We start from the raw sequence: 72,089 nt of genomic DNA on the forward strand, positions 1-72,089 counted from the left end.
GTCAGCTTGGTGTTGACTCTTGGCCGCACATGCTACCTTGACTTGCAAATGTGTGGGTGAGCATCGGTGTTGGGATTTTCCTTGCCATAGTGAGAACCTATGGACAGTGTGAGTGTCTTGGCTAGATAGCCTTGATGCATGATTGAACTCATAGATGCTTGAGAGCATGACTCAGCGAGAGTTGTTCAAGAGACGGAAGTGTGCAGAGGCACACGGTCGCGCGAAAAATGTGCCCATTGTTATTCGAATGGCTGGAAGGTTAACCTTGGCCCAGAGGAGTCAAGGTGCCGCACGGGCATTTCCGCTGTCAAAATGTCAGCCCGTGATAGTTGGTATCAAAGCCAGGTTCATCTCAATTTGGGGTGAACCTGGTTGGCCCATCCTAGAAAGGATGTAGGCATGCTGAAGGACCATAAGGGTCTGAATGCTTGGACAGATGTCGTTGAGCCTTTTAGTCACCTAGAAAGGATCAGTAGGCTGAGAAAGGATGAGACTTGGTTGCTCTTCTTCATGGGAATACTGGACATCCTAGAGAGGGGACAAGTTATGGTTGCTTCGAATCAAAGTTCAGAGATGCTAGAAAGACAACAACCACGTGCAATTGTTGAGGGGTGCTACAAAAGAGTTGGAACTCATTGACATGAGACAAGGTTTGATCGAGAGGTCATGGTTTTATGCTTGGTTCACTAGTTCAGGTTTGCCTGAGTGACAGTGTAAGTCGCGTGGAGCGCTGTTGTTGAAAAGGGAACTTGTACGCAAGAGTGGGTGAGCATAATAGTGGTCGTCAGATGCTTGTCAGTCACGACAGAAGTCGAGAGTGGATAGCTTTGGGGAACTAGATAAAGTTGAGCATGGAATGCTTCAGTTGCTACTTGTGTGGCAAAGGGCATAACATGGAGACCAAGGTGGCAGTGGCCGCGATTGTCAGAGGATAGTCGTACTTGGAAGTGTTTGCATGTTTACTTCTTCTGGTCCGGAGGGGAGGCGCCGAGACAATTGAGTGGGACGTGTTGGCCCACAGAGATGTTATCTCGTGTGAGCAACACTAAGGCTTGGTAAGATATGCTATGTTGTGGAATATATGCATCAAAGGCCAGCAGGGCCGAATAGACCGCGCGCAGTGGTCAGATTAGTACTAGAGTTTTGAGAGCGCTGGAGGGCTGCGTCAAGGAAACTTAGTACTACAAGAAGGCTTAAGGAGGCGGAGAAGGTGCTTGGGTTTAAATGTGGGCCGGAGGGCCTTGCTATTGGGACTTAGTGACCATAGAAGCCGAGAGAAGCTGCCCGGAGGGGCGAAATGCTAGTATAGAGCAGATGGATAGCTATGTGGACAGTGCATGCATAGGGGAATCAACAGTGGTGCTACACGAAGTAGTTGACTCGAGAGTCACATCCAACAGGGTGCACTTCTAGATTTGTTGTGTGCATGAAAAATTGGGGTGGTCAGACGCTCTTGCGTGTGGGCAAGTTGTCGAGGACGCCAACAGTTGAAGTGGGGGAGAGACCTTCACGGTTCAAACATCCAAATAGCAGACCAATGTTCCATTACGAATGCATCGAGATGAGTTATCATGGAAATCGTTAGTTGTTCAGAATGTAAAGTCAAGGAGACTCAGAGACAAAGACAGTGCCAGTTACCTAGGGTGAAAGTTGTCAGGACTCAGGTACTAAGGTAAGATCAGTGCAACGTTTTCCTAAGGTGAAAGTCAACAGGACTCAGGTACTAAGGCAACATAGAGATGTCGATAAGCGAAGAGTCAGAATGGCCGAGACATTAGTTCAACATCATCTTCAAAAGTGATAAATGGAACGAGGGACCGCACGAGAAAAGCGGTTAACTTGCGAGCTATACCTTGAGAGGTACACCTCGAGAAGAGAAGTTATTCCCAAGTTGAAGTAGGGGAGCCCACTAATTCATATGTTCGAAGGGTCAGGGTACTTGTTCAGTTTTGGTGTGTGAATCTAGAGAGAAACACAACAACAGATGGGTTGTACAGTGCGTAGACAAGCATGACTGATGCGAGTAGGTCAGGTGACCAATTGAAACTGCAGATAGACAGTATGCATGGGCGTAGGCTGAGACCAAAGATTGGGCAGGTTTTGCAGCATGTTATGGGACATGCTTAGTGTTTTATGGGGACACGTGTTTATGGGAACACAAGCCGAATGATTCAGAGAACATATGCCGAAGGGAGATAGCGGATTGGGACAACTTCAGACCTCAAGGATGAGGTAAAGTGCAGTCAAGTTGGTCAAGATTCAACAGGCCGTCTAGAGTTAGGCAAGGTTGATTTGGGGGCAGAACTTGAGGCACGATGCTGAGAGTCAGCATGAGCACGAGCCAGAAGGCAATGCAGTGGTTTCGAATGATGTCAGATCATTGACCACATTGTAGCAGTTACTATGGTCAGGAGTGGCCATTTCGCATTAAGCCATGGGTATGCAGTAAGGCCGGAGGGCCAAAAGTCTGAGAGACTACTTCGCGAAGTCTGTGTGCAAGGATGCACTAGATACTGCATAAAGGCAACAGTCGGCATGAGTGCCACGTTGAAGAGAGACATGCCTTCAATGGAAGGATGTTTCGTAGGTGTCGTTGGGAACGGTTGGTTTGCGAACCTCACCCTGAGGAGGGTGCACCTTAATTTCCTCCTTGTCAATAAGAGAGTAGGCATTGGAAGATTGGCAGGAAAGAAACAATCAAAAGATGTGTTGGCTTTGGGGTCAGTGTTCCAAGGGCTGCTTGGTTGACTGGAGGGACATCATGATGGACTCAGAGGAGTTCATGTATGCAAGGAGTATTCGAGTGCTGCGGCACTACTTCATGGGAGCATTCTGAATAGTGACGGTGGCATGGGGTCCTTGATCGAGTCCAAGGTTGGACATGGGAGATCATCACCAAGTTAGTGGTTCTACAGTAGTAGAGGGACTAGTGCAGACTCAAGATTCGGAAGAAGCATGGAGTGAGCTTAGGAGTCGAGGCAGGAAGATTGGCCAGCGGTCTGTCGATGAGGGCATCGACAATTGAAGTGTGGGAGAGTGTAACATGTCGGCCTTGATGGCATGTTACAAGCTAGGATGGCGCTCGGTCAGATGCGCACGCGAGGGTGCAGGCTGGTGAGCATGCTGATGCCTAGTTTGTACGGCAGTGGCATTTTCGTAAATATCTTCAATATTGCCTGGAAATGGACGGGACTTGGTAGGTTCCATATTGAAGGGTCAATGAAAGCAATGGTATGATCGGATTTGGGAGATTCGGAGAATTGGCGGGCTGGAAGCCAAATATGTCTCCCAAGCGAAAATCATATATGTTCCTGGTAGAAGGCTAAAAGCTCAGAAGGCTCTTTGTAGGGGGAGCACTTGGTGTCAGCTCTCCACCACCCCCTGGCGCAGGTGCGTCAAGTGAGCTACTACTAGTTGGGAGGACTAGTAGGGCGGGCATATGAGGACCACGAGGGGACTCATATGTCTCCATGAGTAGGAGTACTCATGGACATTACCGGGCCGCCCCGGTAGTGCGTCGAAGTGTGCTGCCAGAGGTTTAAGGGTACGGTTCCCTTGGCTTGCCGGGATGCCGCTTGCATGAAATGTGGCCCAAACCTTCGAGAGATGTCGTGGTGCGCCATGGCCACGAATCTCGATACGAGATGGCATGGGAAGTCATTCGTGGGACTTGTTAGCATGCAAGCATTGGAGGGTGCACTATGCTTGAGTAGGACAGAGGTCCAGTGTATGCTACTAGTCTGGCAGCCAGTCTCGAGGGCCTGCCAACATGCATGATGGTATGGTGCCTTGAGGATTGGACCATGGACGTATGGGAGTCCTTGGTCTGTGACGTGAGCTAATCGGATAGTATCGAATGGGGCATGATGAGAGGTGTTGGCACGTCAGCTTGGTGTTGACTCTTGGCCGCACATGCTACCTTGACTTGCAAATGTCTGGGTGAGCATCGGTGTTGGGATTTGCCTTGCCATAGTCAGAACCTATGGACAGTGTGAGTGTCTTGGCTAGATAGCCTTGATGCATGATTGAACTCATAGATGCTTGAGAGCATGACTCAGCGAGAGTTGTTCAAGAGACGGAAGTGTGCACAGGCACACGGTCGCGCGAAAAATGTGCCCATTGTTATTCGAATGGCTGGAAGGCTGACCTTGGCCCAGAGGAGTCAAGGTGCCGCACGAGCATTTCCGCTGTCAAAATGTCAGCCCGTGATACCAAGCAACTGCCTCGCGCGCCTCACGCTCCCCGCGCGCCCCGCGATCCCCTGGCGCCTTGTGTCACGGGCTGACATTTTGACAGCGGAAATGCCCGTGCGGCACCTTGACTCCTCTGAGCCAAGGTCAGCCTTCCAGCCATTCGAATAACAATGGGCACATTTTTCGCGCGACCGTGTGCCTCTACACACTTCCGTCTCTCGAACAACTCTCGCTGAGTCATGCTCTCAAGCATCTATGAGTGCAATCATGCATCAAGGCTATCTAGCCAAGACACTCACACTGTCCATACGTTCTCACTATGGCAAGGCAAATCCCAACACCGTTGCCCACCCAAACATTCGCAAGTCAAGGTAGCATGTGTGGCTAAGAGCCAACACCAAGCTGACGTGCCAACACCTCCCATCATGTCCCATTCGATCCTATCCGATTAGCTCACGTCACAGACCAAGGACTCCCATACGTCCATGGTCCAATCCTCAAGGAACCATACCATCGTGCATGTTGGCAGGCCCTCGAGACTGGCTACCAAACTAGTAGCATACACTGGACCTCTGTCCTACTCAAGCATAGTGCACCCTCCAATGCTTGCATGCTAACAAGTCCCACGAATGACTTCACGTGCCATCTCGTGTCGAGATTCGTGGCCATGGCGCCCCACGACATCTCTCGAAGGTTTGGGCCACGTTCCATGCAAGCGGCATCCCGGCAAGCCAAGGGAACCGTACCCTTAAACCTCTGGCAGCATACTTCGACGCACTACCGGGGCGGCCCGGTAATGTCCATGAGTACTCCTACTCATGGAGACATATGAGTCCCCTCGTGGTCCTCATATGCCCGCCCTACTAGTAGTAGCTCACTTGACGCACCTGCGCCAGGGGGTGGTGGAGAGCTGACACCAGGTGCTCCCCCTACAAAGATCCTTCTGAGCTTTTAGCCTTCTACTAGGAACATATATGATTTTCGCTTGGGAGACATATTTGGCTTCCAGCTCGCCAATTCTCCGAATCTCCCAAATCTAATCATACCATTGCGTTCATTGACCCTTCAATACGGAACCTACCAAGTCCCGTCCATTTTCGGGCAATATTGAAGATATTTACGAAAATGCCACTGCCGTACAAACTAGGCATCAGCATGCTCACCAGCCTGCACCCTCGCGTGCGCATCTGACCGAGCGCCATCCTAGCTTGTAACATGCCATCAAGGCCGACATGTTACACTCTCCCACACTTCAATTGTCGATGCCCTCATCGACAGACCGCTGGCCAATCTTCCTGCCTCGACTCCTAAGCTCACTCCATGCTTCTTCCGAATCATGAGTCTGCACTAGTCCCTCTACCACTGTAGAACCACTAACTTGGTGATGATCTCCCACGTCCACCCTTGGATTCGATCAAGGACCCCATGCTACCTTCGCTATTCAGAATGCTCCCATGAAGTAGTGCCACAACACTCGAATACTCCTTGCATACATGAACTCCTCTGAGTCCGTCACGATGTCCCTCCAGTCAACCAAGCAGCCCTTGGAACACTGACCCCAAAGCCAACACATCTTTTGATTGTTGCTTTCCCGCCAATTTTCCAATGCCTACTCTCTTATTGACAAGGAGGAAATTAAGGTGCACCCCCCTCAGGGTGAGGTTCGCAAACCAATCGTTCCCAACGGCACCTACGAAACATCCTTCCATTGAAGGCATGTCTCTCTTCAACGTGGCACTCATGCCAACTGTAGCCTTTATGCAGTATCTAGTGCATCCTTGCACATAGACTTCGCGAAGTAGTCTCTCAGACTTTTGGCCCTCCGGCCTTACTGCATACCCAAGGCTTGATGTGAAATGGCCACTCCTGACCATAAGCATCACTGCTCCTCTGAGCTTCTAGAACGTGGTCAATGATCTGACATCATTCGAAACCACTACACTGCCTCCTGGCTCGTGCTCCTGCTGACTCTCAGCATCGTGCCTCAAGTTCTGTCCCCAAATCAACCTTGCCTAACTCTAGACGGCATGTTGAATCTTGACCAACTTGACTGCACTCTACCTCACACTTGAGGTCTAAAGTTGTCCTAATCTGCTATCTCCCTTCGGCATATGTTCTCTGAATCATTCGGCTTGTGTTCCCGTAAACACGTGTCCCCCATAAAACACTAAGCATGTCCCATAACATGCTGCAAAACCTGCCCAATCTTGGTCTCAGCCTACGCCCATGCATACTGTCTATCTGCAGTTTCAATTGGTCACCTGACCTACTCGCATCAGTCAGGCATGTCTTCGCACTGTACAACCCATCTGTTGTTGTGTTTCTCTCCAGATTCACATACCAAAACTGAACAAGTACCCTGACCCTTCGAACATATGAATTAGTGGGCTCCCCCACTTCAACTTGGGAATTACTTCTCTTCTCGAGGAGTACCTCTCAAGGTATAGCTCGCAAGCTAACCGCTTTTCTCGTGCGGTCCCTCGTTCCATTTATCACTTTTGAAGATGATGTTGAACTAATGTCTCGGCCATTCTGACTCTTCGCCCCTCGACATATCTACGTTACCTTAGTACCTGAGTCTTGTTGACTTTCACCTTAGGCAAATGTTGCACTGATGTTACCTTAGTACCTGAGTCCTGACGACTTTCACCCTAGGTAACTGGCTCTGTCTCTGTCTCTGAGTCTCCTTGACTTTACATTCTGAGCAACTAACGATCTCCATGATAACTCATCTCGATGCTTTTGTAATGGAACATTGGTCTGCTATTTGGATGTTTGAACCGTGATGGTCTCTCCCCCACTTCAACTGTTGGTGTCCTCGACAACTTGTCCACACACAAGAACGTCTGACCTCCCCAAGTTTTCATGCACACAACAAATCTAGAAGTGCCCCCCGTAGGATGTGACTCTTGAGTCAACTACTTCGTGTAGCACCACCGTCGATTCCCTTATGCATGCACCGTCCACATAGCTATCCAACTGCTCTATACTAGCATCTCACCCCTCCGGGCAGCTTCTCTCAGCTTCTATGGTCACTAAGTCCCAATAGCAAGGCCCTCCGGCCCACATTTAAACTCAAGCACCATCTCTGCCTCCTTAAGCCTTCCTGCAGTACTAAGTTTCCTTGACGCAGCCCTCCAGCGCTCTCGAAACTCAAGTACTATTCTGACCACTGCGCGCGGTCTACTCGGCCCTGCTGGCCTTTGATGCATATATTCCACAACATAGCATATCTTACAATGCCTTAGTGTTGCTCACCCAAGATAACATCTCTGTGAGCCAACACGTCCCACTCAATTGTCTCGGCGCCTCCCTTCCGGACCAGAACAAGTAAACATGCCAACACTTCCAAGTACGACTATCCTCTGACGATCGCGGCCACTACCACCTTGGTCTCCATGTGATGCCCTTTGGCACACAAGTAGCAACTGAAGCATTCCATGCTCAACTTTATCTAGTTCCCCAAAGCTATCAACTCTCGACTTATGTCGCGACTGACAAGCATCTGACAGCCACTATTATGCTCACCCACTCTTGCGTACAAGCTCCCTTTTCAACAACAGCGCTCCACGCGACTTACACTGTCACTCAGGCAAACCTGAACTAGTGTACCAAGCATAAAACCTTGACCTCTCGATCAAACCTTGCCTCATGTCAATGAGTTCCAACTCTTTTGTAGCACCTCCCCACAATTGCACGTGGTTGTTGTCTTTCTAGCATCTCTGAACTTTGATTCGAAGCAACCATAACTTGTCCCCTCTCTAGGATGTCCAGTATTCCCACGAAGAAGAGCAATCAATTCTCATCCCGTATCAGCCTACTGATCCTTTCTAGGTGACTAAAAGGCTCAACGACATCTGTCCAAGCATCCAGACCTTTCTGGTCCTTCTGCACGCCTACATCCTTTCTAGGATGGGCCAACCAGGTTCACCCCAACTTGAGATGAACCTGGCTCTGATACCAACTGTCACGGGCTGACATTTTGACAGCGGAAATGCCCGTGCGGCACCTTGACTCCTCTGAGCCAAGGTCAGCCTTCCAGCCATTCGAATAACAATGGGCACATTTTTCGCGCGACCGTGTGCCTCTACACACTTCCGTCTCTCGAACAACTCTCGCTGAGTCATGCTCTCAAGCATCTATGAGTGCAATCATGCATCAAGGCTATCTAGCCAAGACACTCACACTGTCCATACGTTCTCACTATGGCAAGGCAAATCCCAACACCGTTGCCCACCCAAACATTCGCAAGTCAAGGTAGCATGTGTGGCTAAGAGCCAACACCAAGCTGACGTGCCAACACCTCCCATCATGTCCCATTCGATCCTATCCGATTAGCTCACGTCACAGACCAAGGACTCCCATACGTCCATGGTCCAATCCTCAAGGCACCATACCATCGTGCATGTTGGCAGGCCCTCGAGACTGGCTACCAAACTAGTAGCATACACTGGACCTCTGTCCTACTCAAGCATAGTGCACCCTCCAATGCTTGCATGCTAACAAGTCCCACGAATGACTTCACGTGCCATCTCGTGTCGAGATTCGTGGCCATGGCGCCCCACGACATCTCTCGAAGGTTTGGGCCACGTTCCATGCAAGCGGCATCCCGGCAAGCCAAGGGAACCGTACCCTTAAACCTCTGGCAGCATACTTCGACGCACTACCGGGGCGGCCCGGTAATGTCCATGAGTACTCCTACTCATGGAGACATATGAGTCCCCTCGTGGTCCTCATATGCCCGCCCTACTAGTAGTAGCTCACTTGACGCACCTGCGCCAGGGGGTGGTGGAGAGCTGACACCAGGTGCTCCCCCTACAAAGATCCTTCTGAGCTTTTAGCCTTCTACTAGGAACATATATGATTTTCGCTTGGGAGACATATTTGGCTTCCAGCTCGCCAATTCTCCGAATCTCCCAAATCTAATCATACCATTGCGTTCATGGACCCTTCAATACGGAACCTACCAAGTCCCGTCCATTTCCGGGCAATATTGAAGATATTTACGAAAATGCCACTGCCGTACAAACTAGGCATCAGCATGCTCACCAGCCTGCACCCTCGCGTGCGCATCTGACCGAGCGCCATCCTAGCTTGTAACATGCCATCAAGGCCGACATGTTACACCTTGCATGCCCCAGGAGCCCCGCGCGCCCCACACGCCTCGTGTGCCCCAGGCGCCCCGCTCACCTCGCGACACCACCAGGAGACAAGCATCTCGCAGCCCCCAAGACGCCACGCGCAACAGTCACACCGTGGTCCTCGTGGTGGCCTTCTCTCACACACCAGCCTCGTCCTTAGGGGTGTCCATGTGGTGACCATGAAGCAAGAAGAGTTAGAATACGGATGATACGGTGTCCACGCTAGACAGGCAGTGGCAGTACAAGAATGGTACATGGTCAGGACTCCCTCAACACGCTTATGAGATCCGTACCCAACAAGTAGTGGAGGCATAATATGGTACCAAGACAGGAGTACTTTTGCAGACCCCTAACACATACTAGAGCAAACCACCACTCTTCCAACACCACTACCCCTGAGACCACTCTCCTGACAGTGTACTTGCGTACCATCTAGTCCCTTAGACCACAATGTATCAGGGGCCATTAGAGCTCACTATAAAAGGAACCACACTTCCACATGGAAGGGGGTTGGAAAAAACACTCTAGCACTACACCATAAAAAATACAAGTTTATTTCACAATTTTCTTTCTGCAATTATTCTTTGAGTTTCTGATTAGATATTTGAAGTTTTTCATTGATAAGTTCTATATTTCAATTTTTCTAACTTAACTTGGTTGACGAGTTCTCACCGTCAACACCTGTATTTATCACATAATTATTTAATTGCCCTAGAAAATTAATTCATTTGCAATTAAGTCATTTTCTCTACAAATCTTGCTTTTTACCTCCTTACCCTTCATAGTGTAGGACAAAAGTAATTTGGGGACCATGGACCTATAATACGAAGCTCCAATGAACTAGAATATTAATTAAACTCTGTAATCCAATAATCGTATTTAGTAATTCCATGATTACTCCACTATAAGTATGGAATTGCAATCTAAGTATTTATAGAATTATATTTACATAGTTTTCTCTTGTAGTCCATTGGTATAATCAATAAATAAAGTTATGTCCTCCATTTATTAGTTCGTTAATTAGAGCTAGTCAAGAATACTGTTTTACCTTTCTAATTACCTCTTAATCCTCAAGTACCGTTAATTCACTAGCGAATAATTAATCTATAATCAAATTATAGATTTGAGCTCAATAACTATTTAGTTCCAGAATTAACCCTTAAGGGAACCAATATTCAATCTAATCGGAAAGTATGGATTCCATCATTGTAAATCATGTTCCCAACCATTCAAGATATTGAATCTTCAAAACAAAATTTATTTGCCTCATTATACCAAGAAACCTTAACAAGTGAATCCAAAGATCCAATAAGCACAAATAGGAGTTCATGAATACTCAGGATTTAGACTGAACTACAAATGATCATCTATTATGATAAGAATCAAATATTTATATCAAACGGTAAGTTTATAAAGATAATTAATTCTTATTGGTCCTGTCATATATAATATCTATTATATACAACACATTTACTAAGATGTCTATCCACATAAGTAATCTGAATCTAGATTACTTGCATCTCGTATGCTTAGCAAACCGTACTAGTAACCATTCATTAAAGATTTCATACTTTAATATGTTATTGAATATTTTATTCATTATATATAATCTTCATTCTCTCGTACTAATACAAGATCATATTCTCATGAATGAATAAGGAATTTTCTTAATATTATCATATAATTAATTCAAACAATAATAATATTCAAATATAATAAAATTGTTCTTTTATTTAATTCAATAAAATGTATTTGCATGCTTTTAGGGCATTAATCCTAACAATCTCCCACTTGCCCTGAAAGCAAGTGAGGCATCTCCCTTAATCCCATGTTGCACACGTGACCCATGAACGACTTTGCAGGAAGTGTCTTGGTAAATGAGCCAACTAGGTTCTGTTCCGACGCTATCTTCATAACAGTCACATCACCTTGGTGCACAATCTCTCTATAACCAGATGGTATTTCCTTTCTATAAGCATTCCTCTCTTGTGGCTTCTTGATTTCTTGGAGTTAGCTACTGCTCCACTGTTATCACAGTATAGGATTAGTGGCTTATCGATATCTGGAACAACTTCCAGAACAGTATAGAACTTTCTCAACCAAACTGCCTCCTTAGCTGCTTCATAAGCCGCTATGTATTCTGATACCATTGTTGAGTCTGCTATGTTGGATTGTTTAATACTCCACCAAACCACAGCTCTTCCACAAAGAGTGAACACTAACTCGAGCATTAACTTATGACTGTCTTTGTCTGATTGGAAATTACAACTGGTGTATCCAGTAGGGTTAAAATTACCCCTGAATATACAAGCATATAATATCTCGTTCTCCTAAGATACTTAAGAATGTTCTTTATTGTAATCTAGCGTTTCAAACCAGGATTTGATTGATAATGACTCACAATCCCTACTGCATAGCATATGCCGGGTCTAGTACACAACATAGCGTACATTAGACTCCCAACTACTGAAGCATAGAGACACTTTCTCATATCCTCTTCCTCCTGAGGTGTCTTAGGACAGTGTTCCTTGGAGAGAGTAATTCCATGTCTGGTTGGTAACTGACCTTTCTTGGAATTCACCATAGAGAATCTTTCAAGCACTTTATCGATAGCCTAACGAAGTTCCAAGAGCTTGTTCTTTCAATCCCTTAGGATCTGGATTCCCATAACATAGATTGCCACGTCCAAATCTTTCATTTGGAACTTTTCGGCTTACTACTTTTTCACGTTTGACAATGTCTCTACATTGTTGTCAATGAGAAGAATGTCATCCACGTATTTGTATTTGTATTTGTACACATATTTGTTCGAAGACAGATGTTTTAACTGTTTCATCAAAGGAGATATTCCAAGATCTAGATGCTTGCTTTAATCCATAAATGGATTTCAACAACTTACACACATTTTGATCTTCTCCATTTGATGAACTCTTCTGGTTGTACTATATAGATACTTTCATCAAGATAGTCATTTAGAAAGGTTGTCTTGATATCCATTTATCATATATCATAGTCATAGGTGGCAACTATGGATAAGAGGATGCGAATGAATTTAAGCATGGCCACAAGAGAAAATGTTTATTCATAATCAACACCTTCTCTCTGAGTGTAGCCTTTGATTACTAGCCTTGCTTTGAAAGTATCCACTTTTCTTCTTGTATATCCATTTGCACCCAATGAGCCTGACATCTTTAGGTGGATCTACAAGTTCCCAAACAGAATTGGAATATATATATTCCATTTCTTGGTTCATGGCTTCTTGCCATTTATCCTTTTCAGGATCATCCATTGCCTCTTTGAAGGTTAATGGATCATCATTGTCTGTATCAGAAGTAAGGACATGTGCCTCATGTTCGTAGCGAATAGGTTGTCTCACAATCCTCCCACTACAACGTTACACTAGGGTGTTCTTTTCAGAAATAGTGGTTTCCTTAGTTTGTCATTTATCAATAAATGATGAAGATGACGGTGATGGAATCTTATCAACTGTGAGTTCCTCCTAAACTACCTTGCTCCAAGGTTTATAGTTATTCAAATAGTCGTGTTCAAGGAAGATTGCATTTGTGGAAATAAATACATTTTGATCCTTGGGACTATAGAAGTAACCACCTCTTGTCTCTAGAGTGTAGCCCACAAAAATGCACACTTTAGACCTTGAATCAAGTTTCCCTGATTTAGGTTTAAGATCATGAACAAGACAAACCCAAATGCGGAAATGGTGCAAACTAGGTCTGTTTCCATTCCATAGTTCTAGTGGCGTTTTGCTTATGGTCTTAAAGGGGACTACATTCAAAATGTAAGTCGTTGTTTGAAGTGCATATCCCCAAAATGAGAGAGGAAGTGAATAGTAGCTAAACATAGACCTGACCATGTATAACAAAGTCATGTTTCTTCTTTCAAAAACACCATTTTGCTGTGGTGTTCCCGGTGTTGTGAGTTGTGATAGAATACCATGCTCCAGCAAGAAATATTTGAATTATAAATCCAAATACTCTCCACCTCAATCAGATTGAAGTGTCTAAAGAGTCTTACCTTATTGCATCTCAGCCTTAGCTTTAAATTCTTGAAACTTACCAAAGGTTTCAGATTTCCTATGCATTAAGTAAGTATGACCCTATCCATAGTAATCGTCAATAAAAGCGACGAAGTATTCATACCCACATCTTGCTTGTACATTGATTGGACCACAGACATCATTGTGTACAAGCTCCAAAGGTTCTTTAGCTCTATTGCCTTTCGCTGAGAAAGGACATTTGGTCATTTTGCCTTCTAGATAAGATTCACAAACCAGAAGAGTTCCAACTCTTAGTTCTCTCAAAGGTCCATCTTTTGTTAACCGATTTATTCTGTCTAGACCTATATGACCAAGTCTAAGATGCCAAAGATATGTATCATCCTCATTTGGAACATTTTGTCTTTTGTTTCCTTTTGATTTTGCTACTTTAAATAATTCTGAGTTATTAGGGCGTTCGTTCATTAGGTTTGAGCATATACAGTTTGTTTGTATGTTCTGCATGAAATTTTTTAAAACATTCTTCAAAATAACAATCGCATTATTATTATAAGAAATATAAAAAATTGTTCATGCAACATAGATAAAGAAACTAAATTTCTAGAAAATCCAGGAATAAAATAAACATTGTTCAAAACAAGATAATTGTTCCCAAAATATAAACGGGTTATTCCCTTTACTCTAGCTAAAACAAGCGCTCCACTTTCAACTCGCATGGTCACCTCGCCATCAGCCAGCTCCCTTGATGACTCAAGTATCTGCATAGAAAAACAAACATGGTTAGGGGCTCCTAAATCTAAAACCTAGGATGGCATATCGTCTTCCACTACACAAGCTTCAAGTACAAGTAAATCATATTTTCCTTTCTTTTTTAGCTCCGGGAGATACTTTTTACAGTTTCTCTTCCAGTGACCTTCAACTCCACAGTGGAAACATTTTCCTTTTGGTTCTTTCTTCTTGGAGTTATTTTCATTCTTGCTCTCCTTGGATTTTGGTGCCTTCTTTCTTTTCTTGGACTTCTTGCCCTTTCCTTTGTCCATATCATTGTTCTTCTTCATCTTCTTGGATTTATCCTCAGAGGTTGAAGGTTTCTCCTCTACCACATTTTCCTCAACCTGTTTTGTAATGGATTTATTAAGAGATTCAAATGTCTATAATTCATTCAATAGCTAGGTCATGTTGACTTCCAACTTATTCATAATATAGTTGGTGGTGAACACAGAAAAGGCAGAAGTGAGCGATTCAAGTATGATGCTTACTTGTGTACACTCATCAATGATGACCCCATGTATTTCTACTTCATGCATCATGTTAATCATACTCAAGACATGTTCACGTACAAAAACACCTTTCTTCATCTTAGTAGTCATGTAGGTTCTAGTTGCCTCTTCTCTACTTTGAACAGATTGCTGCCCAAACATGACCTGGAGAGAATCCATTATCTCAAACACAGTTTCCATGGTTTCATGCTTTGTTCTCGGAACATCATTTTGTTGTTGGATTGAATCCAGGCATCATACTTGTCCTGAACATTCTTCGGGGCAGTTGCAGCAAGCTCTTCAGGAAATTCCTTAATTAAGACAAATTTATGGTTCTCACAGATTGACATAAGACTCAGGTTTGATTTCCATCTTATAAAAATATCTCCATTAAGTTTTTCAAGTGAAAGTAAAACAATTATAGTATTGCCACCGTTCGACATTACTGAACGAAATAAAATATAATAATATTACTGTTTACCGAGTTTTTCGGAAACTATAAATATATTATAAAATAAGAGCTAGAAAGAAAGGATAAGAGATGAACAATCACAATTTTTACGTGGTTAGGGCATTAATGAGCCTTAGTACGAATCACTATTATTAGGCTATAGAGAGTTTTGACAATGAAAGTTTTCTGCAAGTTCAACAGCATTTTTCTTGCAAGAGAAATTCTAGGATCCTTGCTACAGTGCACAACTGACCTTATTTATAGGCAGTCAAGTAGCTTGGGCTGGACTAATTCGGGCCTAACAAGGATGTAATTAAAATTTTCTCACTAACAGAGCCATAATACAAAAAATGTAACATAATTAGATGTTGTTAATCTGGGCCCATTGGGCCGGCTTAGGCGTGGTCAAGCCTTACAACTGCCCTTTGTTCGTTAGCACAGACTAATCTGCATGGGCTACTAAGGGGATCCTGGGCACAGGATCTGCCAGAGTAGTGGTAGTACTGTTTCCTAAGAACAGTGTACATTCTGTGCGTACCCCATTCTGCAGGTTGGTTAGGGAGACCAACCTCCAGATTTCTCAGAGACACATTAGCATCAATGAAGACTAGGCTTGTACTATCCGGACGTATGTCCAGGTTCATTTATCAATATTCGGGATCGTTTACCTAAGTCCGAGTTTGTTTGCCAGTGTAACGTCCTGGATAACCAAGACCATTACAGTGGGTGTTTAAAATGGTGCAGGACTTGCTAATCAAGTCGTTTGAGCATAAATGTGAGCCTAAAGTCAATTAGCAGGTTAGGGTTAAAATATTTTGATCATAAACGACTAATTTTCATTTAAATAAATGATGGGATCCCAAAAATAGTAATTACATGGTGGAGAACATCTCTCAAAAACAGATTCAACCTAAGCCAGTCTAACGGCAAAATATAGTTTAGAGGTTTAATTCCTATAAAATTCCCTTGGCCATGGCGGTCGAGCAGCTGACAATGTACACTCCGCCCCCAGAGCTCTCCAACTCATGGTTGGTACAATTTCCCTTTGCCTTTACCTGCACCACGTAGCACCCGTGAGTCAAGGCCCAGCAAGAAAACCATAAATAACAAACACATATAGCAATCTGAGCATATAATTAACCTCAGTCCAACTAGTTTAGGTGATCAGCAAAATACAAGCATAAACTAGACAACGATAAACATATACAAACAATTAGGTGTCAACACCCTTAAGCCGATCCCTCTGGTTACTTAGTTGATCTCGGCTCGCTTAGGTCGAGTTGCATTCAGTACGCTTATCATCAGCCACGACACCCTTAGGTTGTATTTTCATATCGCACATAACAACCATATAGTTACGGAATACATATATTCACTTACAAGGAATCGCAGTCCTGTTCACAACCACATGGGTACAATTTTCTTACCTCGAATCCCAAGCGATAAATAAAGAGCGATCTCGAGCACGATCCTCAGTCTTGAACTTTAACGATATTCCTAGTCATAATCAACAATGAATAACGATCCAACTCTAATCCAATTAAAAGTTTTGGAAACAAATACTAGCCTCTGGGACCTCGAATTCTACTAAACCAGAGAATTCGTCTCGAGCGCTTAGGTTTGAAACCTCGTGCCTCCCCGGGCCTAAAAGCCCAAGATTCCTTCATTTTCCATTTAGGGTCACGACTTTCCCTTTAGTGCCACGACCCTCCCCTTAAACAGAGGCCAAGCCCTCCCTATTGAAATAACGAGCCGCAACTTGCACCCCCTGGGTCACGACGCGCTTGGCGAATTAGAGGCATCCCAGCCTCTTCAAGCACACGGGCCACTGCGCCTAAAGAATAGGGTCGCGGCCCGAGGCCCCAAACCCAAAAATTCCACTTTTTCTAGCGTTCTTCCTCGAGTCTAAACCTTGAAATTCAACCCCAATCAACAGCAAACCCCAGAATTAAGCTTGAAATCCTTATCCTTATAGCCTAAACATCACAACCAACCTATGAACCATTTCTTACTCCCCTGAAACACCCAAAATCAGTCTTGGAAACCATGTTCATGCAAGCTCTAGGATCTATCATTATTCCAACATAATTCAACAATTACAACTGGAAACTTACCTTAGTTTGTGGCTTGAATTCCCCAGCTATACTCTATCTACTTCTAGCCTCAATTCCTCAGGTTTTCCCAGCCCAAACTCAGCTTAATTCCTTGGCTTTTCTTCAAGCTTCCAAATTTTCCCTTAGTTCTAGAGAGAGGAAGGAAAGAACGTGTATGATGAGAGAGAGTGGGAGCTAAGGACTGTTTGAGAGTATTCTGGTTCTGTCTAGGATTTTCACTAAGTTTATCCTTAACTCTAAAAGACCAAATTGCCCTTAAGCTTTCCCAGCCCCCTAATTGCCTCTAGGGGTAAAATAGTCATTTCCCAATTCCCGCTAATTCCTCAAGTCATCCTACCAATTCCCATTAATCCCGTCACGTCCAACTAGTTACCAAATACTTATCTGTTACTCAATAAACCCTAAATATACATTAAACTTCCCTAAATACCCCTAAGCTCATCCCATGTCGGGTATTAAACCCCGATGTGACTATTTCCCTAATCTGCTCACTAGGATTGCCTCGAGCTGTGTATAACAAATATATCCACATAATAATATGATCTCAACCATTTATCACATATATTCGCATTTATGCCCTAACGGGCCAAAAGTACAGATATGCCCTTATAAATAGTAAAGGGCCCACATGCATATCTAATACTCATAAACAGGCATATAATATATTCACATAATCATATATATATATCATGCGTGCCACATAGTCACGTATTTAAATATCATAATCAAATACATATCCAATTATGCACAACCGACACGCTAATCAAGGCTCTAACCCTATTAGCATTTTTTTGGGTTGTTACAACCAAGACCCCAAGTTCATTTACCAAGGCAGATATCTTGTTGACGGCGTCTTCTCCTGGATCCCACTTGATGGGATCCGTCTCCTGGAGTGAATTTTCTGCCATCACAATTTACATCCCGAAGGATGTAGATTGAGAGTGGTCATGGAGATGATGCGGGCTTGCACCTTAGTTTTGGACCCCTCACTATGCTTGCGCTACTTTCCCGTCATCAAGCTTAGTATGGTTTGGGCCGTCAGGATTTCCTTATTCATTGTTCATTGGATCCAGGTTGGGCCCAGACCTCTTCTGAGGGTCCATGAACTCGTTCGGCCTTGCCATGTGTCATAGGTGTAAAATATGGATAAAATTTAGTCTTCATCTGTGTTTACATGGTGGAGACTTGCATTCCTTCTCCAAGATCAATCACAAGTATCCTGGTTCATTTACTTATGTCTCGATTAATTTACCAAGATCCGGGCTTGTTTATGTAACGCCCCACGTCACTGTGGATGCTTCCTGGAATGAAGACTGGCCCTGCAAACCAACATGAGTCTTTCCAGTGTGCTTTGTCCTCACTCGCACGCTTCTTGGGAAAACTTCCCAAGAGGTCAACCATCATGAGACTACTCCAAGTCAAGCACGCTTAACTTTGGAGTTCTCAAGTGATGGGCTACTAAAAAGAAGATGCATCTTTTTGGCATAGGTAGTACCCATCAATCCATTTAAGCCCTCTTCAACTGTGTAGTCCCATACCTACACAGTCTTAGAATCATCACACTTGACCTTCCCAAGGTAATGTGGGATTGCATAGTTTTTTACACGGTTTTCCCCCCTGTGAATCACAGGATTACGACTGTCACAGTTTACTTGGGGGTCAGTTGATCCCCATCCTTTCATCCCAACGTCCTAGACACATGTTTCCAGGTGGATGGTGCATCTGTACCACTCGCACCTTAGAAATATTGAGATAATCTTTTGATTACCTAAGTGACCGATGGGTGTCAGCGCATGTCTCAAAGCGTCTCGTATGTACGAAAAAGGTGCTTTGGGTACTCTAGTGGGTTGTTTAATGCTTCTACACTATCTGGAGTCATTGGATGGGGATAGTTTTGGGATTTTCAATGTGGACCATTGGATGAGGTAGGCGCAGATCGTGGATTGACGAATCCATGATTTAGTACTAGATTGGGCCAATTAATGCCCCTGCATCGTCCGAGACCGTCGAATGGGGATAATCTTGGGATCCTCATCGTGGATCGTTAGATCGAATAGTGAATTTCCATCCTATAAATACCTCGACAGGCTTATTTTACACTTTACTCATCCCAAATTCTCAATCTAGAGAGCAGAGAGACAGAGTTTTGTATGTCCGAAATTACCGACGAGATTCTCCATCGATTAATATTTCTTCGAGCATATTTGTTTCCAATAAAGCCTTTTTCCACTCTACAAGCAAACGATTCTGTCCCAGTCCATCCATCTAGGAGTGTCGAGGAGATACTACATTGTCTCCTCAGGTTCAAGACCGAAATCTTGCAGATGTTGTCACCTAAAACTCAACAAATCCCAAATCCAATATGGTCGCTTTCTTATTCCTTTTGGTCATTTTTATTGTCATGTTGTTTTCGCTACCATCAAGTTGTTAGGGCTGCGACCATCGTGTTGGGTGGTTATGAGTAATGGTAGTGGTAAAGATGAACTGAAGGGTTTCTAGAAGACACCTCATACCATAGGTAGTTTGATTGGTGAAACGGGCTTGATTGTCCTAGAGCACTGAACATGGACGCCTCAAAGTCGTTTGAGTGAATTAGTTTATTAGCAATTGCCATTGGCCTTCAGTTCCCGACTTATATTCCTGGGATCTCTATTGGTCCCGGATTTGGGTCTGGAGGGGACCTCTGCAAACAGTTTTAGGAGAATCCCCACACCTAACCAGTTTTCTTCGATTTCAGTGTTAATTGCTTGGTTGTCGCTTTTCTTGTCGCTTCAAGGCCTTTGATCATGGGTCGTGGCATTACTTTGTACGCAAAAGATATTGTCCAAGCAGGGCACAAGATTCCCATTGTGAACAAATGGAAAATGGACGAGGAAAAGAATGAGTTTCAAAACTACCGGATGCTGAATGACCTGGAGAAGGCCCTTGGAGTAGAGTCGACTCTAGGTCTCTTTTACAACAGATTGGCCCGATCAAAAGAGAAAGCTCATACCGAAGTGGGCATATTTGGGGCCTGGAGCATAGGCCACATCATTGCGGGAGTTACTCTCCCGCTCCACAACTATTTCGTGTGGTTCCTCAAGTTCGTGGGGATCACGCCTTCCAGCTTCTAACCCAAGCGTTTAAGTTTCTTGTGGGATGGTGCATATTCTGCGCTTCGAAGGAGATCCAAGCACCACCCCCGCGGAGGTGTTGGAGTTTTACAAGCTGGAGCTGCAACTTAATTCTAAGGACAAGACACATGACGAGTTTTATAATCTGAAGGCTCGTGGAATTATTCCGGCTCTATTCAACACGTGGAAACATCCCCCGGATGTTAGGCACTACTGGTTCATGACATCCGGGTTCCTCCTAGAGAAGAAACCCACCCAAGTGCTGGAATTTCAACACGTGGGTAAGTTGTCCTTCTTCGTTTTTCATCTAGCTCTTTGTTTGATTTATTGGAAACTCACGTTCCTGTGAACAGGTCCGTACGCTCAAACTCGGCTCACTAAGTCGATCTTGGATCAAAAAAAGTATTATGGCACTCTTAGTGTTGAGGAGCTGGATGTGGGAGGCTTCGTGACCATCGGTTGGTCAAGCTAATTGTCGCTCACCAATCCATAGATGCCCCTAGCTTCCAGGGGCTGCAATGCGAGAGGATTCCTGCCTTGAGAGAGGAGTTGACCCTTATTCACATCAAGGCAGTGGAGGCCGTGGCCAAGGCGGACACAAAGAAAAAGAAAAAAGAGCAAGCGCGCCATGTGGAGAGGGCCAAATCTGAGGAACTGGATGCCCTTCTCGAGGGGAGGCAGCCCAACACTGGCGCTCCCGAGGCTAGCATTTCGGGGCAACTTAAAACGCCTCCAGTTTTAACTTACGCCCCTCATATTGAGGACTTAGTTAGGAATAGGCAACAATGCCAGGATTATTTGATCAGGGCTGCTAGCAACATGGGGCTTCCTTGCCCTATTGATGTAGACACGCTGACCCTCATGTACTCTTCCTGGTTTCTTCAGTATGGTAGCTTTTTGGAACCGGATGACATGGGAGACCAAATTCATTCTTTTGCACTAGGAGAGTTGAGTCATGCCCATTCCATGGATGAGGGTTCGTCCCGGAGGACTTTAGACTTTCATGTATCCTTTACATTTGTCTGTCACCCCCATTCCTTTATGTTATTAATATGTTTTTTTATTCCTATCTCAAGTGACCCTGACATGTCGAATCCCATGGCCAAAATGAAGGAAATGATCGAGGCCAGGGCTACTTTGGCCAAGGCCTCTGAAAATAAAGCTACCAAGGGCCCAGCCAAGAAGAATAGAACTGAACTAATACTCGGGGACTCGCAACCGGACCTGGGAGCTTTCGACAGAGCTCAAGCTGCAACATTGGTCACAACAGCACCGACTGAGCAGCGTCCAACCCAAACTACTCCTCTCCAGGTCATTAATTTAGATTAGGAGCCTTTAGATGGAGGTGGAAGGAGTAAAAGGAAAACATACCCTGTCACCGCGGAGTCCTCGAAGCGGGCCAAGAAGGCCATGACCAAGGATTTATCCCTGGCCGAGGAGCATTCCTCTGGTGAAAGCCTCATTGTCACGTAGGAGTTCCCAGAGGCTCCCGAGCTACCCATCAACCCGGCCCTTCTTGGAGATGAGGAATTAATCCTCAAGGAGGAGAGGATGAAGATGGTGCCCTGGCCTTGGGACGAAGGGCGTGATAAACGGGACGAGGTGGTTTGGGCCGTGGTCATTCACCAGAAGGTAAAGTTCGCCGACCGTCCAGAGGCCTTCGGTGCCCCCCAGCAAATCATGGATCGGCTAGCAAATAAGATTGGGTTCCGGCCTAAGCTGGGGCAGGACACGATCTAGCTTGATGCAGACTTGCTGGCCCAAGTGGGGAATACCATGTCCTCTCTTCAGCTAAAGAGTTATGCCACATTAGCTAACAGGGACACACTCTTTATCTCCCAGGCCACTGCGGTATGTCCTACATCCATCTTGGTTTCTTTTCTTTATCACCATTTTCTTTTGAGTTATTTCTAACTCTACTTTGTTCCAGGATGTGTTGTTGGCTCACAGGAATGCGGAGTTGGTAGCCGAGATGGCGGTGAAGCTAAAGACGGTCCAAATGGAACTAGAGGGGGTTGTCAATCAGTGAGAGACTGCCAGGGAGGCCCTCGCCAAGGAGGCCGCCCGGGTTCAGGCTGAGCATGAGGAGGCTCTGTCCAAGAGGGATGTCGAGCACAAGAAATTGGTGGAGGCCTTGGAGACGGAGCTATCTCGTGCTCGCAACTTGGAGGCTTCTAGCAAGGCGCTCTTGTAGGCGGCCGAGGTTCAACTCTGCCAAGAGCGGGAAAAGGTTGCTTCTCTCGAGATGGAGAACCAGGCTTTGGAGGACATGGCCCAGCTGGAAAAAAAAGCGGAGCGAGGAGGCTCGTAAGGAGAAGGAGCAGGCTGATGAATTGCTGGAGGCCACTTTTGATGAGGCTGTTTACATGGCTAGGCTCCAAGATAAAAACATGAACCTCCTCCTCTATCCGGATCCGGCTACGAAGAGGGCCAAATTTGAGGCGAAGGAAAGAGAGGACACGGTGCTTCTTGCTGAGGATCAGCAAGGTGAGAATGCTCCGGACGTCCCTGATCAGAATGAAGCCCAGGCCTGAGCCTTTGTATTTTACTTTAGGGTTCCCTTTCTTCTTTCCTTTATCTTTGTAAACATACATATTTTTTTAAATGGCGCGGATGCGTTTGAGACAATTTATTATTTCTCTTTCATGTTATTATATTGGTTTTTGTCATTATACAATGATTCCCGCTTTAAATTTATTTATTTTTCCTCGAAAATTCACTAAGTGTTTAACTACTTTGCATGAATTAGGGTTAAATGTGGAGTCTTGGTCCCCATGGCCAGGACCATTAGGGGAAAGATTGTAGAAGTTACTTTTTCCAGAGACCAAAGTTTAGGTCACGACGGCCTGGACCATCTTGGACTTTACCAAATATAACTTAATTGATTTATCCTGACTGTATGGTTCAGGTTCCAACGGCCTAGACCATTAAAAATATGACTTAGGTAGAATTTATCTTATTAACTTATCTCGAACCTGAGGTTCGGGTTCGAACAGCCTGGACAATTTACAAGACAATTTAATCAATCTTGTCCTACGATTTGAGTTCTAACGGTTCTGGACCGTTATGAGGAAAACATGAAAAGGGATTAGACTATACTGGACCATGTTAGATTTGGACCAATCTTTTGGGAGTTGGGTTTTGAACCCCCCGGAAATATATGGATATGAGTTAGGACTGGGCTTTGAGCCTTGCATCCTGTTTTGGTTGAACCCCCCGGACAATATGGATATGGGTTAGGACTTGGCTTTGAGCCTTGCATCCATTTTTGTTGGGAGTTGGGTTTTGACCCCCCCCCCCCCCAAGTCTATAAGAGTATAGAAGGTCTGCCCCCCCCAAGTGAGCAAAGAGTGTGGTCTAAGGTCTCTTGTTCGTGGAAAAATTAAAGACGGATGTGAACTTTTTCTTTTCTTACAACATTTCTTATGGTGTTTTGTCCACACCATTTTTATTAAAAAAGAAATGACCATGGGGCATACATTACTTGAAATTAAAAATGTTTGAAATGGCAGAATTAGATCCTCCCGACTACAGATAGTACCGGCAGAGGTGTTCTGCATTCCAGGCCCTTGGGACCTCTGCTCCGTCTAGCCGCTTTAAGCGGTATGTTCCCGAACATACTTCATTTTGGATCTCATAGGCTCCTTCAAAGTTTGGTCCTAGAACCCCCACTCCCGGATCTTGAGATGCAGGGAAGACTCTTCACAGGACTAGATCGCCGATTCCGAACCTCCGGCTCTTAATTTTTGAGTTGAAGTGCCTTGCGATCTTTCCCTGATACATCTTCAATTGCACTTTTAATTCTTCCCGGATCTCTTCGATGAGATCCAGGGATTTTTGGAGAGAGAAGTGATTCTGGGCGGGATCATACATATCTCGTCTGTATGAAAGGACCATCGTTTCTACTGGGATGACTGCTTCGCATCCGTACACCATTGAATAGGGAGTGTGTGCGGTAAATGTTCATTCTATGGTTTGGTATGCCCATAGGATGCAGGGGAACTCTTTCGACCACTTGCTTTTGCAGGCTTGTGTTGGGGTTTTATTCCCTAATTAAAACCCAATTTCTTTGTAATCTCATTTTATTATCAATAAAAGAAAAGAAATCATTTTTTGACTTCGCCAATAACTTTGCTCACATGTTTTATTTTCATGATTATTTGTTTAATATAAACTTCAATTAACTCCCGAGCATATAGCTAATCTTATTTATAGTGACGTAATCACAGTGGAATATAAATATGATTATATGTTCAAAATAAGTTAGTCCTAAGATTAGTCAGTGCAGAGGATTTACACTGACTTGCCAATCTACGATATGATCTACTTACACATTACAGTGTTATGTTCTTTCCAGAACATTAGCAAAGTAGAACGATCGGATGTATTTGTTACATCGGACAGGACCAATATTAATAGTTGATAAGATAAGTAAAGATATCATTATTATCTATTCTAGTCATATCATATAGTTGACCATAGGTCAATTCAATCTCAATTCTATATGGTTAGTATTCTAACTGATTGTATTATTTGAGTTCTTTGACTTGTTCGTTACCAGCTTACCCTACGGACTAGCCCATACTTACATCTTGGGAACTCGGTCGTATAATGGAGTAGGAGTGTTAATCATAGATATGAACATCTATAGCTTCTGATGAAGAAGTGAAATGATGGTTTCTTTTTAGTTTGGTTCAAGGTGCTAAATGATAGAGATCTCATTTCAGTAATTAATATTAGTTTACTGAAATATCATTTACATGGAACTAAGTGTTTTAAGGATCAAATACAATAAGGGGTAAAATGATATTTTATTCCTATCCCATTGCCATCTATAGAGGATTCAGTGACAATTGTGGTTGTAAAAATGGATAATTAATAGCATATATATTTCTTATAGAGCGTTCTATGAATTCAAGAGTGCAATTCCGAGTCTATAGTGGAGTCACGAGGAATTAATAAGTTAGTAAATTTATTTGTTAGATTTATGATAACTTATTGGAACTTGATTTCATAGACCCATGGTCCCCATTGTACCTTAGATAAAATCATCTAGATAGTCTCAATTAAATTATATAATTATCAATTAGAATTATCAAAGTTGACTAGGTCAATTTTGGATAGTTTCACAGAATTATGTGTATTTTAGAAGAAAAGAGAAATTGAGGCAGATTTATTAATTAAAATAAATTGGAATCTAAATTAATAAACAAGTTTAAATCAAGGTTCAAATTATAAACAATTAATTTGATAAATGATTTAAATAATTATTTATTTAACTAAATCAATAGAAAATAATACAGACTTTAATTTTAAGTCCAATGAGCTTATAATCAAATGAGAAATTTCATGGGCCTAAAGCCCATGATAATTTCGACCTAGGGCTTCAAATTGGCTATTATTTTATTAATTTTTTAATTAAATTAAATTGCCTAATTGAGTCTATAAAAGGAGTGCTTAGAGAACAGACGACAGAGAAGTTTAATCACTGGTTTTCTGATAGTTTTAGATTCTCTCTAAACACAAGTAATTTTCTAAGTCTCTTTGTTATTTTCTCTTATTCTCTCTGTATCTATCTCATGTGTTGAGAATTGCATACTCAAGTCTAGGTGATTCTAAGGATGCATTGGAAGACTGTGAAGAAATTAGAAAAACAGTTCAGTTTCTTGATAATACTCTGAGACAAAAATGTTACAAGAATTAGAGAAACTGAAGGAAAGACTCTTTCATTCCGTTGAGTATACTGTAAGTATTCTTATTTTTGTTTCTCTTTTAATTCAATTTTAGAAACATATTCTAGATTATCTCATATTAATTTGTTTAATATTAGATCTCATGAAAATAAATAAAGATAATGTATAAAGTTTTCCTAACAACTGGCCTCAGAGACTTTGGTAATATTTATTTTCATGCATGAACATGTTTAAAATTGGATTATTTGATGTGTTTGAATAATTGGATGGATTTTCATGTTTTTATGAAGCATATTAATTTTATGTGATTATTAGCAATTTTTAGGTTATTTTATTGTGTTTTCTATCCTATTAATTTTTTTATATATGCTTTATTTTGTGTAAAACATGTTAAAAATTAATTAGAAAATCATTTTAGTTTGAAAAGTTGCACAAAAAAAAATTTGAAATTTTTTTGGCATGGCTGCCCATGCGCGCGCGCCCATGATGAACAGTACCAGGTACTATTCATCGGTGTTTTCTTTAATTAAAGAAAAATAAAAATTGTGAAAATTAATTATTTATAATTAAAGCAAAAAATATCATATTTGTTTTTGTATTTAAAATTATTTTTTAAAAAAATAAGACATTTTTGTTAGTTGAGATTTAAATAAATAGATATTTTCTACAAAGATTCAAATTCAAATTTAAAAATAGACTAACAACTTAATTTTAAATCTTTTAATATATTAAAATATTATAATTAAGATATCAAATATTTAAGATATTTTCTTTTAAATTCTTGATATTTTTATTAAATCTTTATTTGAAAATATAAATATCTGTTTATTCTATAGTTTTAAATATTTAGATTATTTGAAATTTGAAATTTTTTAGTTAGATATTTGAATTTGTTTAACTGTTTTAAGATATTTTAGGGTTATTATAACTATTTATATATTTTTATAAATGGTTAAAATATTAACTAATAGTTGTAACAACACAAGATATTTTTAAAAAAACAGTTTAAATATTGATTTTAAAATTTTAAATTAGTTCAATTTTGAAAAATATCATTTTTTTCAGCCAATTAATAAAATATTTTTTTAATAAATGGGATTTAAATTAACTTTGGTTAATTGTTGTTAAATCATATTTAAATTAAATTATTTTTTTTCAAATTAACCTAAACTAAGTTGATTGTTGATAAATGAAATTTAAATTAACTATTGTTAATTGTTGATAAATTTCATTTAAATTGACTTATTTTTGTAAAAATTTTACTAATTTGAATTTTTTTAGATAAATTCTAGATAATTAATTGTGGTATTTTTGCAAATGAAATAAATTGTGGTATTTTTGCATAAATTCATAGAATTGCTCCTATAGTAACATGATTAGGCTCATCCAATTATAACATGTTTGTTTGCACTATATGTGGTATTTTTGCAATTGAGCTTAGATGCATATAGTGGCTCATATGTTTGTTAGATATATGGATTTTGCCAAAAAAAATATTCATAAAATGATAGGTTTTGTTTGGGCCCATTAGAAAATGTAAAGTTTAAATTCCTCTCTTGTGGGTGATTCCACTTGTGAATGCTCATTTTCTTTGCATGACTATAGTGGGCCTAATCAATTGATAACAATTAATAAGACGAATGTTTAAATTCGTGTCTTTTGGACCTTGTATGGAAGATAGGGGGCATTTGTAGTGGGAACGACATACTGGACCCAACCCTCCTCCATACAAGCCCAATTGTTAAGGTTCATTTAACTGAGTTGGACTTAATTGTATAGGTTCATTATATTAGTAAAACCTAAATATTGATTATCAACAAATTAATTCTAAATTAATTGGATTTGTTTCAATGTGACACTTAAGAATTAATAGTAAATTATAGGACTTTGGTTTTAAAATTTTTAATCTATTTAATTTTTTTTGGAAAACCATAGTCATTAATTTTCTAAACTTAAATAATAAAAATACTATTTTTTTAATTTAATAATGAGCTTATTTTAATAATATTATTCGATCTCCACCGTTGGTTTAACATAGTCAATAGCTTAATGGGGCCTCGAGGGGCTTTGATTTGTCCCCCTACGGAAGGTGTTTATTAGTTATTTTGACAATGTTAGATCTCGAAAGATAGATAATTATAGGTCAAATTCTACTAGACTCACCTCTACGATGATTACTAGGAGTAAATCTATGATTATCGAAACCGTGGGTCTAGCTCATAAAATAAGAGATTTTGTTATCATATTTTGATAGAATAGTGGGATTTTAATAATGGTTTCCATTATTAAACGAGTTTAAAACTCTATTTAACTAGTGATATTTTTTACTCTCGCCAACTGGGACAAGAATAACATAGAATAGTTAAAAAAAACATAAAGAAATAGAGATATGATAGTTTTTGGTATTTTTTTCTCATATCTTACATATTTTTGGTATATGTTGTGCTATTTCTTAAAATTGAGTGAATAGAAGTTTTATTGAGCAAAAGTGATTGATTTCTATTTTATTGATAATCGGTTGTTTTAAGTATGGCTGTGTCTACTCCCATCCTTTCTCAACTTTCAATGGAGAAACTCACTGGAGAAAACTTCCTTAAGGGGAAGCAAAATATCAACACAATGTTAATTGGTGACAACGCTGAGTTCGTCATGACTGAGGAATCCCTGGAACAAGCACCGTCTCCACACATTTGTGACGGCACCATCAATGCTCAGATGGCACCGTCTCCACACGTTCGTGATCAACTCAACTATGGTCTGACGCAGCTCATGAACGAGCTTCAAACTTTCGAGTCTATCAGGGGTGGACCAAGTAAGTGAGGAGAAAAGAAGAGTACTGATGCTGTTACTGATCCAGCTAAGGCTGAAGCTAAACAAGCTTCGTCTTCGAAAGCCAGAAATAATAGGAAAGATGGACAAAACAATAACCCCAAGCCTGCAAAGGCTGCAAGGACGAGTGCACAATTAAAACCCAATTTCTTTGTAATCTCATTTTATTATCAATAAAAGAATAGAAATCATTTTTTGACTTGGTCAATCACTTTGCTCACATGTTTTATTTTCATGATTATTTGTTTAATATAAAATATATTAACTCCCGAGCATATAGCTAATCTTATTTATAGTGACGTAATCACAATGGAATATAAATAAGATTATATGTTCAAAATAAGTTAGTCCTAAGATAGTTGACCATAGGACAATTCAATCTCAATTCTGAGTGGTTAGTATTCTAACTGATTGTATTATTTGAGTTGTTCGTTACCAGCTTACCCTACGGACTAGTCCATACTTACATCTTGGGAACTCGATAGTATAATTGAGTGGGAGTGTTAATCATAGATATGAACATCTATAGCTTCTGATGAAGAAGTGAAATGATGGTTTCCTTTTAGTTTGGTTCAAGTTGCTATAGAGATCTCATTTCAGTAATCAATATTAGTTTACTGAAATATCATTTACAAGGAACTAAGTGTTTTAAGGATAAAATACAATGAGGGGTAAAATGGTATTTTATTCCTATCCCATTATAGATCATCTATAGAGGATTCAGTGACAATTGTGGTTGTATCAATTGATAATTTATAGTGTATCTATATTTGTTATAGAGTGTTCTATGAATTCAATAGTTTAATTCCGAGTCTATAGTGGAGTCACGAGGAATTAATAAGTTAGTAAATTTATTTGTTAGATTTATGATAACTTATTGGAGCTTGATTTCATATGCCCATGGTCCCCGTTGTACCTAGGATAAAATCATCTAGATAGTCTCTGTTTACCCATAAACGGCTCCTGATGATGTGGCAGGATTGACCTACACGTGGCAGGCACGAGACAATTTTAAATGGATGAATCCTGTTCAACCATTGACCAGAAAGTTATTGATTTATCAAGTATCATGTTTAGGTGTGACCCGTCTGGTGGCATACTTTCATTTACTTCCTTTTCAATATACAATCTTGTAATATTTGCATTAATTATATTTTCTTTTATTACTTAGATACGTGAGTCTTAATGATAAGTATGGCCCATTAGCCCGTGTAATCTTCTTGAGCCTATAAATAAGAACCAAAGTGCTCAAGGAAGGGACTTTTGAACTTTTGATCTTTGAATCCTAAGAGAAGAATATAGTGTGATTTTCACCGAAGTTGTAATCTTCCCAAGGCTTGTGAAACTCGTGAACCTTAGTTCATTGATCACAATATTGGGATTCAATATCAATAAGAAAACTAAGTGGACGTAGGACATTACCATCCAATTGGGGCCGAACCACTATAAAACGTCTGTGTCATTTACTTTCCATTTGATTTTTCTTCTTGTTTTCATCTCATTTTTTATCGTTTATTTGACTCCGTGTCATTGACCAATTTGAGGGTCAACATTTTGGAGCTTTCATTGAGAGTTGAACTCAAGACTTCAAGAAGATAAAATGGCTAAGACATCCAAGAAGATGGGGCAGACTGCTGACGTTGTATCCACCCAACCTCCTCCACCAAATGTGGCTGAAGATGAGCCACAGTTCGACTTTGAAGAGGAAGAAATGGATTCTGAAACCCTAAGGACAACACTGAGTGTGTTGCAAGAGGAGTTGGCCAATCAAGAGAATGCGGCTAAGACGTTGGCATTGCAACAGAGGGAAATCGAATGCCAATGCCAAGAACTGAATTAGCAACAAGTAGACATGGACCGCCAGCAGAGAGATGCTTGTGTCGCCCTAGAAACAGCCATTTAGTTGGCCCAGGGGCAAGCTGTGCCGACTTCTCAACTGGATCAGCCACCAAGCGCTCCACCACAATGGGTCCCAAACCCGAGTCCTCTGCTTCAGCCGCCAAGCCCTCAAAGGCCGGAGCAACCACCTGTTACTCAACAGGATATCCCAATCTAGGATCCTAAGCAGCAGCCACCTTCTCGTGCTGATCGAGATAATCCCAAGCGTCAAAGGCAGAATAGGGCCGGGCATCCTCCTCGAAGCCCCAAACGCCCAATGGCTGATGAGCAAAATCCACCGAGCAGGGGGAAACATCCTTCTACTAACAGAAGGTACACCGAACCAGGCTTTGCAGTTAGGGGACCCCCACGGCATGATAATGCCCGGGGACTTACCGACCAACGCAGGCCTTCCCCTAACACTCAGGAAGTGCTAGCTAGAGGGCGGTGCGACCAGCCGGTCACGCCATAGTCGGTCGTAATTCAAGGATGACCATGACTATAATGAAGCTGACTCTAGCTGAAGGAATGCTGGTCGAGAGCAAGAAGAAAGAGGTGGAGAAAGGAATCCCCCACTGAGGGAGAATAGGCCTGGAAGCCAGAATGCTGGGGGGCAACCCAGGCAACATAACGTCTTTGATCGATTGGGCGCTAGTGAGAAAATATGCAGAGATGATGACCTAAGCGATGTGCTCAACGACAGGCGTGAAAGACACGATGAGTACGCTCCTCCGGCACCAGTCGCCCCAGTGATCCCAGACATCGTACAAGCTCAGGTCGATGTGCTAAACCAGGTTGTGCAGCAGCTGGTGGGAAGCCAGACATCCCACATCAAGTATGATCCGAGAAAGGGCACTCCATTCATACAAAGAATAGCTGTGGCAGAAACCCCCAGCAAATTCAAGATGCCAGTATTGCCAAACTTCGATGGGTACGAGGACCCAGTGTCTTACATAAATAAGTTCGAGATACAAATGGACATCCAGAAGGTGTCAGATGATGCTCGTTGTAGAATCCTTCTGGCCACCCTATCTGACACTGCTCAGGAGTGGTTTTTTTAAATTCCCTCCTGCTAGCATAGTATCATGGGAAATGTTTGTGAGGGAATTCTATGGGCAATTCTACGCTTGTCGTGTGCACCCAACTGAAGCTAACCAGCTGATCGAGATACGTCAGAAGGAGGGAGAATCCTTGAAGGAATATGTCCAGCGTTTCATGCGAGCAGCTGCTGGGGCTAAAACAGTTGGCGATGAAGGGAAAATGATGGCCCTTACTGCTGGAGTAAGGCGCCATTCTCCCCTCTGGAACATCTTAAGAAAGAATGGGGTGAAGAGTACCCAGGAGTTTCTTGATCGAGTAGATCGATACATTAAGCTCAAGGATGCAATTTCCAACAAGGGGAAATTGCCTGCGAAAGACAAGGTACCAAAAGAAGATCCTGCTAAAGCTGCCAATGGGTCAGATAAACCCAATGGCAACGACAAAGGCAACGGGAACGGTAGAAACGGTGGAAAAATGGCAAACATTGAACCATGGACATCCAAGAATAAGCGCCCTAAAGGCAACAGGTACGAGCCAAAGTTCACCAACTACACGGCCCTTGTCGAGAGCAGAGCAGAGGTGTACTAGGCGACCAACTCCAATGTCCCTTACAAGCGACCAACGCCAATAAGGAAGGATATCTCCAAGAGAGATACAACAAAGTTTTGTCGTTTCCACAATGACTATGGTCATGACACTAATGAGTGTAACCAGCTGAAAGACGAGATTGAGTTCCTTATCAGACAGGGACACCTAAGGAGATACGTACGAGCCACTAGAGGTTCTCAGCGAGAGGCTCAAGGAGGCAACGAACAGGTGCCTGTACTCCAACGCTCGCCACCTTTACAGCCAGCTTTTGTGGCAGGTACGTTGCTAACCATCTGTGGCAGCCCACACCTTGCAGGAGATTGTGGGAAGGCAAGGGAACGATATGCTCGGACCTTACGCCATGACCAGGACATCGACATGCTGAATGTGGAGGAACAAACTCCCAAAAAGGCTCGAATAGAGGAAGAGCTAAAAACTTTCTCTGAGCTTGACGCGCAACATGTCCGAATTTCTCATTCGGACCCTCTGGTCGAGGACACCCATATAGCCAACATGATGGTCAAAAGGGTGTTAGTTGACACAGGGAGCTCCGTAAATATTTTGTACAAGTCTTCATTGGAGAGAATGAAGTTGTCAGTGAAGGACCTAGAGCCATGCAACCAAACCATTTATGGTTTTTCTGGCGAATGGCTCACACAAACGGGGTCGATTAGGCTTCCAATTACAGCGGGAACTCCACCTACGAACATGACATTGCTCACTACTTTTATAGTAGTTGATTGTCCTTCCGCATACAATGCCATAATTGGAAGACCCATTCTGGTCGACCTGCGAGCTGTAACCTCAGTTTGGCACCTTGCCATGAAATTCCCAACCGACGCAGGGGTAGGATGCGTATTGGGATACCAACGAGAGGCGAGGGAATGCTATAATTCCTCGATTACTAAGGCAAAGAGAGGTGGATCGAGAGAAGTCGCCAGAAAAGAGTTGCAGCTGGCTGATGAAACACAAGCCCGATCAGGTGAGCATGTCACCAAATAGGATGTTGCCCAAAGTGAGGATAGGGATTTAGATCCTCGCTTTGGGGATTTTGAGGAAGAAGTAGGACCAATTGAGGACCTCAAAGAGGTCTAGCTCGATGAGGCAGATCCGGCCAGGGTTGTGAAATTCGCTAAAAACTTAGCGACAACCATAAAGCAAAAGCTAGTGGAATTTTTGAAGAAAACCCAGGAAGTCTTTGCCTGGTCGCATAAATACATGGTTGGAATTGACCCAGAAGTTATCAGCCATGTCCTGAACATAGATAAAAGCTTTCCACCAGTGCAACAGATAAGAAAGTTGCTCAACAAAGACAGATTGAAGGCTCTGAAGGAAGAAGTCGAGAAGCTAAGGGAGGACGAATTCATCAGGGTAGTGTTTTATCCATCGTGGGTCTCTAATCCCATACTAGTCCCCAAGCCAAATGGGAAATGGAGAATATGCGTGGATTTCACAGACCTTAAAAAATTATGCCCAAAAGATTGTTTCCCGCTCCCAAGGATCGACTAGTTGGTCGATGCCACTTCAGGACACGAGATCCTATCATTCATGGATGCATAATCTAGGAACAATCAAATCAGCATGCACCCACCTGATGAGGATCACACTAGCTTTCGGACCGATACCTAGCTTTACTGTTACAAAGTAATGCCCTTCGGTTTGAAAAACGCTGGTGCGACTTACCAGTGATTAGTTAATCACATGTTCAAAGAGTTGATCGATACAAACATGGAAGTATATGTTGATGGCATTCTAGTTAAGTCAGAAAAGGCAGAAAAGCACATAGGGGACTTGCAAGAGTGCTTCAACGTCTTGACCAAATATCAGATGAAGTTGAATCCCCTCAAGTGTTCCTTCGGAGTTGGATCAGGGAAATTTTTGGGATTTATAGTGAACTCACGAGGAATTGAAGCTAATACCAAAAAATTCAAGGCCCTGGTCGATATGAAATCTCCAACAAAGACAAAAGATGTCCAAAGTTTAACCGGGAGAATCGTTGCTCTAAGTAGATTTATCTCCAAATCAACAGACAAATGTGTCCCATTTTTTTAATCTACTTCAGGGCAATAAGAAATTCAAATGGACGGAAGAGTACGAGCAGGCTTTCCAGGCACTGCAGTCTCATATGTCGCAGCCACCAATTTTATATAAACTGGTTGAAAAAGAAACTGTGTTCATCTATTTGGCGGTCACAGAATATGTTGCTAGTGCTGTCTTGGTAAGAGAGGAAGAAAATGTGCAATAAGCCGTATATTATGTAAGCAAAAGGCTAATAGCAGTAGAGCTGCGCTACCCACCCATTGAAAAATTAGCCTACTGCTTAGCCTCCAGAAAGCTGCGGCCATACTTTCAAGCTCACCCCATCACAGTACTAACCGACCAGCCCCTACGGCAAGTTCTGTAGAAGCCAGACGTTGTTGGTCGATTATTGAAATGGGCGGTTGAACTTGGGCAGGTTGAAATTTCCTACCTACCATGAGCAGCAGTAAAAGGGCAAGCTCTGGCCGACTTCATCACAGAGCTCACTAGGCTTCCAGACTGGGAACAGACAGAAGAGCCTGAACCTCAAAGCCAAACTCCCTCTTGGAAGTTGTTTACAGATGGTTTTTCTAATGAACATCACGCTGGAGCCAAAGTGATTTTGGTAACGCCTGAAGGACATCGATTCCACTATGCAATCAAATTCTACTTCATAACGTCCAACAACGAAGTTGAGTATGAAGCGCTCGTCGCAGGTTTACGATTTGCCAGGGACATGAACAAAAAGTCACTTGAAATCTATAGTGACTCCCAGTTTGTGGTTAATCAGATTACTGGAGAATATCAAGCCAGGGGTCTCAAGATGGTTGCTTACTTGAACAAAGCAAAGGATTTGTTGGCACAGTTTGAAAGATATACTCTCCAGCAAGTACCTCGCGATCAGAACTCAAATGCTGATGCTTTGGCCAAATTAGCAAGTGGAAAGGATGTTGACACCCTGAATATAGTGTCTGTTGAATGACTATCCGCACCAAGCATCAGAGCAGAAGAAACCTCTCCAGTAATTCAGGCAGAAGATACGTGGATGGCCCCTTTCATTGAGTACTTGGCACATGGAGTGTTACCGACGAACAGAAATAAAGCAAGGACCCTTCAGAGGCAGGCTGCTTGGTTTATCCTGGTCGACGAAATTCTATACCGAAGGGGGTACTCAATGCCACTCCTAAGGTGTGTCTCAAAGGAAAGGGCCAAAGAATTAATGCGCGAGGTCCATGAAGGTTTCTGCGGAGATCACGCTGGGGGGCAGAGTTTATCAAAAAAGATCCTAAGGTGAGGGTACTTCTTACTAACAATGAATGAAGACACTGTGGATTTTGTTCGGAAATCAGACAAGTGTCAGAGGTTCTCCAAGATACCACGAGCAGCCCCCAACAAACTAAAGTAGATCCAAAGTCCGTGGCCATTCACAGTATGGGGAATAGACTTAATCGGGTATTTGCCCACAGGAAAGGCTGCCGTCAAATACGCCATGGTGGTTGTTGATTACTTCACGAAGTGGGCCAAAGCTGAGCCACTTGCAACCATAACAACCAAGAAAGTGCTATATTTTGTGGTCAAGAACATAGTGTGTCACTATGGATTGCCAAGAAAAATTGTCTTAAACAATGGCACGCAGTTTGATAGTGATATGTTCACAGATTTTTGCGAACTGCATGGAATTATCAAAAGCTTTTCTTCAGTAGCTCATCCGCAGGAAAATGGACAAGTCGAGGTTGTCAACAAGACACTAAAGGATACTCTGAAAAAAAAAAAAAAAGGCTTGAAGAAGCAAAAGGGGCATGGACAAAACAGTTACCTGAAGTCCTTTGGTCGTATAGAATGTTGTATCGAACAGTAACAGGTCATACTCCATTTTCCTTGGCTTATGGATATGAGGCTATGTTTCCTATTGAATTAGATTCGCCATCACATCGATGAATGGCATACGATCAAGACACTAATAGCCAATTATTGATGGAATCTTTGGATTTGGTCGATGAAAGGCGCAAGCAAGCCCAACTCTGAGTAGCAGCTTACCAGCAAAAAGTCGCCCGGTATTTCAACTCTAAAGTACGTAAAAGAAAATTTAATGTGGGATATCTGGTACTTAGAAGAGTTTTCCTTAACAGCCGCAATCAAGCTGCTGGAGTACTCAGACCTAACTGGGAAGGACCCTACCAAATCGAAGAAGTCCTCCATCCAGGCACTTATAAAATTGCTCGCTTAAATGGAGATCTCATTCCTCGTTATTGGAATGGAGAACACCTGCGCAAGTACTATCAATAAACAATTCTTCTTAAAGAATTGGCTTGTATTAATTTTACTTTTTACAAGTTTATGAACAAGGATTAGTCTATCTTGTGATTGATCACTTATAAGTGTAAGATCATATTTTTTTATCACTCGTACAGACACGATTGTCCATTTATTACAAGAAATAAGAGGGACTATACGTAGCCAGCCAATCTTGCCAATTATTGTATTTATTACAAGTATTTGCTCATTACGTGTGTTGTTTTGCTATATAATCATTTTTAACCTATATTACGAGTAGTAATGTTCGAACAGGTCTTGATCAGGGCAAGTGACCGAGGACCTAAAGCTCCTTAATCACTTGGGGGGCATACAAGGTATCTAGTAAGCAAAGCATATCAAAAAGTATATGTAAACACACGAGCAAAATAAGTGAAAGCATACTATGGTACTTAGAGTATTTTTTGAAATTTTTTTAAATCAAACCAAAGTGCTATGCTAATTTTGGTCATGCGAACAGATGTTATAATAAAATGAAAATATTATAATGTCAAAAGAGAAACCCTTTACACCGCGAGCAGTTACTGCTCGGATGTAATTGTTTGTTGAAAGGAAAAGTTGCCCGTGCAGCAATAAAAATTTAAATTGTCTCGACACTACGAACCGAGGTTCGTGTGTCCCGAATTACAAAGATAAATAAAAACAACAAAAATTATGAAGCAGGAGGGTCCTAAGGAGTTTTCTTGTCGATGAAGGCCCCAACTTTCTCTTCCATGCCATCAATGCCCGTAGCCAAGGAGATTTTGGGGGAGGCTAAGAATTTCGCTCTCTCCTCTTCTTCAAGGCGAGCAAGGCACCTATTTATTTTAGATTGCCTCAGGCGTTGGGAGAGGTAGTTGAAGTCCGCCTCGCGGTTATGCTTCCAGAACGCGTAGAAGCAGTTGAAGGTGGCACCCTTATACCTCTCCAAGTTGTTGGCAAGTGTCTCCTCGAGCTCTTTGATGCGCTCCTCCAGCCCCTCAGTCTCCTTTCTGCTGATGATTAAATCTTCTTGAAGCTTAGAGGCTTCCTTGAAATTAAGCAAAGAAGCCTCCTTGTACTTCTCTTTAGTCTCGATGGCTTCAAGCAAAGTAGCCTGATGTTGTCTCAACTCTTCGGCCAGCTTAGCCTTCTGTTCGAGCAGCTCAGCATTTTTCTTCTCGCCTACCTCAAGCTGCTCGGAGTATTTCACCTTGGCTGCCTCGAGTTGCTTGTTATATTTTTCCTTAGCCGCCCTAAGCTTCTCAGCGTGTCTTTCCTCAAACACCTTAAGTTGCTCGCCAAGCTTCTTCTCATACTGAACAGTCTGGGCTCCCGAACGGCGCAGGCTGGCGCTCATGGTTAAAACTCCCTGCATCCAAAGAAAAGATAAAGTTGTTAATGAAAATAAAGTGACAAGATAAACGAGTAAAGTCCATTAGAAAATGGCCACTCACACTGAGTACTTCATTCAGCGCACGGCTGATGATCTACTCGACCTCCATGGAGTTTGTACAATTGATGGCTTCTCGGCTTCGTCGGTGCCTTGATAGCCTAGTCAACCTATCTTTGGCTGAACTAAGTACAATGTTAGTCAAAACTTCTCCTGTCTGATCAGGAGGTCTCCAGTTGGCAGGAGGAGGCGTGTTGACAGGTTCTGATGGAGTCGTCTGGTCAACAGGTGAAGGAGGAGCCGTGTGGACAGGTGCTGGTGGAGTTGTTTGGTCGATAAGAGCTGGGGGAGGCGTTGTCTCCTTGGAAGGAACCGGTATGGGAGGATCTACAGTTCAAACCTTTTTCAGTGGAGGGTTTTTGCTACTCTCTCCACGATGCTGCCTACTCCCCTTTTTCTTGCTCGAGGGAGCAGCGGGTTCGGGTTCGCTGTAGAGGTCGAACAGATCTTCAATTGACATGGCTGCAAAATAGAAGCAAACAGTCAAATAATGTGGATGGAGGTATCTACTAAATCAGGAAAATAAGTTAAAGGAAATTATAAGTAAGATACCCGAGCTACAACTACTGGTCGCTACACTATTTACTGAACTACTAAAACACTCACTCTCTGGCTTGAAGAAGTCTGAATTTAAATTAGGAGTGTATTTAAAGTTGCTGTCCCCATCAAATGAATGACAGGGAATAGGCAAACTATCTAAGAGTGAGAGGTCAGTAGCGTTCTCATCTGATGATTCAAGAATAGGTTCAGGGTGTTCAGAAACCTTCTGTTTGCCCTTTCCTAGTGGAGCAGGGGCAGCGGCTGCTCGTGGGATGCTGGAGGGTTCCCTAATGGTCACTCCCATTGTCCTCCTCCTCGGTGCAAAGAGGCCAACCAGCCTTAAATTGGTCATTGTGACCAGCTCTTTGATGCTTTTTTCTATGTTGGTCATGCTGTCCAAAGATCCTACTCGTATCTCCATCTCTGTAGTAGGAGCTAGTCGGTGCCATGGACCTTAAGAATACTAAAATTCTAAAGAATGTGCGGAAAAGCTAAAGGAAATTAAACAACCAGTAAATAAAGTATTTACCTCCTTTATTGAAGGCCAGATTTTTGGTGAGCAGATCTGGAGTTAAAAAGTACTCCTGGAAGTACTTTCCCATGTTGGACTTGTGGGTGATCTCACTCAGGAAGGTGCGAGCAGATTCTTGGTGGTAAAAATGGAAGAACCCCACGTTGTTGGGATTGGGGTTAGACTTAAGATCGAACAGAAAGTTGATTTCGTGTGGCGTCGGGACGGGCCACTTCTCATAACTGTACATGATATAGAGAGCATAGAGCAATTTATACCTGTTTTGTGTTGTTTGAAAGAGAGCGGCCTCACAGTAGTTGGCCACCCCTTAGAAAAACAGATGAAGAGGCATGGTTGCCCCTGCCTCGATATGATATCTCGACCAGGCACTGTAGGCGCCCCCAGGCAGGTTTGCCCGTTGGTCGGTGATGGGCTTGATTAGGGTTATCCCAGGAAGTCTGTACTTCTTGAGATAATTACCTACCATCATATCTGTGATGTTGCTAGGAGGTACCACGTGCCATTCGACTTCTGGTCGAAGAACGTCCCTAGGATGGGCCTTTGTTTGGACTTCTGGCTGGGAAGTGTTTTCAGACTGAGGTCTGGGCAATGGATTTTCAGGAGCAATCTGTTTGGCAGGAGGAAAGTTGTTTTCCTTTTCTTTTGAGCAGTGGATTTTACTCGACCCATGTTCGATGGACTGGTTGAAGGTCTATTTGAAGGGTTATGAGAAAAAGAAATTTTCAGGATTAGTAACGACGGTTGTTCCTAATCTTTGAGCAACTGGGCGAGCAAGTCGTCGTCGATCGACCTCTCACCTCCCTGCGGGTCATGCATGAAAATCTGCGAACAGAGAAGGGGAGATGAGAATCTACGGCCAAAAGACCAAGATAATGGAAAAGTTGGAATAACATTGCTCGTGTATAAAAGCTAAGCTTTTATACGACCAGCAGCATTCTAACAAAAATACTAAATTCTATGCGAACAGTTTGGAAAATTGATTAAAAAGAAAAAGTGAAAAGTTTTTCAAGAAAAACCTTTCGACTCTGAAAGGGCGGGAAAAACCCAGTTTTTTCTACATGCTTAAAAATTGATTTTTTACTTCGATTTTATGCCCCAAATTAACAATCCAAACTCCCAGATCGATTCCTAAACCTCATGTAGTGTTATTTCCTTATCCTATCATGCTCAGACCTACGTACCCATTTACCCCAAAATAGTTTATTTCAAGAACATTCGAGAAATCAAGGTCTGAAATAGATATAAAATAGATATTGCATGGCATCTCAACAATTGAAAATGTCAATGAACTTACTTGGATAAAGATTGGAGCAAGTTTCTGAGACGCTAAGTCAGGTGGCTGGACAGAAATTTCGTGGCTCGTCAAGATCGACTGAGTACCTGGGTTTTATGTGCTCTATTCTTCAGTGTTCTAGAGGAGAAAGTAAAAAGTAAAAAATAAAAAGTAATTTTGAGGGGTTACATATACTGGTCGAAGCACGGTTACAAGGTAATCATAAGGGGCAATTTTCTGAGGCATGGGTAAATGCAATAGCCGTCAAACCATTTTTGGGAAACTGCAATGATATGATTGGTTTCCTTTTTCGAGAAGGCATGGAAGGCTCTGACAGATTTGACAAGGCATACGAAAGGTCGGTTGTCTAAGTTTACTTTATGTTGGTCACAGTAAAATAAACTTGGGGGGCAAATGTTTACCCAAAATGGCTCCTGAGGACGTGGTAGGATTGACCTACACGTGGCAGGCACGTGACAACTTTAAATGGATGAATCTTGTTTGACCATCGACTAGAAAGTATAATGCTTAGGTGTGACCATTCTGGTCGCATACTTTCATTTACTTCCTTTTCAATATGCAATCTTGTAATATTTGCATTAATTATATTTTCTTTTATTACTTAAATATGTGGGCCTTAATGATAATTGTAGCTTCCCAAATTTGCTAATAAGGCTTAGGGCCTTGGTTAGCATGCCTGGAGAGAAAATATTAATATATTATAATAATATGTGAATATGATGAATATGTGATTAGAAATGCATGTTTAGGCGAATTAAATATGCATGTGGGACCCATTTGGTTGTTAGGGGCATATTTGTAATTTTAGATCGTTGAGGGCATAAATGTTATATTTATGTGTATTGTGATTGATACCACGTGTGAGTGGTGATAAAATTGATAACACATCACGTTTAGCTAGAAAGTCACAACAGGGTCAAATATCCGGCTCGGGAGGAGATTAGGGGTATTTTGGGAATATTATAATGTGTTCGGGAATTATTGAGTAGCGGTTAGTAATTCAGTAATGGTTTAGGCGTGTCGGGATTAAATGAGGATTTTTAGGTATACTCGGGGACTAAGCGGGATGTGTTAAAAGACTAAATTGCCCTTGGAGATATATGAGGACTTAGGTTAACTTAAAGGGTAATTGAGTCATTTTGGGCAAATGGATATGCTCAACTTGGGAGCTGGGACTCTAGAAATACTTAACCAAAACAGAAGAAGGAAAAAGAGAACCAATTTTCTCTCTCTCTCTCCCTCTCCCTCTCTAAAGTGACTGATTTTGAAGGATTTTAGGCCAGAATTCAAGGGATTCAAGGCTAGGAATTGGGAGATTGACCTAGGTTCAAAGGTAAGTTCTAATTCAGTTTCTTGATTGAATTTTGTTGGGAAATGTTAAGGTTGGGAGTTGATAAGTATTTTTGCTTAGTGGATTCTTGGGATGAAGTTTGGCTAGGTTCAGCTTGGGATTAGTGGATTTGAGCTTGGAAGTGGATTTGAAAGAAGCTCGGGGACGAATTTTTACTTAAGATAAGGGTTCTTGCATCTCTGAAGTTATTTTCTGGTTTTTGGTTTAAGTTTTGTAAAGTTTTAAACCACTTTGTGATTCTGAGTTTGAAGGAGTGTTTGGGTGTGTTTCTGGTGCTCATAAGCTGTTATACTGTTTATATGAAGTTCTAGGTTGAATTGGGGATTTGGGTGTACTTGGGTATTGATTTAGAAGAGTTTTGGCTCGGGAAAAATGTTAGGAAAAACCCAGTATTCTGGGTTCGCGTATGAGCCCCGCAGCCCTATTCTTTCGTGCCGCGACACTAGGTTGAATCAGGAGGAGGGCACCACATTGGGCGTCACGGCCCCAATAGGGTTGTACCGCGGTGCTAGGCCAATTTCTAGGAAGGGGAAATTGTGTTTTTAGGGTTTTGGCTCAGGGGGCTCGGGGGACGCTTTCGCTACCTTGTGTGGGGGAAACGGGAGGTCCCGAGAGCACGGGATTGGTTCCGGGAGATGATTATGAATTGCTTAGTAATGAGAGTGCTATGTATGTGTTGTGACTAGGTTCTCAGCAAGGCTTGGGTTAGAGGACTGTGCTCGGGATTTCGGTGCTCAAGAAGCTCGGGACACAGGAAAGAAAGTTGTTGTACCCACAAAGCAGGGCGAGGCCCCATAGTTGTGTTGCAGGGCAACCCTGGCAAATCTTCTGGAAACACATCCAGAAATTCACAAACAAGCCTGGTATCTTCTGGTCCCACTGGCACGACCTGAGTGGTATCAACCACACTGGCTAAGAATCCAACACAACCTCCTTGCAATAGATCCCTAGCCCTCAATACAAAAATCATAGGTATGTGAAGTCCATGCACAATACAAACAAAAACAAAAGGATCCTCACCTTCAGGCTCAAAGGTAACCATCTTCCTTCTGCAATCAATGGTTTCCCCATACTTTGTCAACTAATCCATTCCAAATATCATGTTGAAGTCAGTCATAACCAACTCTATCAAATCCACTGACAACTCTCTGCCCTCCACAGTCGCTGGCAAAGATCTGACCCATCTCCTGGATACCACTAACTCTCCAGTGGGTAACAAAGTTCCAAACCCCACAGCATAAAAATCACAGGGACTACATAATCTATCAATAATACTACTAGCAACAAAAGAATGTGTAGCACCAGAATCAATCAAGACATTACAAGGGGTTCCAGCACTAAGAAGCTGACCTGTAACAACTGAGGGAGAAGCCTCAGCTTCTGCTTGAGTCAATGTGAACACTCGAGCTAGGGCCGAGCTGTCCGCTTTTCTGGGTTCATCATTTCTTGCCTTACGGCAATCCTTTTTAAGATGACCCACTGCTCCACATGAGAAGTAGGCCCTTGCCCTACACTCTCCTAAGTGGTGCCTCTTGCATCTAGCGCATTCAGGAAAAGACTTCCAGGCTTCACTACCACCTGAACGACCCATTGAAATACCACGGGGCCGCCTATCAGGACCTGGAACTGGGAAGGTGTCAGGAACCTTCCTCTTCTACTCACTGGGGCCTATACCCCTACCAGAACCCACAAATGGAGGACCTGTCCTCCTGAAATCCTTTCTGGCTACACTGTCTCGCCAGATCTTGTTCTCTGCGCTCTCAGCTGTGAGTGCCTTCTCAACCACCTGTGCATAGGTAGTAACCCTAGCCACAGTGGTGATACGTACATCACGGGCTAATCTGGGTTGTAGCCCCTGCAAAAATCTCTCTCTCCTGGTCCCATCAGTGGGCACCAGCTCCATGGCAAATTTTGCCAAACTATCAAATTTCAAGGCATACTCAGTGACTGACAAATTTCCCTGAAGTAGCCTAATAAAATCATCGGCCTTTGCCACCCTGATGGCATCATTATAATATTTTTCATTAAACAGAGTTTGAAACTCCTCCCAACTCAGGGCATTTACATTCTTGGTCTAGGTAATCACTTCCCACCAAATTCAAGCATCCTCCCGAAACATATAAGTGGCACAGGCCACACTCTCATTACCAGATACGCTCATAAAGTCAAGGATAGTGGTAATCATACTCATCCATTGCTCCGCCTTGGCAGGATCTGCACTGCCCTAAAAAACTGGAGGTTGCTGCTTCCTGAACCTTTCATAGAGAGGTTCCCATTTATTTCCAACCTTAGGCAGATGCTCTGCTGCTGGCACCGACACAGGGGTTGCCTCTGATACACTGGCCACTGTAAGCGCTTGCTGCTATTTTAAGAGACGAAGCTCTTCTCCCTGTCTCAACACTGTTGCCTACAGATCACTAATTATCTGCTGCCAATTTACAGGAGCTGGCTGTGGAATCTGTGACTGGTCATTCTCTTGACCCTGACTATTATTATTCTGACCTTGATCACTCTGGCCAGCTGAAGTATCTGTCAACCCTGGATTCATTCTTATTTCTGATACCTTGCTGAAATAATGATCAATACGGCCAGTCAGGTAGTAATGACTAAACCTCTTGCCGCCTTACGGTCCAAGAACAAGCAGACAATTATCATATTCCACAATCATACAAATATACAAGCAGATACATGTTTATAGCATTTAGCACTTAGCATGTATCACATAATAATTCATAATCAACCATACTTATAGGTATGTTCCATAAATCTCAATACTAATTAGCACACATTTGCTGAGGATATAATATTCCAGGGTATAGGTTTAACATGGTGTCTCATGCATACAGGTAAAGCATATATACCATATTTAAGCAGTTATACATATAACTACATAAATAGTTACCAAACCATGAGTCGAGCTTGACTTCAGTGATGTGTGTACATGCCTAGCCAGTCTACAGGAACCCTAACCTTGGCACGCTCTGATACCAAGTTGTAATGCCCTGGTTACCCCAGAACAGTTACGGTGAACCGAAAATTTGACCCGCTACCCGAGTCCTTTGGTTAAAAACGTGCTCTAAGTGTTATTAACAGGCTAAGGTGGAAAACCAACAAAGAGGAAATGATATATTTAATTTAATACATAAAACTGTTCATGGGCCCATAAAATCATTTACAAGTTATTTACAACTCAAAAAGGTCATTACTATTTCAAAATTACAAACCCGCCGACCTAAGCGGCAAAAATAGGGTAAACCCCTTAGTTCCTCTGAGAACTCCTTGGTCGTGGTGGTCAAGCGGCCGCATATGTACACATCACCACTTAAGCTCTCCACTCAAGGCTAGGTGAGCTTTTCTTTCCCTTTACCTGCACCACATAACACCCATGAGCCAAGGCCCAGCAAGAAAACACAATATAGCATGATATAATATCAACAATTATCATAATAATCATTCAGGACTTTAAGTCCAAAATAGGTAAGTGATAGTCGCAAAAGTCACCAAATTGGGTATAACTCCCTTTAGCCTTGTGATGATAGGGTCACCGGGGCTTAACAGATAAGTGAACCTTTCACTTGCTTAAACAGGATAGGTTCATGGTGACTAGTCACCAACATAACCTTCCTCATGACCATAGAGTCATAACCCTGTAACATCGTTCCCTAGCCATGTGACAAATGGTCACCTGGGCCTTAGGCCCTGGCTCTGAGTAACTAGCTTAGACTAGTCAAGTGCTTATAAGTTTCATCAACCTTAGGGTCAGTCCAGGATTAATGCCTTAGAGCCATTCAATGCTGATATCGATTAGATCTAATCTTCATTCGGCCCTGCGTTCAGGACGCTTATGCCGTTCTGACTCTTAGGTCAATAATACACGACCAGTGTCGTCCCTGACAAATCAGTGTCATACACAAGTAAACAACATTCACTAGCATTTAATATGCAATCAATGTCCACATTTATGAACCAAAATGCTTCAACAACAATTCTGCATGTCATATACACGGGGTGCAGTTTTCTTACCTCAGGTTCGAGCGAGAAATATAATAAGGATGACTCCTGAGAACGATCAACCATTTGGTTCCTTAGCGGTTACCTAATCACAACCAATTATAACCTCCATTAATGAAAATCAACATTGAAAGGGTCTTAACCTAAGCACCACTCTCGGGACCTCGAAACATGCCCACACGGTGAGTAGATTCGATGCCAGGCCTTAAGGATTGAAACCCCAAGCCAAAAACCCTTAAAAACACTCAAAACGGGACTTTGAAGGAACAGAGTAGCGCTACAACGCTACTCCCTAGCACCCCAGCGCTATTCTCAGAACCCCCAAAACACCCAAAGGCCTTCTGTGTAGCATTATAGCACCCTAGGGTGGGCGCTGGAGCGCTACTTGCAGACCAGATACCCCCTGAAACCTCCTTCTTCAACTCCTTTGATTCTAACTTGATTATAATGCTTCCAAATGCCATTTTTGGTGCCAAATGAACCCAAAAACCATCCTAACATACCCCAAACACCACAACCATAAGAACCTTAGCCAAAACTCCCAACAAAACCAAGTATTCAACCTAGAAATCACAACTGCAAAACAGAACTAAAACAGGGCAAACCAGGGAATTCAATGGTTAGAAACTTACCCAAAGCTCAGCTTATGATGCTCTTCAATGGTGGAACACTCTCCCAAACTCCCAAGGCTTACTTCCCAAGCTTGAATCCTCAAGAATGGTTCAAAAATCTCAAAGGAAACTGAAGGAAATGATGGTACGGGAAGGCTCTTGAAGATGCTCTGTTTTTCTACCTCTTTCACAGCCCAAAAATGGTTTATATCTATCCTAGGGGTAAAAAGACCATTATTACCCTAGGTTAATTAAAGGTTTTCTAAAGGCTCCCAAGGGCAAAATTGGTATTTTCCCACCTATCTCGTTAATCATTATTAACGCTCTCCAATTCCTGCTATTCTCGATAATCTCAAACACCAATAATTCATATCCCGTTACCCTTTAATTCCTAGCAACGCTCTAATCATTTAAATCACCCTGAGACTCATCTCGAGCCTCAAACTTAAACCTGTTATGACTAGACCGCTAACTAATATTCCAAGATCGTCTCATGCTCAATAGCTCGAAAAAACCCACATTATAATGTGGTCTCAACAATATGTCACTGACATGCATACAAATATACAATTATGCCCTCAACAAGCCAAATTACCAAAACACCCCTGTAATTAAAATGTGGACCCACATGCATGCATTTAACATCATATTATAATATAATTCTCATAAACATGCATATATCAACTAATGGCATAATTAAGCAAGTATGGCCCTCCCGACCTACTATTCCCGCCATTAAACCACATTGGAGAATTTGGGGCATTACATGAATGATGCTAGGCCATGGCCCATTGAGTGTTATATGTTATTTGTGTATTATGTGAATTGTTGTTATGGTTGACTGATGTGAATTGGGAGGTGGTTTTGGATGTTGTTATCATGCTTGATGAGCGGCGTCATTGATTGCAGGCATGTTGTTGAGATTCCTCGACAATCATCTAGACTCCGCGGCAGTCGGGCCAAGGATGACAACCAGGGTCAGGACCCTCCACTTGCCCCACAGAATTGGCAACAAATGTTTGCTAAAATGGAAGCAAGATTAAATTAAACTGAGGAAAAACTTCGATAGTTGAGGCAGCAGGCCCCTCCTCAGGCCATTGGGTTGTCAATTCAGCAAGCTATGGCGCCAGTGTCGGTTCAGCCTGTTATGGAAAATAGGTGGGAACCTTTATATGAAAGGTTTAGGAAGTAGCATCCTCCCACCTTCGATGGTGGACCAGACCCACTGCTGGCAGAGCGGTGGATGAATATGATTTCCTCCATCCTGGATTTTATGAGGGTGGAAGGGAACGAGAGGGTAGCTTGTGCCAGCTACAAGTTCAGAGAAGATGCCCGCATCTGGTGGGATGTAGTGACTTAGAGGAGGAATGTGACAGTTATGACTTGGGAAGAGTTCAGGAACATCTTTAATGAGAAATATTACAGTGTTGCAGTCCAACCTGCGAAGGTTGACGAGTTCATCAACCTAACTTAGAACCGGTTGACCATTGCTAAGTATGCTCTGAAATTTGACCGGTTGGTGAAGTTCGCGCCGGACTTGGTGCCGACTGATGTGGCAAGAAGGGATAGGTTTGTATTGGGATTGAATGTTATGATCGCCTGTGATGTTAAGATTACCTTAGATCCAAAGACTACTACTTATGCTGAGGTAGTAGACAAGGCCCTTACCGCTGAGGGGGTTGAGGATCAGATTTGGAGAAAAAGCGCTGCTAGGCGCAATGCTAGGAGGACGATGCCTCCTTTTACTAGATCTAGTCGGGGTAGCAGCCCCAGTGAACAGAAGAGAAAGGCCCCCGATTCTTTTGTTCCTCCTAGCAAAGATAGGAGGGCATAAGGTGCTTTTGGCGGTCTTCATGGCAGAGGTTACAACTGGAGGAGTTTTCCAGTATGTCCTCGGTACAGACGACGATATCAGGGGGAGTGCAGGGTCAGCGCCTACTTTATCTGTGGGAGTGCCAATCATCTGAAGAAGGACTGCCCATAAGCCAGAAAAGAGGAGCCGAAGCAGGGAGACAGCCTCGCTCATGCTAGAGTATTCACTTTGACTCAGACTGAGGCGGAGGCTAGCCCTTCAGTCGTGACATGTCAGATTTCTAGTGCTGGTTCATCTTTTACTACGTTGATTGATTTGGGATCTACACATTCATTTGTGCCTGCTAGAGTGATAGATCAGCTGTGTAGACCTAGTCATTTGTATGCTAGGGGTTTTGAGACTTTATTGCCAACTGGGGAACTGGTAGTCTCTAGGAGATGGGTTAGAGCTTTGCTAGTAGAGGTAGATGGTCGGGAGTTGTCTGTTGATCTGATTGAGCTTGTAATGGATGACTTCGATATGATTCTAGGGATGGATTGGTTATCGAAGTATGGGGCGACAATTGACTGCAAGCGCAGGATGGTGACTTTTGAACTAGAAGGGGAGGTACCCTTTGTATTTGTGGGGACAGACAGTGGACTGCGAGTACCTATGATTTCAGCTCTGAAGGCTAGAGACCTGATGTAGGAAGGTTGCATAGGATTCCTAGCGAACATTGTGGATACCTCTAGGGTTGTGTCGGTTGGACCGGGTGAGACCAGATTGGTATGTGAGTTTCCAGACTTATTTCCAGCAGACCTGCCAGGGTTGTTGCCACATCGGGAGATTGAGTTTGTCATTGAGTTGGTGCCAGAGGCGTTGCCAGTATCTAGGACACCTTATATATGGCTCCGGTGGAGTTGAAGGAGTTTAAGATTCAGTTGCAGGAGTTATTGGATTTGGGGTTCATCAAACCGAGTTTCTCGCCATGGGGTGCTCCAGTGTTATTTGTAAAGAAGAAGGATGGATCTCTTAGGATGTGTATTGACTACAGGGAGCTGAACAAGTTAACCATTAAGAATAAGTATCCACTACCTAGGATTGACAACTTGTTCGATCAGCTACAGGGGAAGACATTGTTCTCTATGATCGATCTTCGGTCAGGTTACCATCAGTTAAGAATTAAAGAGGAGGACATACCAAAGACCTATTTTCGCACAAAATATGGACACTACAAATTCTTGGTTATGTCCTTTGGATTAACCAATGCCCCAACAGCTTTTATAGATATGATGAACAGGGTTTTCAAGGACTACTTGGACAATTTTGTGATTGTATTTATCGATGACATTTTGGTGTGCTCTCAGTCAGAGACAGAGCATGAGCAGCATCTATGTTTAGTGTTACAGCAGTTGAGGGACCATGAGCTATATGCTAAGTTCAGCAAGTTCAAGCTTTGGCCACCGCAAGTCACGTTTCTGGGCCATATTTTCAGTAAGGACGGGATACTGGTTGACCCAAGTAAGATTGAGGCAGTGAGAGATTGGCATAGACCGAGCAGAGTTTCTGAAGTTAGGAGTTTTCAGGGATTGGCAGGGTATTATCGGCGGTTTGGTGAGGGGTTCTCCAAGATAGCTACGCCATTGACAGAATTGACAAAGAAGAAGACAAAGTATGTTTGGACAGACAGATGTGAGAACAGTTTTAAGGAATTTAAGTGGCGACAGATCACCGCGCCATTGTTGAGTTAGCCGACAGACAACGAGAAGTTTGAGGTTTATTGTGATGCTTCCAGATAGGGTTTAGGGTGTGTGCGGATGTAAGCTGGAAAGGTGATAGCCTATGCATCGAGACAGTTAAAGGAATATGAGCAAAGATATCCCATGCATGATCTGGAGTTGGCAGCGGTGGTATTTGCTCTTAAGGTTTGGAGACATTATCTATATGGTGAGAAGTGCAAAATATACACCGACCATAAGATTTTGAAGTACTTCTTTACTCAAAAAGATTTGAATATGCGCCAGAGACGGTGGCTGGAGTTAGTAAAGGATTATGATTGTGATATCCTATACCATCCTAGGAAGGCTAATGTAGTAGTTGATGCACTGAGTCGGAAGGGCCCAGGACAATTGTTCAATTCGAGGCAGATATCTGATAAGTTAGCTGAGGAAATGACTAGAGCATGTATAGAGTTGGTGGTTGGTCGATTAGCCAACATCACTCTTTAGTCCTCACTCCTTAAGAGGATCAAGGAGGCGCAGGGGAAGGATTCCCAGTTGAGAGGGCACAGAGAGAGTGTTTTAGCCGGAGCGGCTAAGGACTTTTCTATCTTGGAGATGGGGTTGCTGAAGTACAAGGGTCGGATCTGTGTTCCGATGGATGCTGATATCTGGCGAGCGATCTTGGATGAATTGCATACCACTCCTTATTCCTTACATCCAGGTATGATGAATATGTACCAAGATTTGAGAGCTTTGTATTGGTGGTCGGGCATGAAGAGGGACGTGGTGAATTATGTGGCCAAGTGCTTAACTTTTCAGCAAGTCAAGGCTAAACAACAGAGGTTAGCAGGGTTATTGTAGCCTCTGGGAATTCCAGAGTAGAAGTGGGAAGATATCACCATGGACTTCGTGGTTGGTTTGCCGAAGACTGTGGGACAACATGACTCGGTGTGGGTGATTGTGGATAGGTATACTAATTCCGCCCACTTCTTACCTATCAGGACGACTTATACTGTGGAGCATTATGCCGAGTTATGTGTGAAGGAAATTGTTCGACTTCATGGGGTTCCGAGGTCGATAGTATCCGACAGGGACCCCACCTTTACTTCCAAGTTTTGGGAGAGTCTGCAGAAGGCTATGGGCACGCAGTTACGATTTAGTACCGCTTATCATCCTCAGACAGATGGACAGCCTGAGAGGATGATTCAGATACTGGAGGACATGCTACGAGCCTGTGTGCCAGATTTTGGCAGATCTTGGAGCAAGTATCTCCCTTTGATTTAGTTCTCATACAAAAACAGTTATCAGGCGACCATCGGAGTGGCTCCGTACGAGATGCTATACGGGAGGAAGTGTAGATCACCTATTCATTGGGATGAGATAGGTGAGAGAAGGTACTTAGGTCCTCAAATGGTCCAAAGGACCAATGAGGCGATTGAAAAGATTAGAGCTCGAATGCTTGCCTCCCAGAGTCGCCAGAAGAGTTATTCGGACCTGAAACGCAAGAGTACAGAATTTCAGGTCGGTGACCATATGTTCCTTAGGGTTTCACCTTTGAGGGGAGTGAAATGGTTTGGTGTTCGGGGAAAGCTGAGCGCAAGATTTTTCGGTCCCTTCGAGATTATGGAACGGGTTGGAGAGGTAGCTTACAGATAAGCGATGCCTCCAACTCTATCGGGGGTTCATGATGTGTTTCACGTGTCCATGCTCCAGAAGTATGTATCAGATTCTACACATGTGTTGAGTTATGAGAACTTGGAGCTAGATCAGGTTTGTCATATGAAGAGAAGCCGGTTCAGATTCTCGACCGGAAGGACAAAGTCTTGCGGAGCAGACCATCGCCTTGGTGAAAGTGTTGTGGAGGAACAGCAAGGTAGAAGAGCCGATGTGGGAACTTGAATCAGATATGCAAGAGCGATATCCCGAGTTGTTCAGGTAATTTCGAGGACAAAATTTTCTATAAGGAGGGGATACTTGTAGCGTCCCAAATTTCCTAATAAGGCTTAGGGCCTTGGTTAGCGTGCCTAGAGGACAATAATTGATATATTATATTAATATGTGAATTTGATGAATATGTGATTAGAAATGCATGTTTAGGTGAATTGAATATGCATGTGGGCCCCATTTGGTTGTTAGGGGCATATTTGTAATTTTGGCCTGTTGAGGGCATAAATGTTATATTTATGTGTATTGTAATTGATACCACGTGTGAGTGGTGATATAATTGTGATGCACGATCTGAGACGGTCCTAGGGAGCTGTTTAGCTAGAAAGTCACAACGGGGTCAAATACCCAGCTCAGGAGGAGCTTAGGGGTATTTTGGGAATATTATAATGTGTTCGGGAATTATTGAGTAGCGGTTAGTAATTCAGTAATGGTATAGACATGTTGGGATTAAACGAGGACTTTTAGGTATACTCGGGGACTAAGCGGGATGTTTTAAAAGACTAAATTGACCTTGGAGATATATGAGGACTTAGGTTAACTTAAGGGGTAATTGAATCATTTTGGGCAAATGGATATGCTCAACTTGGGAGCTGGGACTCTAGAAACACTTAACCAAAATAGAAGAAGGGAAAAAGGAACCAATTTTCTCTCTCTCTCTCTCTCCCACTCCATGCTCTCCCTTTCCCTCTCTAAAGTGACTGATTTTGAAGGATTTTAGGCCAGAATTCAAGGGATTCATGGCTAGGAATTGGGAGATGGACCTAGGTTCAAAGGTAATTTCTAATTCAGTTTCTTGATTGAATTCTGCTGGGAAATGTTAAGGTTGGGAGCTCATATGTGTTTTTTCTTGGTGGATTCTTGGGATGAAGTTTGGCTAGGTTCAGCTTGGGATTAGGGGATTTGAGCTTGGAAGTGGATTTGAAAGAAGCTCAAGGATGAATTTCTACTAGTGGTAAGGATTCTTACATCTCTGAAGTTATTTTCTGGTTTGTGGTTTAAGTTTTGTAAGGTTTTAAACCACTTTGTGATTCTGAGTTTGGAGGAGTGTTTGGGTGTGTTTCTGGTGCTCATAAGTTCTTATACTGTTTATATGAAGTTTTAGGTCGAATTGGGAACTTAGGTGTACTTGGGTATTGATTTGGAAGAGTTTTGGCTCAGGAAAAATATTAGGAAAAACTCAGTTTTCTAGGTTCGCGTATGAGCGTCGCGGCCTTGTTCTTCCATGCCGCGGTGCTAGGTTGAATCAGGAGGAGGGCACCACTCTGGGCATCGCGGCCCCTATAGGGTTGTGCTGCAGTGCTAGGCCAATTTCTGGGAAGGGGAAATTGTGTTTTTAGGGTTTTGGCTCAGGGGGCTCGGGGGACGTTTTCGCTACCTTGTGTGGGGAAACGGGAGGTCCCAAGGGCACGGGATTGGTTCTGAGAGATAATTATGAATTGTTAGTAATGAGAGTGCTATGTATGTGTTGTGACTAGGTCTCGGCGAGGCTTGGGTTAGAGGACTGTGCTCAGGATTTCGGTGCTCAAGAAGCTCAGGACACAGGTAAGAAAGCTGTTGTACCCACAAAGTAGGGCGAGGCCCCATAGTTGTGTTGCAGGGCACGGCCCTATATGATTATGTGCAGGGCGTAGCCCATTGATTATGTTAATACATGTTTAAGTGTTTGTTTAATTATGCTATGTAGGCATGTATGTGAATGGTCAGCAAGAGCCGGGAATGGTGAAGGCCGAGAACGGTAAGGGGCCTGGAGCAGCATTTAGCACGCGAAGTGCGAGTTGCAGGGTAAGACCCCAAGGAAACCTGGGATATTCTTATGGTGTAGACCGTGAACCCAGGGCCTGGTAAAGCGCCTGGGACGGCATGGCCGTATATATTTAGCCTGTTGGCAGATTTGTTATACGCTGAGTGATTGATATGCATATGTTATCTATTTGTGTGGAGTTTTCTTGTTGGGCTTCGGCTCACGGATGATTTGTGGTGCAGGTAAGGGCAAGGGGAAAGCCGACCAACCATGAGTACGGAGAGAGTGAAGCGACGCGTACATGTCTGATCTGCCTAGCTGCCACGGCCATGGGGATTTTTGGGAGATGCTTTGTACTAAATCTTATTTTTGTCGTGTAGTTGACTTTATACATACTTTGAGTTGTAAATATTTATAAACAGTATTTGGGATCCCAAATGTAAAACACTTTACAATTTTCAATGAAAGACTATATTTTCAAATTATGTGATTTTAATACAGTTTAGTTACACTTTTGATCTTAATTCTTGATTAGCAAGTTAAATGCACATTTTAAACTCACTTAGTAATGGCTCTAAGGTAGTTTGGCATTACAATAATTAAGGTCCATCAGCCCATGTAATCTTCTTGAGCCTATAAATAAGAACCAAAGTGCTCAAGGAAGGGACTTTTGAACTTTTGATCTTTGTATCCTGAGAGAGGAATATAGTGTGATTTTCACTGAAGTTGTAATCTTCCCAAGGCTTGTGAAACTCGTGAACCCTAATTCATTGATCACAGTGTTGGGATTCAATATCAATAAGAACACTAAGTGGACGTAGGTCATTACCATCCAATTGGGGCCGAACCACTATAAATCGTTTGTGTCGTTTGCTTTCCATTTGATTTTCTTCTTGTTTTCATCTCATTTCTATCGTTTATTTGACTCCGTGTCGTTGACCAATTTGAGTGTCAATAGTCTCAATTAATTGATTTAATTATCAATTAGAATTATCAAAGTTGACCAGGTCAATTTTGGATAGTTTCACAGAGTTATGTATTTTTTAGAAGAAAACAGAAATTATGGCAGATTTATTAATTAAGATAAATTAGTATCTAAATTAATAAATAAGTTTAAATCAAGGTTAAAATTATAAAAAATTAATATGATAAAGGATTTAAATAATTATTTATTTAATTAAATCAATAGAAAATAATACAGGCATTAATTTTAACAATGGTCTTATAATTAAATGGGAAATTTCACGGGCCTAAAGCCCATGATAATTGCGACCTAGGGCTTCAAATTGGCTATTATTTTATTAATTTTTTAATTAAATTAAATGGCCTAATTAAGTCTATAAAAGGGGTGCTTAGAGTCAAATTCTGACAAGTTCATAAGTTCAGAAGTCAGAGTTTCTGATAGGTTTTAGATTCTCTCTAAACACAAGTCTTTTTCTAAGCCTCTTTGTTCTTTTCTCTTCTTCTCTCTATATCTATCTCATGTGTTGAGAACTTCCCACTCTAGTCTAGGTGATTCTAAGGATACATTGGAAGACTGTGAAGAAATTAGAAAAACAGTTCAGTTTCTTGATAATACTCTGCGACAGAAAGGATACAAGAGTTAGAGAAATTGAAGGAATGAATCTTTCATTCCACTGCGTATATTGTAAGTATTCTTATTTTTGTTTCTCTTTGAATTCAAATTTAGAAACATGTTCTAGGTTATCTCAAATTAATTTGTTTTATATTAGATCTACATGAAAATAAATATAGATCCTATATAGTTTTCCTAGCAGCTTGTAGCTTTCTCTTTAATGTCCCCTTCAAAATATTGTTCACAACCTCTATTTGCCCGTTTGCTTGAGGCCTTACGACTGCAGTGAAGTGGACGCTATCAAATTGCTTCCCGTTATCGGACATAATTTTGTGAGGGATGCCGTATCGGCATACAATGTTGTTGATGACAAATTCCAGGGCTTTTTTGGAGGTGATGGTGCTCATTGGTTCCGCTTCGACCCACTTGGTGTAATAGTCGACGGCTACGATGGTGTATCTTACTCTGCTCTTCCCGGTCGAAAGGGATCCTACAAAATCAATTCCCCAAACTACAAAAGGCCAGGGAGTGGTCATCAGGGTTTTCTCTATTGGAGGGGCTCACGGGATCTTTGTGTACCTTTGGCATTGTTCGCACTTTCGGTCATAAGCTACACAGTCCTTCTTCATTGTTAGCCATAAATATCCTTGCCTGAGGATCTTCTTGGACAAACTGAGTACGGTTGTGTGATCTCCGCAAAATCCTTCCTGCACTTCATGCATGATTCCGCTTATTTCGTTCCCGGATATGCATCTGAGACAGAGCATGGATAACCCCCTGCGATAAAGTCTGTCGTCCATCATAACGTATTTGGGAGCCTGGCACTGAAGCTTCTAGGCAGCGAGCCTGTCCATGGGCAATTCCCCATGTAACAACCCAAATCTGCTAATAAGGATTAGGGTCTTAATTAGCGTGCCTGGAGGGAAATATGTGAATTAATTTTTAATATGTGGATTTGTGTGAATATGTGATTAGTGAAGCATGTTTAGGTGAATTAAATATGCATGTGGGCCCCGTCTGGTTATTCGGGGCATGATTGTAATTTTAGCACGTTGAGGGTATAAACTTGATCATTGTGATATACATGTGATATATCTGTGTTGCACAATCCGAGACAGTCCTAGGGAGCGGTTAGCTAGAAAGTCACAACGGGGTCGAAAATCCGACTCGGGGCGAGTAGAGGGGTATTTTGGGTGTTAGTCATTTTATGGGGTTATCGTGTTACAGAAATAAATATTTGGAGATATATTTGAGGTTAGAATGTCTCGTAGGGAATATCGGGGAAATTTACCATTTTGCCCTCGGGGACGTGTTTGGTACCCCGAGCCTTGAGGTAACCTTATAGACTTAAGCTAAATAAAACAAAACCTAGAATCATTTGGAACTCTCTAAACTGACCCACTCTCTCCCCCTCACTCTGTTTCTCTTCTACACCTTGAGCCTTAGTGATATTTTGGAGGAAAACCAGTCAAAAATTGAGGAATTGGAGCTAGGATTTTGGGAGCTTGAGGCTTGGAGCTTGGAAGAGGTGAGCTTTGGAGGTTGAGGTGCTAGTGGAAGCTTGAATTCATCATCTGAGGTAAGGGGATTAACTCTAAAATCCTTTGAGTTTCCATAGAATTATAGCTAGAGTTGTAAGTTGCATGTGAACCAGAATCATTAGTTAAATTTTGTTGTGGGTTGAGTTTATAAGAATGTGTTGGATTTGTTGTGGAGCTTAGATGATGTGGTAGGGAGGCTCAAGCATAATTCTGGGCTTAGGTATTGAGTTGGAATGATTTTAGAAGGATTGGCTCGAGGGAAATGCAGGGAAAAATGGTGGTTTTCTGGGTTTGGAGGTGAGGGTCACGGCCCTAGGAGGGGCATGCCGCGGCCCGTGTGCACGCAAGGCCTGGGGAGGCAACTGACCATGGGGCGCATCGCGGTTCTTGACCAAGCATGTCGCGGCCCGTGTGTGTTTCCAAGGAGGCGTTTAGCCTCTGTTTTGAGGCAAGTCGCGGCCCTTGAGGGGTTGGGCCGCAGCCCTAGTTCAAGATGCAGGGTGTTTAGTGGGATTTGACTTGGAAACCTAATAGTTAAGGCTCGGGATGGATTTTATCACCCGGATTGATAGATTCCGATGTCCCGGAGATTAGAATTAAGACTCGAAGTTATTTAATGGATTAGAGATTGATGGATGTATATTGTTTATGCGTTGTGACTAGGATTTCAGCGAGGCTAAGATTAGAGGACTGTGCTCGAGACATCGGTGCTTGGAAGGCTTGGGACACAGGTAAGAGAACTACTGTTCCCATAGAGCATGAGTTGCAGGGCTCGGCTCTATATGACTGTGTTGCAGGGCATGGCCCTTTGATTGATTTTACATGTGTTTAAATGTCTGTTTAGTTAAATAATGTATGTATATAAATGATGGAACGGCGATGGCCGGGAACGGCGAAGGCTGGGAATGGCGAAGGTCGAGAACGGCAAGGGGTCGGGAGCAGCATTTAGCACGCGGAGTGCGAGTTGCCAGAATGAGACCCCCAAGGGATACCTGGGATATCCTTATGGTTTAGACCGCGAACCCAGGGTCTGGTAAAGCGCCTAGGTCGACATGGCCGTAGGTGTATAGCCTAGTGATGGCTTGATTTTATGTAATGTATTTTGTATACATATATTATCCGCTTGTGAGGGTTTTCTTGCTGGGCTTCGGCTCACGGGTGCTCTATGTACAGGTAAAGGCAAGGGGAAAGTCGATCAACCTTGAGTATGGTGAGGGTGACGGGCGGCGCGTACATGTCTGGTCTGCCTGGCTGTCACGGCCAAGGGCATTTTTGGGAGATGATTGTACTAAACTTGAATTTTGTCGTCTAGTCGACTCTGGTTATATTTTGAGTTGTAAATATTTCTAAACAATGTTTTTGGGATCCTAAATGTTAAACGCTTTATAATTTTCAATGAAAGATTTATTTTCTAATTTATGACTCTGATTATGATTTAATTACACTTTTGTCCTAAAACCTCGATTAGCGAGTTAAATGCATATTTTAAACTCGCTAAGTAAGGACTCTAAGGCGGTAGGGCGTTACAACTTGGTTTCAGAGCGGGTCAAGGTTTATGGTTTCTGGAGAATGACCGAACATGTACGCTCGCTGTCAGTGGCAAGCTAGACTCAGGTTGGTTGGTAATAATTGAATTGTATGTCTGATTATGTGTTTAAATGCCATGTTTGCCTACTTCTTCCATATAGAGCATGATGAATGATTTAATGTATGCATGATTTCAGGGCATGGCCCGTTGTGTGTGACATGTTATTTGTGTGTTATGTGGATTGTTGCTCTTGGTTGATTGATGTGATTAGGAGATGGTTATGGATGTTGTTATCATGCCTGATGAGCGGCATCTTTGATTGCAGGCATATTTGTTGAGATGCCTCTTCAATTATCTAGACTCCGGGGCAGTCAGGCCGAGGATGATAACCAGGGTCAAGACCCTCCACCTGCTCCACAGAATTGGCAACAAATGTTTGCCGAAATGGAGGCAAGACTGCAACGAATAGAGGAAGAACTCCACCAGTTGAGGCAACAGGCCCCTCCACAGGTTACTGGGTTGCCTATTCAGCAGGCTATGGCGCTAGCGCCAGTCCAACCTGTTGTGGAGAATAAGTGGGAACCTTTGTATGAGAGGTTCAGGAAACAGCATCCTCCCACCTTTGAGGGTGGACCAGACCCACTACGGGCAGAGCAGTGGATGAATATGATCTCCTCTATTCTTGATTTCATGAGGGTTGAGGGAAATGAGAGGGTAGCTTGTGCAAGCTGCATGTTCAGAGAGGATGCCTGCATCTGGTGGGATGTAGTAGTTCAGAGGATAAATGTGACAGTTATGACCTGAGAAGAGTTTAGGAACATTTCAACGAGAAGTAATATAGTGTTGCAGTCTGAGCTGCGAAGGTTGATGAGTTTATCAACCTGACTCAGAACCAGTTGACCGTGACAGAGTATGCATTGAAGTTCGATCATTTGGCGAAGTTTGCACCAGATCTAGTGCCGACAGATGCAGCAAGAAGAGATAGATTTGTACGGGGATTGAATGTTATGACCGCCCGTGATGTGAAGATCACTTTGGATCCGGAGACTACTACCTACGCTCAGGTTGTGGACAAGGCCCTCACAGCTGAGGGGGCCGATGACTAGATTTGGAGAGAGAGCAATGTTAGGTGTGATGCTAGGAGGATAGGGCCTCCTTCTAATGGATTTAGTCGAGGTAGTGGCTCCAGTGAGCAGAAGAGGAAGGCCCCAGATTCCTTTGTTCCTCCTAGTTATGATAGGAGGGCACGGGGTGGTTTTAGTGGTCGTTAGGGCGGAAGTGATAACTGGAGGAGTTTCCCAGTGTGTCCTCGATGCAGATGACGACATCAGGGTGAGTGTAGGATTAGGGCCTGATTTTTCTGTGGGAGTGCCAATCATCTGAAGAAAGACTGCCCACAAGCTAGGAAGGAGGAGCCAAAGCAGGGCGACGGTCTCGCTCCTACCAGGGTGTTCACATTGACTCAGACGGAGGCAGAGGCTAGCCCCTCAGTTGTGACAGGTTAGATCTCTAGTGCTGGTTCTTCATATACTGCATTGTTTGATTTGGGAGCTACCCATTCGTTTGTGTCTGCTAGAGTGATAGATCATCTGTGTAGACCTAGCGTTCTGTATGCTAGGGGTTTTCAGACTTTGTTGGCGTCTGGGGAACTGGTAGTCTCTAGGAAGTGGATTAGAGCTTCACCAGTAGAGGTAGATGGTAAGGAATTGTTTGCTGATCTAATTGAGCTTGCAATGGATGACTTCGACGTGATCCTAGAAATGGATTAGCTGTCAAAGTATGGAGCGACAATTGACTGCAAGCGTAGGATGGTGACTTTTGAACCAGAAGGGGAGGTACCCTTTGTATTTGTGGGAATAGCTAGTGGGCCACGAGTACCTATGATTTCAGCATTGAAGGCTAGGGACCTGAAGCAGGGAGGTTACATAGGATTCCTAGCGAGTGTTGTCGATACCTCTAAGGATATGTCGGTTGGACTGGGGGAGACCAGATTGGTATGCGAGTTTCTGGATTTATTTCCAGTAGATCTGCTAGGGCTACCGCCGCAGCGGGAGATTGATTTTGTTATAGAATTGGTACCAGGAGCGAAGCCAGTATCTAGGATACCTTACAGAATGGCTCTGGCAGAATTGAAGGTGTTGAAGATTCAGTTAAAGGAGTTACTGGATTTGGGGTTCATCAGATTGAATTTCTCGCCATGGGGTGCTCCAGTGTTGTTTGTCAAGAAGAAGGATGGATCTCTTAGGATGTATATTGACTACAGGGAGATGAACAAATTGACCATTAAGAATAAGTACCCATTGCCTAGGATTGATGATTTGTTTGACCAGCTACAGGGAAAGACAGTGTTTTCTAAGATAGATCTCCGATCGGGTTACCATCAGTTAAGAATCAAAGAGGAGGACATACCAAAGACCGCTTTCCGCACGAGGTATGGACACTATGAATGCCTTGTTATGTCCTTTGGATTAACCAATGCCCTAGCAGCTTTTATGGACATGATGAACAGGGTCTTTAAAGATTATTTGGATAAGTTTGTGATTGTGTTCATCGACGACATTCTGGTATACTCTCAGTCAGAGACGGAACATGAGCAGCATCTACGTCTAGTTTTGCAGCGGCTGAGGGAGCATAGGTTATATGCTAAGTTTAGTAAGTGTGAGTTCTGGTTACCGCAAGTTACATTTCTAGGCCATATTGTCATTAAGGAGGGGATTCTGGTTGACCCAAATAAGATTGAGGTAGTGAGAGATTAGCCTAGACCGAGCAGTGTTTCTGAAGTTAGGAGTTTTCTGGGATTGGCAGGGTATTATCGGTGGTTCGTTGAGGGGTTCTCCAGGATAGCTACACCATTGACAGAATTGACCAAGAAGAAGATGAAGTATGTTTGGACAGATAGATGTGAGAATAGTTTCAAAGAGTTAAAGCGGTGACTAATCACCACACCAGTGTTGAGTCTGCCGACGGACAATGAGAAGTTCGTGGTTTATTGTGATGCTTCTAGACAGGGTTTGGGGTGTGTGTTGATGCAAGCTGGAAAGGTGATAGCCTACGTATCGAGACAGTTAAAAGAGTATGAGCAGAGATATCCCACACATGATCTAGAGTTAGTAGCGGTGGTGTTCGCACTTAAGATCTGGAGACATTATCTATATGGTGAGAAGTGCGAGATTTACACTAACCATAAGAGTTTAAAGTACTTCTTTACTCAGAAGGATCTGAATATTCCCCAGAGACGGTGGTTGGAGTTGCTTAAGGATTACGATTGTGATATCTTATACCATTCTGCGAAGGCTAATGTGGTCGCTTATGCATTGAGCCGGAAGGGCCCTGGACAGCTGTTCAGTTCGAGGCAGATATCCGACAAGCTAGCGGAGGAGATGACTAGAGCGGGTATAGAGCTGGTGGTTGGTCGGTTAACCAACATCACTCTTCAGTCTACGCTCCTTGAGATGATCAAGGAGGCACAAGGGAATGATTCCCAGTTGAGGGGTTACAAGGAGAACATCTTAATCGGAGCGGCTAAGGACTTTTCTATCTCGAAGATAGGGTTACTGAAGTATAAGGGTCGGATCTGTGTTACGGTGGATTCAGATATTCGGCAAGAGATCTTAGATGAACTGCATACCACTCCCTATTCTTTACATCTGGGTACGAAGAAGATGTACCAGGATCTGAGAACTTTGTATTGGTGGTCAGGTATGAAGAGGGATGTGGTGGATTATGTGGCCAAGTGCTTTACTTGTCAGCAGGTCAAGGTTGAACATAAGAGGCCAGCAGGGTTGCTGCAACCTCTAGGGATTCCGGAGTGGAAGTGGGAAGATTCTCGACTGGATCCAAATTCTTGCGGAACAAGACCATCGCCTTGGTGAAAATGATGTGGAGGAACAACAAAGTCGAAGAGGCGACATGGGAACTAGAAACAGAGATGCGGGAACGGTATCTCGAGTTATTCAGGTAATTTCGAGAACGAAATCTCTGTAAGGAGGGGATAGTTGTAACGACCCAAATCTGCTAATAAGGCTTAGGGCCTTGATTAGCGTGCCTGGAGGGCAATATGTGAATTATTGTTTAATATGTGGATTTGTGTGAATATGTGATTAATGAAGCATGTTTAGGTGAATTAAATATGCATGTGGGCCCCGTCTGGTTATTAGGGGCCTGATTGTAATTCTAGCCCATTGAGGGTATAAACTTGATAATTGTGATATACTTGTGATATATCTGTGTTGCACGATCCGAGACAGTACTAGGGAGCGGTTTGCTAGAAAGTCACAACAGGGTCGAAAATCCGACTCGAGGCGAGTCGAGGGGTATTTCGGGTGTTAGTCATTTTATAGGGCTATCGGGTTACGGAAATAAATATTTGGAGATATATTTGAGGTTAGAATGTCTAGGAGGGAATATCGGGGAAATTTACTATTTTGCCCTCGGGGACGTTTTTGGTACCCCGAGCCTTGAGGTAACCTTATAGACTTAAGCTAAATAAAATAAAACCTAGAATCATTTGGAACTCTCTAAACCGACCCACTCTCTCCCCCTCACTCTGTTTCTCTTCTACACCTTGAGCCTTAGTGATATTTTGGAGAAAAACCAGTCAAAAATTGAGGAATTGGAGCTGGGATTTTGGTAGCTTGAGGCTTGGAGCTTAGAAGAGGTGAGCTTTGGAGGTTGAGGTGCTAGTGGAAGCTTGAATTCATCAGCTGAGGTAAGGGGTTTAACTCTAAAATCCTTTGAGTTTCAGTAGAATTATAGCTAGAGTTGTAAGTTGCATGTGAACCAGAATTATGAGTTAAATTTTGTTGTGGGTTGAGTTTATAAGACTTTGTTGGATTTGTTGTGGAGCTTAGATGATGTGGTAAGGAGGATTAAGCATAATTCTGGGTTTGGGTATTGAGTTGGAATGATTTTAGAAGGATTGGCTCGAGGGAAATGCAGGGAAAAATGGTGGTTTTCTAGGTTTGGAGGTGAGGGTCGCGGCCCTAGGAGGGGCATGCCGCTGCCCGTGTGCACGCAAGGCCTGGGGAGGCAACTGACCATGGGGCGCATCGCGGTTCTTGACCAAGCATGTCGCGGCCCGTGTGTGTTTCCAAGGAGGCGTTTAGCCTCTGTTTTGAGGCAAGTCGCGGCCCTTGAGGGGTTGGGCCGCAGCCCTAGTTCAAGATGCAGGGTGTTTAGTGGGATTTGACTTGGAAACCTAATAGTTAAGGCTCGGGATGGATTTTATCACCCGGATTGATAGAATCCAATGTTCCGGAGATTAGAATTAAGACTCGAAGTTATTTAATGGATTAGAGCTTGATGGATGTATATTTTTTATGCGTTGTGAGTAGGATTTCAGCAAGGCTCGGATTAAGGGACTGTGCTCGAGACATCGGTGCTTGGAAGGCTCGGGACACAGGTAAGAGAACTACTGTTCCCATAGAGCTTGAGTTATAGGACTCAGCCCTATATGACTGTGTTGCAGGGCGAGGCCCTTTGATTGATTTTATATGTGTTTAAATGTCTGTTTAGTTAATTAATGTATGTATATAAATGATGGAACGGCGATGTCCGGGAACGGCAAAGGTCGGGAATGGCGTTGGCCGGGAACAGCGAAGGTCGGGAACGGCGAAGGCCGAGAACGGCAAGGGGCCGGGAGCAGCGTTTAGAACGCGGAGTTCGAGTTGCCAGGGCGAGACCCCACGGGATACCTGGGATATCCTTACGATATAGACCGCGAACCCGGGGCCTGGTAAAGCGCCTGGGACGGCATGGTCGTACGTGTATAGCCTGATGATGGCTTGATTTTATGTTACGTGTTTGATATCCACATATTATCCGCTTGTGAGGGTTTTCTTGCTGGGCTTCGGCTCACGGGAGCTCTATGGTCTAGGGGAAAGTCGATCAACCTTGAGTATGGTGAGCATGATGGGCGGCGCGTACATGTCTGGTCTGCCTGGCTGTCACAGCCAGGGGCGTTTTTGGGAGATGATTGTACTAAACTTGAATTTTGTCGTCTAGTCGACTCATGTTATATTTTGAGTTGTAAATATTTCTAAACAATATTTTTGGGATCCCAAATGTTAAACGCTTTATAATTTTCAATGAAAGGTTTATTTTCTAATTTATGACTCTGATTATGATTTAATTACACTTTTGTCCTAAAACCTCGATTAGCGAGTTAATTGCACATTTTAAACTCACTAAGTAACGGTTCTAAGGCAGTAGGGCGTTACATCCCAGTTGTTAGATACTGGATGAGAGGGCCCATCCAGGACGTAGTGTAATCAATGGTGGTGATGATTGGGGAGCTTGAATACTGGGCACGGGTAGATGGTCGATGGGAACTACCCCAGAGAGTTCTACTTCAACATCCATGGTTAATTTGACCAGCGTGTCTGCAAACACGTTCTATTCCCTGGGGATCTGACAGATGAAGTATCTCTTGAAAGATTGGAGTAACTCTCGGGTTCTCGCCACATAGGCAGCCATCTTCTTTCTTTTTGTTTGGTATTCTCCTGAAATCTGCCTGACCAGTAGCTGGGAGTTGTTGTGGACTTCAATGTTCTCTACCCCTACTTCCCGGGCTAAGCGTAATCCGACCAGGATGGCCTCGTGCTCAGCCTCATTGTTCGACGCTTTGAACTAGAACCATAGGGCACTTTGTAGCTAGTGACCTTGAGAGGATATTAGGATGATCCCGGCCCCATCCCATTCTCCTTGGATGCACCATCTACAAAGATCTTCCAAAAGGGCAATATGAGGTTGATGGGTTCTTCATCCTCGGTTATCCCGGTTCATTCCATAATGAATTCGGTCAGGGCATGTCCCTTGATGGAGATTCTGGGGACATAAGCAATATCGAACTGGCACAGTTCCATGGCCCACTTCAAAATTCTTCCTGACCACTTGGGTTTCTGTAATACTTATCAAAGGGGATAGTTCGTCAGTACCTTGATGGCATGGGCCTGAAAGTAAGTTCTTAACTTCCTAGAGGCAGTCAGTAAGCAAAATGTCAATTTTTCAATCAAAGGGTATCTGGAATTCGTGCCCAGCAAATGTTTCTACCAGGTTGTAATGCCCCAAATTTCCTAATAAGGTTTAGGACCTTGATTAGGAGGCGGGGAGGGCCATAATTGCTTTATTATGCTATTTAATGATAATATGCATGTTTAGGTGTATTAAATATACATGTGAACCCATTTGTGATTAATTGGGTGATTTTCATATTTTGGCCATTTCGGGCATTTTTGGCATATATGTGAAATGGGCGTGGTGCTTTGTTATTATCTGGTTATGCCAGGGTTACCCAGCACAAGACGATCCTAAGAGGTAAGCTAGTGGGAAAGTCACAACGGGATTTAAGCTTGACTTGGGGTAAGTCAAGGGATATTTAGAGCATTACCGGGTTATTGGGTAATGGGAATTAATATTTGGTGATAAATTGGGAGTTAGTAAGACCAGGGGGAAATTCTAGAAGTTTTGACTATAATGACCCCGGGGGTGTTTTCAGGACCCCGAGCATTAGGTTTTATTGGAAGCTACTTAAGCTTGAAGTAACCTTTTAAGAAATAAAAGGAACGTTCTGTACGTTCTCTCTCCCCAAAAGTTCCCTTTTCATCTCCCGATCGCATTTTCGAAGATAACTTGAGTTCTAGGACTCGGAATCAAGCAAGGATTGAGGCATAGAAATCCTAAGGAGAATTAGAAGCTTATTAGCCGGAGGATTTAGTTGGAAACAACTCAATCGGAGGTAATTCAAGTTTGAAGTTTTAAGTTTTTAAAAGTTTTTAAGCTTGAATTGGGCTTTGTGAATCGTTGAGTTTTTAGGTTGTTTGAACCTTGGGTTTTGGTGGTTTTGGACCATTGGGGAGTTTGGGAACTTTGATTTAATGATTTGGGAATGTTTAGACATGTTTTTGGGAGGTTTCAAAAGGTTAAAATGAAGGAAAAATGGCTGCCCCGAAGTTGGGCCGCGGCCCTGTTCTTGGGCGCCGCGGCCCTTGCTCGAAGAAGCAGGTGTCAGGATTTGGCCTTGCTGGGCGCCGTGGCCTGGGCTGCGGCCCTAGCCTCAGAAGAACCCTGGGGGCCGCGGCCCAAGGTGCTAGGGCCACAGCCCTTGCCCTGTTTTCACCCCGTTTGCTCGTTTTGACCCCGGAAACATGGTTTTAGGCCTCGGGATCATTCCTACTACCCGGATTAGTGAGGATTGATGTCTTGGAGGCTAAGCTTTAGTTCAAGGGTTGTTTTTAGAAATTGAACTCATTGGATCACCATTTGTGGTTGTGACTAGGTTAACACTAGAGGCTTGGAATCAGGATCGTGCTTGTGGCTCATTTGTTGGTAACCTGTGCTTGGACCAAAGGTAAGAAAACTGCACCCCATGTGTGACATGCATGGTTATGATTGATGCATGTTGAATGTTTAAATGTAAACATTGATAGCATAATGAATGCTTGGCAATCTTGCCCATTTGCATATGATTATTGTCGAGGCATGCTGGATGATTAAGTGTGATGCATGTGATGCACGAGAAACATGTGATTAGGGCATGCCATGAATGATGAATATGAGATTGGTCAGAGCTTGAGTCTCTGAGTTTGTGCATGATCATAATTATGCTAGCAACTGTTTAGTAAGCATGCTGAATGCCCTGTTCTTGGATAATTGGCATATGATACACATTGATAGCATTGCTTACTTGTGCATGGTACTGACTAATTAGTCAGAATTGGCAAAGGTGTTAGTATCAACTGTGAAGTTGTGACTCATTAGTCAGGTTCGGCAGTGGTACTGGGCACTAGTCACGTTGCACTGACTCATTAGTCAGAACGGACTTAGCGTGAATCACGCAAGCCGTCAAAGATGAGATCTAATCGACTATCAGCATTGAATGACTCAAAGAGCATTAATGCCAGACCGACCCCGAGGGTCGATGAATGAAATAAGCGCTTGGAGGCTGGTGGCTTACCTAACATCCACTCTCCCACTTGAAACAGTGACGTGCTTGTCAGTCACCCAGTATGGTTTACCAGAACCTATTGAAGGTTAGAGGCTTACCCAACAGCCACCCTTCCATTTGAATTAGTGACTTGCTTGTCAGTCACTCAGAATGGTTTACCAGAACCTATTGAAGGTTAGAGGCTTACCCAACAACCACCCTTCCATTTGAATTAGTGACTTGCTTGTCAGTCACTCAGAATGGTTTACCAGAACCTGTTGAAGGTTAGAGGCTTACCCAACAGCCAGCCTTCCATTTGGATTAGTGACTTGCTTGTCAGTCACTCAGTATGGTTTACCAGAACCTGTTGAAGGTTAGAGGCTTACCCAACAGCCAGCCTTCCACTTGAATTAGTGACGCGCTTGTTGGTCACTCAGTATGGCTTACCAGAACCTCTAGTGTTACGACACTCATCTGATCAGGATTGACTTGATAGTCCTCCAGTCAGAAGGCCAGGATTTCTTATCCTGGATACCCCAGCATCTGTTTGAATTCAATTGCATGCTGAATAGAGCTATGAATGCTAGGCATGCCAGATATGATTTGATATCATGATATGACTGTTTATGAGCATATGAGTTTTCTTGCTGGGCTTCAGCTCACGGGTGCTTTGTAGTGCAGGTAAAGGCAAAAGGAAGCTGGACCATCCTTGAGTTGGAGAGCTTAGGTTATGATGTGTACATATGCAGCTGCTCGACCAATACTTGGGCGAGGTTTGAAAGTGGAACTAGGGCTGAACCCTGTTTTGCCGCTTAGAACGGCCTGTTGTAAATATTCTTTTGTAACGGACTCTGAAATTATATTTTTGGGATCCCAATGTATACAGTAAACGTTCTAGTGAAACGTTATATCTTAACCAAAGTTTTTAACCCCTAAACCGCTAATCACATTTAGTTACACGTTTATGGCCAAACGACTCGATTAGCTAGTTTAGCACTGTTTGCAATGTGCACTGTAGCGGTCCCTAGAGTTGGGGCGTTACACAGGTCGTCCTCGTGTTGGGCCGATTGCTTAGACTTGACCAACATGTCATCTATATCGACCTCTATGTTCTTCCCCAGTTGGTTCCGGAACATTCTATTGACCAGTCTTTGATAGGTGGCCCCAACATTCTTGAGCCCAAAGGGCATGACGATGTAGCAGTATACACCCTTGTCCGTCTGGAAGCTGGTGTGTTCTTGGTTTGCTACATGCATCGAGATCTGGTTGTAGCCGGAGAAAACATCCATGAAGCTTACCCAGATGTAGCATCAACCATCTGGTCAATTCGGGGCAGAGGGTAGCAATCCTTTGGGCATGCCTTGTTGAGGTCTATGAAGTCGATGCAAGTCCTCCACATTCCATTTGGTTTTTGTCACCAACACCGGATTTTCTAGCCAAATGGGATACAAGGCCTCTCAGATGAAGTTGATCGAGGACAACTTCTCGACTTCTAGCTTGAGGGCCTCTGCCCTTTCCGCGCCTAGGGGCATTTGCTTTTGTCGAATGGGAGTCACGTTCTTGTCAATGTTCAGGGCATGACATATGACGTTGCGGTCAATCTCAGTCATATTCGAGTGAGACCAGGCCAAAACGTCCAAGTTTTCTTTTACTCGGGCAATTATGGAGGCCCTAAATTTCGAGTTCAAGTTCCTCACTACCCGGATCACTTTGGTTGGGTCAATGTCACTGATGCACACCTCCTCAACTTCCTCCTTGGGCTATAATACCCTATCTGCCTCTATTCGTGGATCCAATTCACCATCCTCCCGGACCACCCTCCATGCTGGCTGCGGTGGTGGGATTGGATCAGCATTTTCCTCTTCAAGAGGCTCTTCGCGGATCATGAAGATTAGTCGAGCGGAGACGTGATGACATTTTCGAGTGCTCTTCTGATCTCCCCCATACAGTTCCCACTCCACCGTTATCATATGGAAATTTCATGCATAGATGGCGGATGGAGGTTATGGCGCTGAAGTCAACTAGAGTGGGGTGCCCAAAGATCACGTTGTACACAGTGGGGCAATCCACCACCACGAAGGTGCAGTACTTGAACGAGCCTTGAACCTCATTTCCTAGGATCATGGGGAGTTGAATCTTGGCCATCAAGAGCAAAGAATCCCCCATTGAAGCCGTAAATCTGCGTAGGGCAGGAGGCTAGGTCCGCCTTCGTTAGCCCGATCATCGTGAAGGCTGGCTTGTATAGGACATTGACGGAGCTCCCATCGTCCACCAACACTCAGGATACTCGTTTGTTGGCGATTTTAGCGTCAATGACCAAGGGGTCATTATGCGGGAAGTGAATGTTCCGGGCGTCTTCCTCCATGAACGTTATAGGCAGGTTCATTAGCTTTGGACGCTGGGTCGGAGTCTGGACCAATGCGTACACCTCATGGTCATGATCGAGCTCACTGAGGTATCTTTTTTATCATTCTGGGACGGTCCTCCTAGGTGCGGGCCTCCTGATATGGTGGCCATGTAGCCATCTAGTCGAGGAGCTGCGGTTTTGGGAGGATTCAAAATTCCGAGCCCAGGAACCATAGGGCCTCCAAGTGATTGCACTATTGGGGCCCCCTGAGGGGCCAGTGCCCCCGATCTAGGAGCGTACCCTCCCTAAGGAGTTCGGTACAACACCTGTGTGCCTGGGGCCAAAGGTTGTTTGGGAGCTGCGTGCAGTCCTGAAAATCCTGTTGGCATCCTGACCCATTGGTGGAGATGTCCAAGTTTGATCAAATTCTCAATCTCGTCCTTCATCTAATGGAATTCTTCGGTCATGTGGCCCACGTCCTTGTGGTAGGCACACCTTTTGCTAGTGTCCCTTGAATTCTTTCCCCTTTTAAATATTAGGCTTGGTTTCTGGTAATGGGCTACATTGCCTATTGCAAGGTAGATGTTTTCCCAGGTGTCCACCAAGTTTGTATACTATGTGTATTGGGGCTCATACCCCCTCTTTCCATTCTTCGTGGGTTCGGATCGGTTCTTACTTTTGCCCGATCTCTTTCACAGGAGGGGTTTATGCTCACCTCAGCTACTTCAGCATGGGGTAGTTGGGCACTGTCGGGACCGGCACTATACTCGGTTGGTGCCACTCCGTACCCAGAGAATAGAGCGAATGAAGCCGGAGCATATCCTGAAGAGGTGGGCCCATAGACAGTTGGGGTCATGAATGGCATCCTAATGATTCCAGCGGATCCAGATGTCGCTGGAGATGACGTATAGAGATTTGTCAAATACTTCACTCCGTATCCGGGAAAGGTTTGTGTTGTCTACTGGGGTGTTGGCTGCGACCCAAAGGCTTTGATTCGAGCCTCCTCCCAGTTGATGAAACCTTGTTCCCTCCTTATAAATTCTTCAAGAGTGGTCGCCTTGCTGCGTTGCTTGTTGTCCCAGAGAGGGGATCCAGCTTTGATTCTGGATTAGAGAGCTACAAGGCGCTGCCCATCATCCACCTTAGTCTTTGAGGCTTCTTCCATGAAGCGTTAGATTTAAGCCGTAAGGATCTCTGTGGGATGTTGTTTGATGTTGGCCAGCGCACTGACTTCCATGTCTAACTTTATGGCGACCACGAATTGTTTACGAAAAGCTTATTGCAATCCATACCAAGACTGGATTGATCCCATCTTGAGTCTTTTCCACCACTCTTCTGCAGGTCCAGTCAAAGTGATTGAGAAACCCAGGCATTTGTCGTTGTCACAGACGTGAGCTACAGTCATCAGGCAATTGTAGCGAGACAAATGATCTTTGTGGTCAGTGTTCCCGGTATAGGCGGGTATGTCCGACATCTTGAACCCTTTAGGTAACACGACGTCAGAATATGCTTGGTTCATGGCTCCTTTTCCTTATATTTGGAATCAAAACCTCTGCCTTCTTGTTTTTAGACTGAGCAGACCGTGACCTTTTTGAGAGTGACCAGCTGTTCCATGAACTGCTTGGCCATTCCATTGTCTAGGAGGACTCCCTCGTTCTTCCTGTCATTGAGGTTATTCCTCAAGTCGCCTCCTCGAATGTGGATCTTTTCTCTTTGGGCCTGCTCCTTCCGGACGTTGAGGCCATCTCGCAATTCCACTCGGAATGTGTCGTCTCCCGAACTAACCGGTTCCAGCTCATCTCCGCATTTGCACCCTCTATGGTCCTTGTTCACGGATGCATTGGGATAAAAGTGCCTTCCCTGCTCATCTAGTCTGGGGACATTTTGGGGCTTTGTACCCTACAGGTGCTTCCCCTGCGAATTGTTTGGATGATTCTGTCCTTGGACAGGATTCATTCGCTCTTTCCTAGGGAATTGCCCTGGGTTTTGGAGCGGAAGGAGCTCTCTTTTGGGGGTTTTCTTTTTTGATGAGATCGACCATCTTGGATTTCCCTTTGTCTTGAGCAGGATTTGATGGACCGGCTCCAGGATGCAAGGATTGTCCCGGAGGAGGAGTAGGGGCAGCGTTGTTGGGCACGCCAGTCCTTATAGGTGGGACAGGCAGCTGCATTCCTGGGGGAGGAACGGCTGAAGGATTGGCTACTAATCCTTGGGTAGCAATAAAAGCATGAAGAGCCAAGAGGGACTCTTGCATTTGGCGGGTGGCCTCCTGTTGTTCAGCCATCCTGGCTTCTTGATCTAGGACCTATTGTCTAAGACGAACCACCTCTGGATCCTCTTAGTCAGGATCCACATCCTTCTATCAGGATCAACAAGGTTCTCAGCCTTGTGAACTTTATACTCCCCTTCATCTTCCTCATAATAGCCTTCCTCGTAGTCACCCTTTTCCCCGAAGTTCTGGGAGTCGTCAGGTAGGGGCCCATGATAAGGCATGTCCTCTTATTGGTCTTGAGGAAGTGATTGATTGGGAAATGGTTCTCCATTGTCTTGTTGTTGCTAGTGAGCAGGATCAAACACGG

The sequence above is a fragment of the Humulus lupulus genome, chromosome 1, assembly GCF_963169125.1.
Source record: "Humulus lupulus chromosome 1, drHumLupu1.1, whole genome shotgun sequence".
In the NCBI taxonomy this organism is placed as follows: Eukaryota; Viridiplantae; Streptophyta; class Magnoliopsida; order Rosales; family Cannabaceae; genus Humulus; species Humulus lupulus.